The sequence below is a fragment of the Heterodontus francisci genome, chromosome 10 (assembly GCF_036365525.1).
Source record: "Heterodontus francisci isolate sHetFra1 chromosome 10, sHetFra1.hap1, whole genome shotgun sequence".
NCBI classification, from domain to species: Eukaryota; Metazoa; Chordata; class Chondrichthyes; order Heterodontiformes; family Heterodontidae; genus Heterodontus; species Heterodontus francisci.
The window spans coordinates 53,143,509-53,209,743 of NC_090380.1; the positions used below are offsets into that span (position 1 = coordinate 53,143,509).

The 66,235-nt window shown below is 44.1% G+C and overlaps 2 protein-coding genes across 2 annotated transcripts in view; both read right to left on the bottom strand.

The window, feature by feature from the left end:
- Window positions 1-5,689, bottom strand: part of LOC137374448 (pyruvate dehydrogenase (acetyl-transferring) kinase isozyme 3, mitochondrial) — a 61,465-nt gene extending 55,776 nt beyond the window's left edge. The window contains exon 1 of the mRNA XM_068040574.1: window positions 4,925-5,689. Within this exon, the coding sequence (XP_067896675.1) occupies window positions 4,925-5,030 (106 nt within the window). The 5' untranslated portion in view covers window positions 5,031-5,689. The remainder of the gene's footprint in view (window positions 1-4,924) is intronic.
- A 14,801-nt stretch (window positions 5,690-20,490) lies between these two features.
- Window positions 20,491-58,301, bottom strand: LOC137374447 (organic solute transporter subunit alpha-like). Its single transcript, XM_068040573.1, has 8 exons — window positions 57,956-58,301; window positions 35,944-36,098; window positions 34,665-34,738; window positions 32,444-32,602; window positions 29,112-29,223; window positions 28,364-28,510; window positions 24,115-24,220; window positions 20,491-23,376 (listed from the first exon to the last, which is right to left on the bottom strand). Exons 1-8 carry the CDS (start codon window positions 58,029-58,031, stop codon window positions 23,198-23,200), a joined length of 1,008 nt encoding a protein of 335 aa, XP_067896674.1. The 5' UTR covers window positions 58,032-58,301; the 3' UTR covers window positions 20,491-23,197.
- Between the last annotated feature and the right edge of the window lie 7,934 nt (window positions 58,302-66,235).

Below are 66,235 nucleotides of genomic sequence, written 5' to 3' on the forward strand. Positions count from 1 at the left end.
TTTTTGGAAATGGGCTGGACACAGTTGAAGGCCCTGTCAACCACAGTGGGGGGGGAGGGGGGGGAGGAATCCTCGGTTGAGGAAAAAGGAAGACATATCAGAAGCGTGTCGTGGAAGGTTGCCTCATCAGAGCAGATGCGTCGGAGATGGAGAATCTGGGAGAATGGAATGGAGTCCTTACAGGAGGCAGAGTGTGAAGAAGTGTCGTCGAGATAGCTGTGGGAGTCGGTGGGCTTATAATGAATATTAGTAGACAGCTTATCCCCAGAGATGGAGACAGAGAAGTTGAGGAAGGGAAGGGAAGGGAAGTGTTGGATATAGACCATGTAAAGGTGAGACAAGGGTGGAAATTAGGAGCAAAGTTGATAAAGTTTTCTAGTTCCGGGCGGAAAAAGAGTTGGGGGATGGGGCCTGAGTAGGACTGGAACAAAGAATGTTCAACATATCCCACAAAAAGACAGGCATAACTAGGACCCATGGAAGTACCCATATCAACTTTTACTTGAAGGAAGTGAGTGGAGTTGAAGAAGAAGTTGTTCAATGTGAAAACAAGTTCAGCCAGGCGGAGGAGGGTGGTGATGGATGGGTACTGGTTGGGCCTCTGTTCAAGGAAGAAGCCGAGAGCCCTCAAACCATCCTGATGGGGGATGGAGGTGTAGAGAGATTGGATGTCCATAGTGAAGAGGCAGCGGTTTGGGGAGGGAATCTGGAAATTGTCAAAATGACGTCGGGCATCAGAAGAGTCACGGACGTAGGTGGGAAGAGACTGGATCGGGGAGAAAAGATAGAATCAAGATAGGAAGAAATAAGTTCAGTGGGGCAGGAACAGGCTGAAACAATGGGTCTGCCAGGACAGCCCTGTTTGTGGATTTTGGGAAGGAGGTAGAAGCAGTCCGCCCGGGATTGAGGGACTATAAAGTTGGAAGCTGTAGAGAGAAGATCTCCAGAGGAGATGAGGTCAGTGACAGTCCTGTGGACAGTAGCTTGATGTTCAGTGGTGGGGTCATGGTCCAGGGAGAAGTAGGAACGCGCTGAGCATCTGCAAGGTAGAGGTCGGTACGCCAGACAACAACAGCACCACCCTTGTCTGCAGGTTTGATGACAATGTCAGGCCTAGACCTGAGAGAACGGAGTGCGACAAGTTCAGAAGGGGACAGGTTAGAGTGAGTGAGGGGGGCAGAGAAATTGAGACGGCCGATGTCTCGCCGACAGTTTTCAATGAAAAAATCAAGAGCGGGTAAGAGGCCAAAGGGAGGGGTCCAGGTAGAGGGAGAATGCTGGAGGCAGGTGAATGGGTCTGCTGTTCGGGGGGAGGACTCCTGGTCAAAGAAGTGAGGCCGGAGGCGAAGGAAGAAGAGCTCAACGTCATTCCGAGCGCAAAATTCATTGAGGTGGGGACGTAAGAGGATAAAACTGAGTCCTTAGCCAAGTACAGAATGTTCAGCATCAGAGAGGGGAAGGTCAGAGGGTATAACGACTACATGGCAAGGGGTCAGATCATAAGGGGTGGGGTCAGAGGGAAGTGAAGGGGAAGAAGGATCCGTAGGGGCATTGGTCCCCATCAGCTGCTGGAGCTTGCATTCCTTAACACCTGAATTTCTCTAATCTTATTTGCCCTATGCCAATTTGCATGTGGCTCAGTTAATAATCCAGAGAGTATTATGTTTGAGGTTCTCATAGTCATAGTCATAGAGATACAGCACTGAAACAGGCCCTTCGGCCCACCGAGTCTGTGCCGACCAACAACCACCCATTTATACTAATCCTACATTAATCCCATATTCCCTACCACATCCCCACCATTCTCCTACCACCTACCTACACTAGGGGCAATTTACAATGGCCAATTGGCCAATCAACCTGCATCTTTGGCTGTGGGAGGAAACCCACGCAGTCACAGGGAGAACTTGCAAACTCCGCGCAGGCAGTACCCAGAATCGAACCCGGGTCGCTGGAGCTGTGAAGCTGTGGTGCTAACCACTGTGCCGCTCCAAATGCAGCAAGATTCTCTTCTTAAATCACTAATGTGCGCTTCTCTGTATTGCCCCCCCCCTGCACTGTCAACTGAGGTGGACGCAGCCCGCCGACCCCCCGGCTCCCTGGCTTTCAATGACCTTGGCGGTCGTCCTCTGGCTCCGAGGCCTGGAGGGCCCCAGCATATTGAGGGCCACCTGCACAGGTGCAGGAGCCACCTCCGTCATTGCAGCTACATGATGCACTGGTGTCACTGACAGGGGGACGAGGATCCATCTCCTATACCAGGAACGCCCTAAAAGGAGCCCCATGATGCTACAGATAACCTTTCAGGGCACACTTGTTCCTCCCTGCTCACCTGAGCAGTTCGAAGAACTGGTGGTAACTTCAGGCACCTCGCCCCTCTCTCGCCCAGCCCTTGCTCCATAGAGCTGATGGAAGTGGCATGCAGGTCAGCACATATCTCTGGCATCCACTGGATGCTATGCTGGAGGTGGCTCTCCATCAGGATTGTCAATCTCTCAATGGAGGAGGTCATGCATGCACACACCAGCGACATGGATGCACCCATGGCCTGGATGGAGCTCTGCCAGATGTTCACCCACCTCACACTGCAAATCCGGCATCTGCCACCTTGTTGACAACTCAAGAGGCATGTCATCAGCCTGAAGCTCAGCATCGCCCTGGCAACCTACAGTCCTCTAAGTATGAGTGGCCTCGGCTGTCACATCCTGTGTCAGCTGCTTGGGCAAGGCTGTGCTGTGCTCACCAGATTGTGATCCCAAAGTTATGCGCGCATGAAAAATGAGTATCTGCACTGGTGGAGGATGCGGGGGAAGAATGTGATGGTGCACCCTTTGAGGTCCCCTCCTCCTTTTTATAGGAGAATGGCTGCCCCTAATGGCGTCAGCTGGCTGCTCTTGTCTTTGACCTGTGTTAGAGAGTAGAATAATTAAACGTAATGCCAATTCCAACACATCCTTCACAGCGCTTCTCATGTATAACTCCATGTGACTAGAAGTGGACACATGACCACTATACCTCATGCTCACCAGAGGCTCTCTTGTGCCCATGCATTAGGTCACACACTCTGTCAGGGCTTCACTCCCATCTCACCATCAGCAAGGGACTGGCCTGCCTCCAGGCTTCATTGGTATCAGTGTTACTAGGAAAGGGACACCACTGTGAATTTTGGCCCTCTCCCTCGCATTCTGCACTCTCTTCTGCAAGCACATAAATGTCCATTGTTAGTCACCTGCCAAAGACACGCACAACACTTATGCTGGTGGCAGCCTGACTTTCCATGATGGTGACACAGGAATGCCTCCTGCATTCATCCACTCAGTACTAGTTGTGCAGGAACCAACTCTGACTGTCCGAGGTCATTTCAGAGAGGCTGGCATGTCTATGGTAGCCAAATGTTTCTTAATTTAGTGCCTAATTCCTCATACTGACTATGCAGAACCTCATTCCTTGTCCTGCCTATGTCGTTGGTACCTACATGAGCCACAACAACTGGATCGTTCCCCTAACACTGTAAGTTCCACTCTAGCCCTTAGCAGATGTCCTGAACCCTGGCACTGGGCAAGCAACACAACCGTCTTGCTCTTTGCTGCAGAGAACAATGTCAATCAAAGTTTGGGGTTCAGAGAACATTGGTAAATTACTGAAGCAGCTTTATTATTCACAAACTGTCACCCCAGGTGCTGCTGCCTTAGGATCCAGTAGCAACTTATCCCGAGGGTCTTACAGTTTGGCGTACACATTTGCAGAGAGAGCGTAAAGTTTGTTTTGAAACACATACTGACCTCAATTAAAAGTTTCTATTCCCCATTACAAAAATTCCATAAATGTCATGCAGTTTCCTTGAAACAGGCTCATGACATTCATATAAATAAGAACAAAATACTGCGGATGCTGAAACTCCGAAATGAGAACAGAAAGTGCCGGAAATAGGTCTGTCAGCATCTATGGGCGGCACAGTGGTTAGCACCGCAGCCTCACAGCTCCAGGGACCCGGGTTCGATTCTGGGTACTGCCTGTGTGGAGTTTGCAAGTTCTCCCTGTGTCTGCGTGGGTTTCCTCCCACAAGCCAAAAGACTTGCAGGTTGGTAGGTAAATTGGCCATTATAAATTGCCCCTAGTATAGGTAGGCGGTAGGGATATATAGGGACAGGTGGGGATGTGGTAGGAATATGGGATTAGTGTAGGATTAGTATAAATGGGTGGTTAATGGTCGGCACAGACTCGGTGGGCTGAAGGGCCTGTTTCAGTGCTGTATCTCTAAACATAAACATATGTCGAGGGAGGCAGAGTTAACGTTTCAGGTCTGTGACCCTTCATCAGAACGTTAACTCCGTTTCTCTCTATACAGATGCTGCCGGACCTGCTAAGTATTTCTGGCACTTTCTGTTCTCATTTTATGACATTCATATCCTTGAGGGTGGAGGAGGCGAGTCCATATTGTGATCCCAGTCTTGTGATGAAGCATTTTATGAAGGCAATTATCTTTTAATGTTATGCTGTATTGGATATTAATTCCTTTAAAAAAAAACTTTACCCTTGTGGACGTGCAGGGAAACTTTGCCGCTTTCAGCAAGCAGGCCGGGGACGGGAAGACACACTTATTTCACCTGTTTCATCAACAACTAACTCCTCTGAACACATCACTCGCCAGCTCCAGACTTTTAATCCAGATGCCCACAGTGGTCGGCAAGTGGCAAGGGAACGAACTGCAGCCATTGTAAGGTTAAAAGCAGAAGGGCAGCACATCCGGCAGGCTCCGGAGGGGGGAGGGAGCGAGAGAGACGATACACAATAAACATCCCGCTCAGAGCCGCCCATCCATCACATCACTGTTTGCAAAAACAATCTCTCAACATGCTCAACAACCGGGACAACAACCCCTTCGGCCATCTCTCCCAACACACACACACACTTTTCAACTTACCGAAATCCAGGAATTGTTTTATTGATAGAGGAGAAGGGGAGAACCGAGAGTAATATTCCACCTGCTTGGGAATGGAGTTTTTCATCAGAAAGCTGAATAGTCGCATAATGCTCCTCTATCCTCAAGTTTGCTGCTTTTTGACGAATGCGATGATCTTACAAAGCGAAACTCTCACAGCGAATCATTTAAGCGAGTGCTGCAGCCGGCCGGGCTCACTCCGCAGCCCAACAGTGTGCCGGGCTATCACTTTCTCTCTCTCCACCGAACAGTGTACCGGACTATTGCTATCACTCTCTCTCTCTCTCCACCGAACAGTGTACGGGACTATTGCTATCACTCTCTCTCTCTCTCTCTCTCCACCGAACAGTGTACGGGACTATTGCTATCACTCTCTCTCTCTCTCTCTCTCTCTCCACCGAACAGTGTACGGGACTATTGCTATCACTCTCTCTCTCTCTCCACCGAACAGTGTACGGGACTATTGCTATCACTCTCTCTCTCTCTCTCTCTCTCCACCGAACAGTGTACGGGACTATTGCTATCACTCTCTCTCTCTCTCTCTCTCCACCGAACAGTGTACGGGACTATTGCTATCACTCTCTCTCTCTCTCTCTCTCCACCGAACAGTGTACGGGACTATTGCTTGCTCGCTCGCTCTCTGCCACTGAACTGTGCCCTCTGTGCCAGCTTCTTCCTCCCTCACAATCCCTCAACGCCTTCTCATTCCGTCACACACTCCTCTCCTCCGCGTCCGCATTGCCGGTAGCCCCGCCCCCTCCGGCTGCGCGAGAGCCGCCCGTTGTTTTTTTTAAAAATTCCCTGGCAAGGTTCCAACTGATGGTCGCGTGCAGTTCCCGAGTGAATTTTATTTTAAAGTGGCACCTCAAACCAGGCGTTAAAGTCAACGTCTAATGAATGTCTTCCCATCTTTTTTTTGCCTGTTTCAGAATACTGGATAGATACATGTTTTTATCTTTTATTTTGTTTATGAAAGGGAGACGCGCGCCGCTCCATTTGCAGCGGGACAAGGCGGGCGCGATAGAGAGAACCCTGTGTCTGGTTGGTTGGCGACGTTCAGAAATGCACGTTGCTGGCAGGAGGGGAAAGCTGACACTACGAAATGTGAGGAGAGACTCTCAACAGCAAACTCTCGCCTTTCATTATGAGCACGGATACAAGTCAAAATAATGTCATCATGAGGCTCCTCCTGCTCGTCAATGAGCTGCTCACCAACATTCACTCAGCTTCCTGGTTTTGTCACACACCCTCTTGCACTCGAACTCGTCCTATCCTTCATCCAGACATGTACACAAGAGATGAATGTAAAAGGACCAGGTGAGAGCAACTGCCTTTGCATTCAAGGTCGCATTTGAAATTTACAGCATTGAGGAGCCTGAAGGGAAAAAAAGAACTGAGGTCAGTGGAGCGGGAGGCAAAGGGAAGTTCCTCAAGTGGCTGGAGCCATATCTCAATCAGGAACATGGTTAGAGTTCAATCACAGCAGCCCAAGGTCATCACTATAGGGGTTCTTCAGGGCATGATCCTCAGCCCATTGCTTCCTCAATGACTTTTCCTCTGTTCCGAGGCTGTTCACGTTTTGAGAACAAATAAAATAAGCCATGCTATAGAGGGCGCCTTTATGCCAAATAGAGTAGTAATTGTGACTCTTAATAGTAAACAGAACTTATCCTGTTTGCCAGACAGATCTCTGAATAGCATCCCTGTAAACTTTCATTGTCACACTCAGTGACATGATTTTCTGAGGATGAGGTGAGAATTAAGCACCCTGTAGATAAATTCAAAAAACAATAAATGATTGCGAACTGGAGCTGAGAACTTACACAAAGCATCACTTTTGTCATTTAATCACTGATGCCCTCCACCCGAAGACACACAACTCTTTAACAAAAACAGAAAAGGCTGAAAATACTCAGTAGGTCAGGCAGCATCTATGGAGAGAGAAAACAGAATTAACCTTTCAGGTTGATGACCTTTCATCAGAACTGTGAAAATGTAGAATTGTAATATGTTTTAAGCAAGTGCGGGGAGGGTGGGAAAAAGAACAAAAGGGAAGGTCTGTGATAGGATGAAAGGCCAGAGAGATTAAGTGGCAAGAGGGAGTGGTAATGGGGCCAGTAAAGAAGCAAAAGTGTCTAGAGGTGGTATGAATGAAAAAAAAAGTCTGCACTGAGTGCTGCTGAAGTGTACAGAGTGTGAAGAAGGGAGTTTGGTAAGTGATGGAATTTTAAGGGTTAATCTCTCTAATGTCTAGTTTTGTTTTGTTTACATTTAGCAATTAATTAAAATTACTGTTTAAGTTAAGAGGCAAGTTAAGTTTCTTACAGTTTTAAATGGGTATACAAGCTCTGAGAGTAGCTGTAATTAGGAACAGGAAGATGTAACTGCGAGTCGGGCAACTAAGGGGATCGAGAAAGTGGGAGTGAAGGGGCCTCAGGCCTTGTAATTGAGCAACAAGTTTGAGGTTCTTGCAGCTTGTATGGACAAGAGTGAGGGGTGTAGTGTGGATGAGGAGACTGAGCATAGCACCATGCTACAGTAAGCTGTTCAAGCGGGGGGAACAAAAAGGGAAGTAGTGGTAGTAAGGGACGATATAGTGAGGGTGATTGACACTGTTCTCTGCAGCAAAGAGCGAGAATCCATAAGGCTATGTTGCCTGCTCAGTGCCAGGGTTCAGGACATCTGCTCAGGGCTGGAGAGAAACTTACAGTGGATGGGGGGGGGGGCGGGGGAAGGGGGAAGGATCCAGTTGCTGTGGCCCATGTAGGTACCAATGACACAGGCAGGACAAGGAAAGAGGTTCTGCATAGTCCATATAAGGAGCTAGGCACCAAATTAAGAAGCAGAATCTCAAAGGTAATAATCTCTGCATTATTACCTGAGCCACGTGCAAATTGGAGTGGGGCAAATAAAATTAGAGAAATGAATGCGTGGCTCAAAGACTGGTGTGGTCAAAGTGAGTTCCGGTTCCTGGGCCACTGGCACCAGTACTGGGGAAAGTGGTGGCTGTACCATAGGGGCAGTCTACACCTGAGCCGTGCTGGGACCAGTGTTCTAGCGAGCCGCATTGCTAAGTATGTAGAGAGGGTTTTAAACTAAATAGTGGGGGCAAGCGATCAAATTTGGGAAGATATGGTAAATCAAAGAGTAGAGACAAGGCAAGAGAGGAAGGTATTAGTATGAGAAATGATAAACAGACTATGATAGGAAGGGACAGTGAGTACAAATCTAAGAGTAAATAGCAGACAAGGAAAGAGGTTACAAAAAAAATAACAGGATAAAACTAAAGGCTCTGTAACTGAATGCACGTAGCATTTGAAACAAAACGAATGAACTGAGAGCGCAAATAGAAATAAGTAAGTACGATCTGATAACCGTTACAGAAACATGGCTGCAGGATGATATAGATTGGGACCTAAATATTGAAGGGTACATGACATTTAGGAAGGACAGGAAGCTATGAAAAGGAGGAGGGGTGGCTTTGTTAATTAATAATGGTATTACCACAATAGAGAGAGATGATTTAAGTTCAGGAAACAAGGATATAGAAACTGTTTGGGTTGAGATGAGAAAGGATAAAGGCAAGAAGTCACTTGAGGGAGTGGTATATAGACCCCCTAACAGTAATCACACAGCAGGACAGGGTATTAAGGAAGAAATAATGGGTGCCTGTCAGAAAGGTATGCCGATAATCATGGGGGAATTTTAATCTACATATCGATTGGAAAAATCAGATGAGCAAAAGTAGCCTAGATGAGGAGTTCATAGAATATTTTCAGGATAGTTTCTTAGAACAGCACGTTTTGGAGCCAACCAGAGAGCAGGCTATACTAGACCTGGTACTGTACAATGAGATTAGGATTAATTAATTACCCATAGTGAAGGCGTCCCTCGGCAGCAGCGATCATATTATGATTGAATTTTACATTCAGTTTGAGGGAGAGAAGAGTGGGTCTAAGACTAGTATTTGAAACTTAAATGAGGGCAATTATGAGGGCATGAAAGCAGAGTGAACTGGCAAATTAGATTAAGGGATAGGCCAATAGAGATGCAGTGGAAGATATTTAAGGGATATTTCAGAATACACAGAATAGATACATTCCAGCGAGAAAGTAAAATTCCAAGGGGGGGGACCCACCATCTGTGGTTAACTAAAAAAGTTAAAGATAGTATAAAACATAAAGAAAAAGCATATAATTGCACAAAGATGGGTGGCAGGTCAGAAGATTGGATAGAATATAAAAAGCAGCAAAGAATAACAAAGATTAATAAGGAGGGAAATATTAGAGTACAAGAGAACGCTAGCTAGAAATATAAAAATAGATAGTAAGAGTTTCTCTAGATATTTTAAAAAGATTTAACAAAGTGAGCATTGCTCCTATAGAAAGTGAGTCTGGGGAATTGATAATGGAAAATAAGGAGATGGCAGATGAATTGAACAGGTATTTTTCATATGTCTTCACCATAGAGGATACAAGTAACATCCCAGAAATAGCTGTAAATCAGGAAATGGAAGGGAGGGAGGAACTGAAGAAAATTACAATCACCAGGGAAGTGGTACTGAACAAATTGTTGGAGCTGCAGGCTGACAAGTCCCCGAGCCCTGATAGACTTCATCCTAGACATCCCCCCACCCCTCACACCTGCCAATAATGAGGCACATTAATTTCGCCACTGAACATTGATTTTCTAAACTGTTACTGGAGTAAAGAAAGAACTTGCTTTTTTAAAAAACACCAGACCTTTGACTAGAAAGACGTTTGCATAGTAACAGACAGTTCTTGGAAAGGACAAAGGGGCCACTCTCTGCTTCAATTTAATCCACAATGGACTTTTGATTCCCAGACGTTGAAGGTGGAGAAGCTTGCATTCCAGGTTGACTGCTAAGATGCTCCCAATACACGGAAGAGATCTGGTCAAACCAGTCAGTCATGTGACCACCTGCTAGCCAACTAGGGGAGTTTTTAAAATTGGAGAAACAGTGTTTGAAGGCAGGAAAGCTGTTTGCTCCTGGACTGAAAAGACCTCTCATGGCTAGCTCGGTACAGCCTCTCCTGTCTGCTTCCATCTCTTTCTCATGGAACTGAAGACCCAGTGAAGACACATGAACCCAAGAGAGAAAAGCCTCCTACAGTGAACAAGGTTTAAGAAGAATACTGGATCCCAACAAAAAGCAAGACTACCTACAATCAAGGACTCTACAGTGAGCTCGAAGCACAGTAACAACCCCCCTTCAGAGATTGCCTCAAATGTTTTCATTTTATTTTTCTTCTGCTCTTTTCTGTCTATCTGCATGTGTGTGTCGCATGTGCATGCTAGCATGGGCACGTCGTGTAGCCGTAGGCATTAACCAAATTAGGTTTAAGTTTTAATAAGTTTCACTTCTTTAAACCTAAGAAACACTGTTTATGCTCATTTCTTTGACTTATAATTGGAAAATGTGAACAAGGATTCACCAAAGGGGGAGCTCAAAACACAGTGTGTTTAAAAATTAAATCCTTTTACAGTAAGGCCAGGTGAAGGCTGAAAGAGACACCTAGACACTTTTCTTACCTGGTCATAACAGCATGGTTACTAAATTTGCTGATGACACAAAGATTGGTAGGAAGGTAAGTTGTGAAGAGGACATAAGGAGGCTACAAAGGGATATAGATAGGTTAAGTGAGTGGGCAAAGATCTGGCAAATGGAGTATAATGTGGGAAAATGTGAAATAGTCCATTTTGGCAGGAAAAATAAAAAAAGCGTATTATCTAAAAGAGAGATATTATCGAAGTGAGAGATTGTAGAATGCTGAAATGCAGGGGGATCAGGGTGTCCTCGTGCATGAATCGCAAAAAGGTTAGCATGCAGTTTCAGCAAGTAATTAGGAAAGCTAATAGAATGTTATCATTTATTGTGAGGGGAATTGAATACAAAAGTAGGGAGGTTATGCTGAAGTTATACAGAAGGTTTACTAGACTAATACCTGGAATGGGCGGGTTGCCTTATGAGGAAAAGTTGGACAGGCTAAGCTTGTATCTGCTGAAGTTTAGAAGAGTAGGAGGCAACATGATTGAAACATATAAGATTCTGAGAGCTCTTGACAGGGTGAATGTGGAAAGGATGATTTTTCTTGTGGGAGAATCTCGAACTAGGGGGTCAATGTTTAAAAATAAGGGTCCCTCATTTAAGACAGAGTTGAGGAGAGTTTTTTTCACTGTGGCTTTGGAACTCTCTTCCTCAAATTAAACGAAAGAACCAATACGTAGCTGCAGAGATAGGCGTACAAGAAGAGCTATGCGACAATGAGAAACACCATTGAGCTGTCTCTGCTGCCATGTCAGCACAATCAGCAAAGCTCCATCATGGTGGGTGCCACTGTGTTGATAATGGAACTGACCACTCGGTCCAGTTTGGACAGAATGATCTCCACACTCTGTGCAAAGCATTGAGACAAGTTGGAGCTAGATTCCACCATGCTCCGCAACATTGTGTACAAGCTCTCTGACAGGCCGCCTAGTGAAGCGAGCCTTTTGTGATAGATGCTCATCAGTCTCCTTCGGTAGTCCCTGTACATTTAAGTAATATTTTGCTTTTCTATTCTTCCTACCAAAGTGGATAACCTCACATTTTCCCACAGTCCATCTGCCAAATATTTGCCCACTCACTTAAACTTTTGTTACGACCGAGGAGGGAGGATTGCACTGTTAATTCAGTCTCACTTCTCCACAAGTCACAACATATATTTAAATTTTCCCACTTACCGAAACAGTCAATCAGATACTTTATTTTTCCCCAGAATCAAGCACACTAACCAGGATTCTTTAATGAACAACAAAGCTGTCTGTTTATTATAAACCAAGTCTTAACCAATAATAAAGCAAGCATACCCACAGATTGAAATAGTAAAGCCCCTTATTTATCCTAGCCCTCATACACACACTCACACACACATATACAATTGGTTAACCGGGCAAAAAAGGGATTTTTGTTTCCAGCTGTTGCAAAGAAATAGAAGGAATAAACAATACTTAGGCTGAAAAGAAGGTATGGCAGTCCTTTGTTTTGGCGAGGTGTCAATGGGATCTTCCTAGAACAGTTCTTTCCAGGCGATGTTGATGATTAGTTTGGGTAGGCTTCCAAAATACGCAGCACAGAAAGCAGTAACAAGGATCTTCTTAGGTCTTCTATGAGCAATGTAACAGTAAAGGTTTCTTCAAATACAGGAGGAAATGGTAAAACTTGATGCAGGAATTCTTTAAAGACGCAGGTATTCTTCAAAGAGAGAAAGATATCAGCTGTCTTCTCCTGGCAGGCACACACCAACTCCTTCTTTCTGTTTTTAGGTCAAACAGCAACTGGCTTTTTTTTTACAGTTCAAGATGAAACTAAACTGTTCAGCAGCAAGTCGTTTGACAGTCATAAATCTTGGCTTGTCATTCCTCTGCAAACACCCTTTCAAAGTTATAAGCACAACCCCTGCTGTTTTTACTTGAAATCAGATGCTTCCCAGTAGGACTTGTTTACTAGCCAACCTTCAGTTGACCTTCCTTTTTTAAAAAAAAAACACAAAGTTCAGCCATCTCCAGATGAATCAATGTCCAGAATTGAACTATAGGTTCTTTAAAACGTATTTTACAAAAGAAACGAAACACTATCTATATCCCTTTGCTGACTCTTTAGCCGGAGTTTTACGGCACCCCAAGGAGCTGGATGGTGGCGGGGGGGGGGGGGGGGGGATGTGTAATATGGAGCGGGAGGCTTTCCCAACCTGCTCCTGCCTCCGTCCCCCTTTACGTAGAACAGGGGCCGAAAAAAGGGGTGCCCGCCCCAGGCCAATCAAGGCCCTTCAGTTGCCACTTAACGGCCATTTAAGGGCCTTCGCCCATCTCCATGCAGATTTTACGCATGCCAAACGGGCATCCTGGAGCAGGCGGCTTCTCCGCGCCCTGGAGGTGGGCCCTGATAATCGGGCACAGAGTGTCAGATGGAGGGCCACTGCAGCTTTCCCAACCATCCCCAGGACCCAACAAGCCCCCGCTTCCCCCCAAAATGACCACCCTTGCCTCACCTGGGCCCGACCGATTACCCCGGGCGAGGCAACCAAAACTCACCTTAAATCCCGGCTCCATGTCTTCTTCTGCGGTCGGCTGGGCTGCAGTCCCAGCAGTGGCCACCACCACTGGTGGCGCTTCTGGGACTAAGAGCTGCTGGCCTGAGGTGGGACTTCCTCCCTGAAGTGGGTGGAAGTCCTGCCTCAGAACAATTAAAGCCTTTTTTTTTATTTCCAAAATATGCTTTATTCATAAAAATCTGTAAAAAATGCATCACAAAACAGTTCCAAACAGCACCAAGTCAAACAATACAAAGAGTACAAAGGAGATCAGTTTCCTTCAATACAGGAGTGAGTTGCCTCACAACCCTTCCATTCCATTTTACATGCCATGTACATTTTACAGCAAACAAATATTTTCCGGATACAGTTCAAGGGGTTTTCCATGGATCCAGCCCCTCAGTTCAGCTTGGTGGGGGGACCTTACACAGTGGTCTTTCCCCATTGAGCCTTTTCTGCGGCTGCCCCAAGCTTTAGTGCGTCCCTCAGCACGTAGTCCTGGACCTTGGAATGTGCCAGTCTGCAACACTCAGTCGTGGACAACTCTTTGCACTGGAAGACCAGCAAGTTTCGGGCAGACCAAAGGGCGTCTTTTACTGAATTGATAGTCCTCCAGCAGTAGTTGATGTTTATCTTGGTGTGCGTCCCTGGGAACAGCCCATAGAGCACAGACTCCTGTGTTACAGAGCTGCTTGGGATGAACCTCGACAAAAACCACTGCATCTCTTTCCACACCTGCTTTGCAAAGACACATTCCAGAAGGAGGTGGGCAACTGTTTCTTCCCCACCACAGAACAATTAAAGCCTGGGGACCCGTAAAATGCGGGACAGATCCCCAGGCGAGGTGGAAACGGGTTTGCCACAAATTTTTATGTTGGTGGCCAGCTCCCGTCTGACCAACGTAAAATCCAGCCCTTTGTGTCCTGCTCACAACTTGCTTTCCCACCTATATTTGTATCACCAGCAAGTTTGGTTACAATGCACTAGGTCCTTTCATCCAAGTCTTTAATACAGATTGTAAATAGTTGAGGTTCCAGCACTGATCCCTGAGGCACCTCACTAGTTATAGTTTTCCAACCTGAAAATGACCCATTTATTGTGACTGTTTTCAGTTTGTTAGGCAATAATCTATCCATGCTGATATATTACCCCCAACACTGTGAGCTCTTATCTTGAGCAGTAACCTTTAATATGGCACCTTATTGAATGCTTTTTGCAAATCCAAGTGCACTACATCTACTGGTTCCCCTTCATCCAGTGCTTGTTAGATCCTCATTAGATTCATCCAGTAGATTTTAAAACTTCTAAATACTGAAAAAAATTGAAATTCCAAAGAAAAATCATTTGGCTGAGACTGGGATTTACTGTGTTTAGAATTACTGATGTTTCACTTCTCTGTGGCATATTTTGTTACTTCATTAATGTCCGAGTGACTGAGATGACTACCTCCCAAGTTTTTAGTGTATGAACTTCATTTATTCAGGGATAATTAGGCATGCTCTTAAATATGCCCAAATAAAGACATATCTTGTCAGGCTAAAGGTCATTTACAATTAAACCTTAAGTTTAAATGTGCATTTTTATTGTCAAGAACTGTAATTACTAAATATAATTACCAGACAATAATTGATAATAAAGTTTGTTGGAATTTCTAACCCACTGGTTATGACTCTTCCAAATTCATTACCAGGATTAGATTTCCCAGAAAATATATCTTTGTCTTTGAGATAATGGCATCAAAGTGCCTTTTGATGGTAGTGCTTTTTGTTAAAGTTTGATAATGTTAATCCTGACATACTCAGGAGTCCGATATAATTTAGCTTTTAAACATTAATCACATCACCAGACAAGTTAAACCATGATACAGCACAGTTAATTGCACTTTAGACTGAAGCTCTTTCCAAGGCAGTTCAGAGGGTGTAACACTATCTATATTTATCTTGTGTGATTTAATTTCTATACAGATCTGCAATTGTCTTTTAGATGTCAAGCAAATGTGTACTTTATTAATGAAAAACTTAAATTTAATAAGACAGTATCCTTTTGTGTTAAATAAAACAACCTGCAATTTGAAGCAATGAGGGAAAAAGTAATCCATTATGCATTTAACACATTTAGTTCAATTTCTTACAAATATAATTAGAGCGTGACACAGTAATTACATAGGATTGGTCACAGATTCATAAAAGTACATGTTCTTTAGATTAGTGCCAGGACTACTGAGTAAATGATTGAACTAAATAAAAGGGGACAATTTGTTTTTATATAAAATAAATATCTGGCAGCAGTTCCATCAGAGAAGTTGTCCTGATGTCACAGATCTCAACTTTGAAGGGTGAACACTTTGTTAATACCATTAGCTCCTGAAATTACTGCCTTAATCTGTCAGGCCTGCTATTCATTATAATATATTATCTATTATTCAATATTTTTCAAAACTGTTTCCTTTCTTTCTTGCTATTATACTTTGTGATTACTGAACATGGAAAAAATGCTGTGATGCATCTCAAAGATTAATAAAAATGTAACTGATGCAGAAGTTACAGGAATGTATGTCAATTACTAAAGTAATGCCAACAGTGGTCTTGGAAAATATACATTGCTATGTTCGGGATAATTTTGCAAAGTGAAGTGCGCAGCATGAGGCCTGGCCTCACCAGATGGGAAATTGGGTTGTAGCAGCACAAATTAATTTTGCAGTCCACCTGAAAGTCTTTCTTAACTCACAGCCTTATATGCAATCAATGTACTAAATGGGCTGGAAGCTCCCAAGGAATCTCCCTTACTGTTCAACGATATCCATGGCCATCTGCTCCCATTCCTAATGTTTTCTCCCCCAATCTACCCTCTTAAACTGTTTAAACTCCCCTGGCTCTTTAAATCAGTTCATTTTAGCCCTAACTAAAAGCTAACAGTTAGTTTAGTGTATGTTACCTGGGCCCACTGCCCTCCCCCAGCCACACCTGCTCTTTGTTTTGTCAATGAAATTGATCCGGATGAAACTGATGAGCACAGCTGTCGATACTTTAATCTCCGATCCTGCTGTCTTCACCACCCAGAGTGTCTGCAGCCACGGCATGCGGTCAGTCCATTGAGGTGAAGAAGGAGTAGCGGGACCCGAGAGAAGTCTTGAGAAAAGGTGCCCCGATCACCCAAAAAATCCACGAACGGCCCCCCGGCCGCAACTTCAAAGCGCCCGCGGGAGATGGCTCGGAGAGCATCTGCAGCGCACTGTCGGCAATGCTGCATGCCTTTATTTAAACCACTGGAAAAAAAACCCTTAGTGAATGTAATCACCTCTGTAAGTCTGCCAAAAGATGCTTCACCTCCTGAAGGACGTGGATGAGCTTTCCGGACGTCGATGGTGGGCACTAGGGACCTTATTACCTGCACCCGCTTTCCCCCCCACCCCCTTTTCCCCCCTTCCCCTTCCCTGCTCCACCCTCTCAGCTCACCCCCCAACAACCCCATCCCAGCCCGCCCCCCCCTCGCACCATCTTCCCCCCACACCCCCTTCCCCTGCACCCCCCCACCCCCTTACAGTCCCCTTCCCAGCTCCCCCTCGCACCCCACCCCTCCCTCCACCCCTCCCCCTCGCATCCCCTCCTCCCACAGGCACCATCCTACACCTGTGTAGGGGCCCTAACAACCCCACTGCCTTGTGGGCGTCTCGGGAGAGACCAAGGCTAAGGGAGTAAACCCTAACAGATAATCCGGAGCGGAACCCCGTAGGCGGTCATGTGTCACCTTTGGCATGTTTCCGGCAGTTCCTGCAGCCATACCGGTGCCAAACGTCGTGCTCTGCACTCCTTTGGACCCCACCAGAAAGGCCGAGAGGGGGGTTTTGATGACTGGGCAACTCTCAACCTCCATAAACTTGCCCAGGCATGCGCCATGGAGAGGTCACTCCATAGTTGCCTCACAGCGACTGACACAACACGGAAGGCAGCAGTTATGGGTTATAAGTCCAGATAAATTGGCGTAGAAACTGGGCGCCACGGGTTGCCTTTGTCGGTGGGAGAGGTCATTGCACCTCACTGGACAGCTACCGCCCGCCTCAAACCGGGCAGCCCCCGGTCAATAAGGTTCTGTCCCGCCACAGTCTACCTGCTTCAATGGGTGCTTGGAGCTCAGGGTCATTGCCCGAAAGGTGGACTGAAACGCCGCACCAAACAACACGAAAAAAGGAAAGAAGGTACCAGCCCTTCGCTTTGCAAGCTGGAACGTCAGAACTATGTGTCCTGGCCTGTCGGAAGACCTTACACAAATCAACGATTCTCGGAAGACCGCCATCATTAACAACGAGCTCAGTAGACTCAATGTAGACATTGCAGCACTTCAGGAGACACGCCTCCCCGCGAGTGGATCTCTAGCAGTGCAAGACTACACCTTCTTCTGGCAGGGCAGGGATCCTGAAGAACCAAGACAGCATGGAGCGGGCTTTGCCATCAGAAACTCCTTGCTCAGCATGATAGAGCCTCCCTCAAATGGCTCGGAACGCATACTGTCCATCCGACTGCTCACCACCTCTGGTCCAGCACACCTACTCAGCATCTATGCTCCAACACTCTGCTCCCCACCTGAAGCTAAAGATCAGTTCTACGAGGAACTCCATAACATCATTAGCAGCATCCCCAACACCAAACACCTATTCCTGCTGGGGGACTTTAATGCCAGGGTTGGGGCCGACCATGACTCATGGCCCTCCTGCCTTGGGCGCTATGGCGTTGGAAGGATGAATGAGAACGGGCAGAGACTGCTTGAGTTGTGTACCTATCATAACCTCTGCATCACCAACTCGTTCTTTCACACTATGATGTAGTAATCCTCATCACTGGCCAGCTGCATAGGGATGGAGTGGAAGCCCAAGTGCCAAGCAGACTACAATATTGAGTCCAGTGATCCATCTAGACACATGGCTGCCATTTTCTGACCCTCTCGAATTTGGGGAAACCAGCAATGCAATGATACTGAGCAGCTGTGTCAAGGTGCTATTGCTATAAAGTGAGAAATAAGCTGTCCCTGGTGAACAATGCATTATTCACTTCCACAGACAGAAAATTTGTTGGTCCTTCGAAGAGAGCACCGTTGTAATGCATGAACTCCTGTTATTCTTTCTTGCTCCAAAGGTGGTGCTGTAACTGTTTGATCCAGCATAATTCATCCATCCAAAACGACCCTAAAGTTTTACCAGATTAGGTCCAATTGACTGACGACAGTTTTAGGACTCTGATCAAAATTAATCAACGGGGCGGAGCTTGCACCCCGCACACCACACTTCAGGTCTTCAGCAGCTTAATCAGCAGGCCGAAGGCAGCCGGCAAAAAGTGAACATTTCAGTAGTTTCGATTTTGTGCAGCCATGGTGAACAGCGCAGCTCTTCCTAGCTCCTATATTCTATAGTATAGAATACTATAGACCGCTGCTGGCCCAGGCTTTCAAGAAGCTTTTATCAAGGTTCCACACAGAAGAATATTGAAGATGATCAGGGATACGGAATTAGGAAAAGGGTCTCAAATTGGAATAAAAAGTGGTTAGAGAGAGGAAGCGGTGTACATAGATGAATTGCATATTAGGCTAAAAAGAATGCACTGAAATAGGAGGCACAATTAATAATTTTGAGGACGAAAGGAAACTTTTTTTAAAAATTCATTCATGGGAGGTGGGCGTCACTGGCTAGGCCAGCATTTATTGCCCATTCCTAATTGCCCTTGAGAAGGTGGTGGTGAGCTGCCTTCTTGAACTTATGCAGTCCATGTGGGGTAGATACACCCACAGTGCTGTTAGGAGGGAAGTTCCAGGATTTTGACCCAGTGACAGTGAAGAAACAGTGATCTAGTTCCAAGTCAGGATGGTGTGTGACTTGGAGGGGAACTTGCAGGTTGTGGTGTTCCCATGCATTTGCTGCCCTTGTCCTTCTAGTTGGTAGAGGTAGCGGGTTTGGAAAGTGCTTTCTAACGAGCCTTGGTGTGTTGCTGCAGTGCATCCTGTAGATGGTACACACTGCTACCACTGTGGGTCGGTGGTGGAGGGAGTGAATGTTTGCGGATGGCGTGCCAATCGAGTGGGCTGCTTTGTCCTAGATGGTGTTGAGCTTCTTGAGTGTTGTTAGAGCTGCACCCATCCAGACAAGTGGAGAGTATTCCATCACACTCCTGACTTGTGCCTTGTAGATGGTGGACAGGCTTTGGGGAGTCAGGAGATGAGTTACCCTCCACAGGATTCCTAGCCTCTGACCTGCTCTTGTAGCCATGGTATTTATATGGCTATTCCAGTTCAGTTTCTGGTCAATGGTAGCCCCTAGGATGTTGATAGTGGGGAATTCTGCAATGGTAATGCCATTGAATGTCAAGGGGAGATGGTTAGATTCTCTCTTGTTGGAGATGGTCATTGCCTAGGGGATTGCAAGGGGATATTGATAATATAATGGAATGGACTAAACTGTGGTAGATGGAATTATGAAGGATTGAGACAGAGTAGTTAGAAACAATCTGGTTCCAGTGGTTGAGGGGTGAAGAACAAGACTATAGTATAAGATTAAATGCAAGGGATTTAGTACCAGGTTTTTTTTGTACAAAGTGTTAGGCTTTTAATGCACTTTGAGTTAGTGATTGAACCAGAGACCATGTCAATATTTAAGAATAGTTTAGAGAGGTTGTTAAAGGAAAGACAGATGAAGGATAGAAGGGCAATCATGTGGGATTAGGACTACTCGTGTGGGGGATGAAAACATCAAGATAAACTATTCCACTTCCAATGTTGTTGGACTCTGAGAGAAGAACTTGTTTGGTCTGATATCTCTCCTCATCTCTGTGCAGGGTTTCCTCTCCACATTCAGATGCTAAAAATCCTGCAAGAAAGTTAAACCTATAATCAGATTCATCACAGAATTCAATGTGTGGTGAATGGCAAGAGATCTGACTAGGGCATGGGAGTTGTCAGCTATGGCTCTGTGGTAGCACTCTCAAATCCACAACCTTGTCACTCAGAGGCAAGCCCCACTTAAGCACTAAATCTAAGCTGGCACTCCAGTGCAGAACTGAGGGAGTGTTGCATTGTTGGACGTGCTGTCTTTCAGGATAAGTTATTAAGCTGAGGTAACGTCTGCCCTATCAGGTGGACATAAAAGATTCCATGGCACTATTTTTGAAGAGCAGGTTAGTTCTATATTTATGCCTCAACCAACATCACAGAAACAAATTATCTAGTCATCACATTACCGTTTGAGGTACCTTGCTGTGCACAATTGGGCTGGCACATTTTCTACATTACAACAGTGACTACACTTCTTTGGCTGTTAAGTGCTTTGGGATGTCCTGAGCTAGTGAAAGGTGCCGTATTTTTTTTTTCTTTTAAGCATTAGACCACCACAAGTTAAAATAAATTGATTTTATTTTATTAACAGACACAAAACTAATGTCAAATAAAGTAAATGTGTCCAAACGTGTACGGATAAGGAATGTATGCAAATTGTTATCTAAATTTCATAGAATTAAATGACATTAAATGAAATCTGGTCACTTAACACTTTGTTCACATAGTTTCCTGTTGTCTTTTATGTACAGCCATAGACATTATCTACCTTAATTTGACATTTCTTTGTTACAAAACCAAATTATGTAACTGTATTGGTTTTAATCCCTTATCTATTTGACTATGCATTATTAGTTACTGTGTATAACTCCTGTGAACACATAATTCAGATCAGTGAAAGAATATGTAATTAGTGCATCAGATTTCAACAATGTGTTTTGTTGAAAACAGATAGATCTAATAATACCAGTTCCCTGAACTAGATTCTGTAAAAAGATTATTTGCACATCAGCAATTGTTTTAGTACGTCAGATTCACTTTTTTCTTAATGGAAATTAATCTTCATTGTGATAGCCTAACTTTCAATCTTTGTTTAAAAAGATCTAATTTTCAACTGGCCTTACTATATAAATAACCAGTCTCTCTCAGAATGCTGTAATTTTCACATTGAGTTGAGAATGTGTTTTTCAAAGTGAAAGTCACTGACAATTATAGCATTTTCAGGTAGCTAAGTATAACCAGCATTTCCCAGAATTTGATTCCTGCTACATGTTATTTTGCAGGTTTTTGAAAGTTGTGTAATTAATTTATAAATGCTGTGGCATCTCTTGTGGTTTAAGAGTAAAATCCCTCAGTTGGAATTTTTCCAAGGAATTACTGATTCATAAATTTCTCAAGTAATATCTCAGAAAAATTAATTAGAAGGTGGGCCTGGAACAAAGAAAATGAATATTGTGCTGTTTCAGGAAGAAATTAGGATTGGCAAACACTTTCTTAGGATAAGGACATATCAAAGAATTAAAGTCTGGAAATTTGTCAAATTAATTTGGTCTCTTTTTAGTTAATAAGCAAAATTTGAGGCATATTACAAACTGGTAACTTTAAGATTAAAGTATTTTTTACCTTCAGTATGACACTCAGTAAAAATGAACAATAATTTCACAATCCATCTTTCAGGTATAAATCTACCAGAGTGTTTTAGATTCATGTAGCTTTTTCAGTTTTGGATATGGATTCTGCCCTTATGTGCAGAGTTGTTTAGCCCTGCATTTACCTTTTGAGTAAGGATGACTCCTTGAGTAAGTAGTCTGGTTGAGAAATGGCATTCACAAGAAATTCCATTCATTTAACATAAAATCAAGGCTGTTTTCCAGTGTTCCCATGAGCACTGCACCTTGCTAGGAGAGCACAATAGGGGTAACAGCCTTATTACACCTACAAATACTCTTGAAAGGACCTGGAGAGGAAATAACAAGCTCATTTTCATCCCAGTGATGAACATGCCCAGTCTGTTATAGCAGTCACTGGCATATTATTGCAGACAGGTGTTTTTATGCTGCCCAAATCAATCATGGTAGCAGTAGCAAAGGGGCACAATTATTAGACAAAGCCTACGATTACCTCATTAATCCAACCACAACATCCTTTCTCCAACCCCTGCTAGTCCAGGCCACTCCTGCAAATACCAATGTTGTGGTCATGGTTCAGGTTCCTGACCCATTTCCCTCCTCTCCACCTCTTTCCTCACAACTCGCTGCTATCACCAGGCAGCAGCAAGAATGGCCCCAAATGCTGCTAATGAGAACTAAGGAGAGGCCTCCTGTCCCTACTGTCCCCTCAGCCTGGTCTTCAGTTGATATCTTTGGGGCCCAGTGGCTTCCCTAAGATTTCTCCCTTCGTCGAAAGTGACCCATTCAGTGCTGCCAGGTTCTAACTGAGAACCATAAGTGGGCGCTCACTTGCTTGCTGTAATTCCACTAAGAGTTTGGCATGAATATATAATAACCGTGACCCATGAAACTGGACCAAAACAATCGGCTGATGTTCCACCAATGACTCTGTAGATGCAGGAAAAGGAAAATACAGCACTTGATGTTTCTGGAGAAAACATGGAGATCCAGTGGAATACATATATGGTGTAGCTGTGCCTTTCAGAGAATGGTAGCATCATTCTTATACTTAAAAATCTCCATAGTTGGATTAATAGTTCAAGAAAGGTCATTAAATGGTACTTTTGAGATTACATTTATCTTTTGCATGATTATTTGAATGATACCTTCATTTGAATATGTAAAAAAGATTTATATAGCCATTTTCAAGAAGAGCAAAACCATAAGCAAAGCCAAAGATTGTTTGACTTGTTGAGTTTTTCTAAAATCTTGTGAAATTGTTTAAGAAAGTAGTGTATACTTCAGCATGTGCATCTGAAATAGTCAGAATAAGCTAACAGTTGTTAGCTGGAGAAATATTGGGGCAGATTTTCCCATTCCTAGCCAGGGGTTATCTGATTACAGTGAATACAGGGAAAGCAGGCGTGAAGGAGAGGATCTTCCCAACCATTTACCCAATATTCCAACTGTTGATTTCAATTGATATAATATCATGTGGATCCCTTTCTGGCATATGCTTGTCTCCACCTGATTTTTCTGTATTTACTGAGCCCAGGGATCTAATACACACAGGAACAAGAAAATCTGCCCCATTAAAGTCAATTGTTAAAAATGGTGAGAATCTAAGCAAAGCTGTTTGAGCTATAGCAGAAGACAGGCTGATGTTTGTAGAGTGTCAAAAAGAGCAGTGAGACACTATCAGTGATATAACTATGAATCTTTGCCATTAAAAAGGTGTTTTACACTCTCGCGATTTCACCTTCTGTTATGGTACCATTTGAATGGCTTTGGGCATCTTGTGATTTTACTGAGGGTTGCATTTCATCTATTTCTTGTAAATTGTATTTCCTCCTGTAGTAAATTCGTGATAGCAAAGTGATGATAAACATTTCCATTATGAGAAGCTGCTGGTTCATATCTGGAAAGGATAGAACTGTAATTAGTTGAGTGACTTGACATTTAGAAAAAAAAATCTCTTAATTGCAATAGAGGTTACCTAGGCCATTTGTGAAAAAGTATAAATAATTCTTAGGGCAATTTTGTGAGGCTCTGCAGTCAGCGTGAAGGATTGCTAGTGATGAGCACAGGTTGGAGAATTGGCTACAGTGTTATAGCGCTATCCCTGACCTGACGATAAGACTAGAGAGGCACTGCATCAGTAACAAAACCTTCTTTTGCACAGTGAATATGTAAAAGAAAAAGGTTTCACGTATCCACTTTCAAGCAAGGCTGCACCATAAGCAAAGCAAAAATACTCTATTTGTAAGGTATGTGTTTTTCTTTTAACCACACTGAACCACTTAGGAATGTAGGAATACACAGAACCAGAAAAGATCATTGCAGTACATCTGTCTGATATCACTTAAATAATCTTGATGAATAATAAGAAATCTACATGCTCCTTCCTCAACCAGTTAGCAAGGAAAGTCTGTCCTGCAGAATTCTTACAACCAACTATCAATGTTGCTCCTTGATTAGGTGGAAAGTGATAGATTCCTGTGTAACAGGGCTCAAGGTAACCCCAATGTGGAGAGTTGGAAACCTTTCTTTTCTGGTTTTGTGGCATATTTCTCAAATTTATATCCAAATGGTATAATTTTTTGGAAATTCACAGTGTATGATAGATTTAAAATAAAACATCATCTAAACAACATACATCCTCCTCTGGCTGTGGGTGAAAGTGGAGGTGCACAGGCTATGCCACCTGCCAGTGCTGTTATGTTGATAATGGCAGCTTGGAGTTGAGTAAGAATGAATGAAATCTGTATAAAAAAAACAGAAAATTAAAATCACCAAGTATAACATAAGCCATGAGAATTGGTCCTGTATGGTAGGCTTTAACAAGTAGTAATTTCTTGAAGTTGACTACTTGACTTCTCAAGCCAATGAGTCAATTAATTAACTGATTAATAAAACTGACTCCGACAAGCACACGGTGAATGTTACAGGTTTAAGGTCTGCCTTAAATAGTCGCTTGGGTACAGCATTGTTGGTCAATCCTGTAAACAGACTGAGCAACTACATTTGAGGTGAGTGCCATGTGATCTACATTGCGTACTGTGTCCTTAACACTTGCCCTCATGCCTACTTCACCAAGCTTTTAAAAGATAGACTGAAACATCTGGTAAGACAAGACTGGATGTGAATTGTTAAGCTGCTTTAAATCACAGAAGGCAAATGAAAATACAGAATAATAGTCAAAGAAAATTCCACTTAAGAGTCAGAGTCATTACGGCATAGAAGGAGGCCATTTGGCCAATCAAGTCCATGCCGGTTCGCTGTAGAGTAATCCAGTCCGTCCCATTCCCTCACTCTATCCCTGTGGCCCTGCAAGTTTATTTCCCTCAAGTGCACATCCAATTTCCTTTTGAAATCATTGATCATCTTCACTTCTACCACATTCATAAGCAGCGACGTCCAGATCATTACTACTTGCTGCGTAAAAAGTTCCTCCTCACATCCCCCCTTCAGCTCTTGCCCAAAACCTTCAATCTGTGTCCTATAGTCCTTGTACCATCAGCTAATGGGAACAGCTTTATTTCGTCTGCCATATCTAAACCTGCCATAATCTTGTACACATCTATCAAATCTCTCCTGAATCTCCTTTGCTCCAAGAAGAACAACCCCAGCTTCTCCAACCTAACCTTGTAGCTAAAATCACACATCCCTGAAACCATTCTGGGTAAATCTCTTCTGCACCCTCTCAAGGACCCTCACATCCTTCCTAAAGTGTGGTGACCAGAACTAGACACAGTACTCTAGTTGTGGCCCAACCAGAGTTTTATAAAGGTTCAGCAAAACTTCCATGTTTTTGTACTCACTACCTCTATTTATGAAGCCCCCAAGATCCCATATGCTTTGCTAAATACTCTCTCAATATGTCTTGTCACCTTCAAAGATCTATGCACCTGAACCCCCAGGTCCATCTGTCCCTGTACACTCTTTAGAACTATGCCATTAAGTGTATATTGTCTCTCCCTATTCCTTCTGTCAAAATACATCACCTCACGCTTCTCTGTATTAAATGCCATCTGCCACTTGTTCTTTTTACTGTGGTCCCTACAGGGAGAGGGTAGGCTTGCCAATTCTGGTTGTAGATATTGCTGGAGTTTGATCATGTGACATTTGACCACGTGAACATCTGTTTATGAAAAAGAACATCCTTGGCCTTATGTATTGAATCTGCCTTCGTAAATCTAGGAGAGTTTGGGGTTTTGTTTTTCCTTGTGTCTCCAGTTTCTGGTGTAAAAGAGGCTCCATGGACTTTTGCCACAAAATTTCATAATAGACTCAGCTGAAGGAAGTTTAGGATTTTGGACTCTATTGTTTTTGAACAATTTAAATAAATGCATTAGTCAGGAATTCTACTGATGATTATGTAAATCAATTCAACCATGTGCTTTAGCACTGCTATCATGATCTGACAGTGTGCTAGTATTCACCTTTAGAAGTGCACATTTGAACATGGTGGGAAGCCTGGATAACTTCCGGTGGAAAAATAGTGAAGTTAAACAGTAATGGTTAGCCCTTTGGTATGCTATCCATTCAAACACAAGATTCTTAATTTTTGCTCATGGGAAACAGATTTCCACATATGGATAATGTAATTTTACAATGAACAAGAGTAAAAAGTAGGCAATAATTGTAGCAATTTTATGCAAGTTTTAAAAACATTAATATTGTATAACTTAGTTTATTTTCTTCATCAATATGATATACATTGGTCAGGATTTTACGTGACCCGGCAGGGGGAAGGCAGGACCGGAACCAGGTGACCCTGGCACTCCCCCTCCGATCCCCATTCTTGGAGCAATCTCACGCCGGTCGTCCAATTAAAGGCCAGCTGGTATAGTGGCTGATTATTCACCGGCCAGAGGCAGGGACTGAGGCAGCAGCCATGTCATCATCTGACATGGTCAGATGTGCTGGTGCCATTTTAAAGGGCAGCCAACACTGGAACACTGCCTGAGTCCTTCCTGCCCACCAGCCTGTGACCAACTGTGCAGCAGCCTCAGTCCTTCCTGCCCACCAGCCTGTGACTAAGTGTGCAGCAGCCTCAGTCCTTCCTGTCCACCAGTCTGTGACCAAGTGTGCAGCAGCCTCAGTCCTTCCTGCCCACCAGCCTGTGACCAAGTGTGCAGCAGCCTCAGTCCTTCCTGCCCACCAGCCTGTGACCAAGTGTGCAGCAGCCTCAGTCCTTCCTGTCCACCAGCCTGTGAGCAACTGTGCAGCAGCCCTCGACCATCCTGCCCTGCAGCCTGTGACCACCTTTGCAGCAGCCTCAGAAGACATCCAGCCATCAGTGTGAATCTGCCATTGGGAAAAGGCGAAGAGGTCACCGATGTGGCCTTCTGCTGCTTCCCCATCCCGTGGTTGCCTCTGCAGGTGGTCACGTGGTTGCTGCTGATCGGATCCTTGCACCTGCACCTCTCTTCCTCTCAGGTTCTTCTTGCTGAAGGACCCGCCTCCTGAATGGACAGGACCCATGTACCTGAGTACTGCCTGTCGGCAGGGCCGCTCTGCCAGTTGTTTCCTCAACACTGCCCACCCCACCCCTCTCATCCCCCTCTCGATTGAACCCCCCCCCCCCCAATGCCAGGAGCTTGATGGCACGATGGATGCTCGACCCCAGATCTCTGTCCCCTCCTCCACGCTAAACCCTGTGACTGCACTGCACCAGCCTTCCTATGAAGGTGAACTCCCTGACCCCATGGCTGCCAAATGTAACAGTGACCTCAGCTGCTGTCCCATTGCTGCCCTTAAATACCTGCTGGAACTGTGACGCCCCATGGCCCCCGAGCACTCCTCATTAAATACGAACAAGCATGTAAAATGCTTTTCTATTTGGTCTTCAACAAGCTTAACAAGCTCAATTACCAGTTTTGAAAATGCGCATGGCATTCTCGCTTGACTTGCTGAAGCCTATGCTAAAAATGAGGAACCGCCGTGATGTCGGAGGTCATCCCAACACCACCCCACACAATTTTACGCCCCCCCCCCCCCCCCACCTCCAATTCCATCCGATTCGGAGCTGTAAAATCCCAGCCACTGGACTGGATTTTATGCAGGAGGCAGGGCTCCTGCAGCCGTGCCAAAAAGATGAGAGGAATCCCGCCATTGCAATTTTTCTGACCCCCCGGAGCGATCCTCCAGTCTTTTGGGGTCATAGTTTAAGGAGGCTGGATCCCTGTCCCTTTAAACAATTGATCGGGATGGGGATCCTGCCCCAAGAGCGGCCGGCCAATCACAGGGCCAGCAGCTCAACAGTCTCAGCAGCACCACCAGGAGCGGTGGCCAGTGCCAGTACTGCAGAGGCCTCAGACCCGGCCCAGCGTTCGAACCCCGGACCCAAGGTACTGAGGCGGGGTAGCCGGGGCCGGTCCAGAAAGCCCAGCAAGAAGTGGTGGGTGTTCGGTTCTGTGGGGGTACAGTGGTTCCTGGGGTGGGGCGGTGGTCCTTCATGGGCCACAAATTACCCACAAAGGAGGTGCTCTCCCCAAGCCTGCAGGGAGGGTGCCTCGTTTTCCAAGGTGTCCTCCCCTTGCGGCAGAGGCCCTCCCCTCCACCCCCTGCCTCCCGCCCTGCTGCTGGTAATATCTCAGCGGCAGCTGGAAGAGGCCATTATTTGGCCTCTGGGCGGGAAGGCCGACGTTGGCCTATCCTGCCCCCGGTAAGATCGGGTCCAGCAATTCCGGCGTCGGGTTCCGTGGTGGCTGCTGCTGCTCTGATCGCCCCGCCCCCCCCACCCCCGCCGACAGATCCCAACGTCGGGCTGGGAACAAAATCCAGCCCACTATGTCCAGTGAGATTCAGACCAGCCTAGTAGCTAACATTTGCTATTTTTTTAAGAAACAAGAAATATACAATGTTTATAACTAGGTGCAAGGTGCAAAGTCCAATCCTACCTGATAAAGGGTGAATTTGGGGATTATCTTCTGATTTTTAAGTTCACCTTTGACTTTGTTAAAAACAATCCCAATTGGCCACAGTGCAACTATTGTGGAGACACCAAGGGAAGTGTTAATCCATATTGCAGGCCCACTAGCAGAAAGCTGTAGAATAAGAAATCATATACTGTTATGTTCAGTGAAAATACATCTAACTATTGTCAGCTGTATAAATTATTTGGGTTTTTTGTTGTATTTAATCAAGCGTGAAATGGGTAGGTTAGTCCAGCCTCTTTATGGACTAATGACTTGGTTCAACTTGGTGCCTACCTATGCTTCAATGGAGATCAGTAACCCATCATATGTGGATAATAACTTTGAACACTTACTACTAATTATGGGACAACTTTCCATGATGTGGCATTGAAGTTGAGAGTTATTCCAAGCTCTAAGCCAAATATTCAGTTAACAAAATCTTCTATTCATATCTCCATCTACACTCTCCTTAAATTTAATCATCTTCACTGAACATTACACTACAGAGGCACTGAGAAATTATGGTGTATATTTTTAAGAGAGAATTACAGCATTAACTCAGGAATGCCAACTTTTAAAAATGTACTGCTCGGTCAGCAGCTTAGAAAAAAAAGGGCAAAATGTGTCAATTTCCATCCTGCTACTTAAACTTTGTCAACTTATCACCAATGTTTTTATTTATCCCATTCAACTTCTAGCATCTAACTCAACAGGGAAAAAAAGAACATACATCATCAAGGCTGAATGTCCCATTCACCCAAAGGACTAACGTGAAGATCATTAGGACTGGCCGCAAGAAAGCTAGCTGAAATGTTCCCAATTTCAGCATGAACATCAGGCGCCTAAAAAGAAAGAAGCAGACATTAACATACTTAGGCAACAGTTTAAAATGGCAAATATAAGACATTAGTTTAGGTCTTCCATTTACTTTTAATATATTTCACCTAACAAGTTAACAATTAAACTTTTGGCCACTCTGTGATGCGTGTTGGGATGTTTTTGCTGTTGTAGTAAATTTAGATACTCAAGTTCCAAGTACCAATCTAATTACTAGAGTTCCGCCAACCTACTACCAAAGATAAAGGGTAACAATATATGCATTTTATACGTGATATATATTTTATGTACTGCATATTGTTACAACCACGTGCTAATTTACCAATTAAGTATTAATACCAACAGCTGTTTACATACTTACTCCCTTCTATTTTTATTGCTTATTCTATTTCCCTAAGTCCCCTACACTGTATTCTTTGAAATGACAACCATGTCTGACAAAGCCAATCTAAAGTAGCTACTGTGAAGTCTACAAGATTGGAATCAGTTGATGTTGTCTTGGGAAACAAGAGTACAAAGTGAGAGGGGAAAAGTTTAGGGGGGATATGCGTGGAAAGTTCTTTACGCAGAGGGTGGTGGGTGCCTGGAACGCGTTGCCAGCGGAGGTGGTAGATGCGGGCACAATAGCGTCTTTTAAGATGTATCTAGACAGATACATGAATGGGCAGGAAGCAAAGAGATACAGACCCTTAGAAAATAGGCGACAGGTTTAGATAGAGGATCTGGATCGGCGCAGGCTTGGAGGGCCGAAGGGCCTGTTCCTGTGCTGTAATTTTCTTTGTTCTTTGTACATATAGCTTGGCTACAAACAGGAGCTCACCATGTGGAGTACTGTGTCAGAAGAACCTACATCTACAACTTCATAGCATTGCATATTAGTACATCAAGAAGCTCCATTACATGGCTTACAGATATCATAAAATAGTATGTCTGGGAGCCAAAATGTTCAAAGCAGGCATTGAATTTTCTCACTAACAAGCTGTTGGTATGTTTTTACAATAGCTTTAATGTCTGAACTAGAAAAATGCAGGTAAGATTTTGACTCTTGATTGCTATTCAGTGATTCCTTCTGGAAAGTCCATTGTATGTGAATAGTAGGTGAGGACAGAATCAAGCTTTGCTGTGATGTCTGCCATGCATGCATACACTACTAATAATATCTACACTCACATGAAAAATTACTACTTTGGTAAGATGTCAAATATACAATGGTATTGTAAGATGTGTCATAAGAGTGTTGTTTTTATTTTTAAAAAACTAAGAGGTCTGTGTGCCTTTAAGACCTGTTGCTATTTTCTGTGAACAGTGACTGAATGTTGACATTTGGTATTTGGAGTGCAGTTTGCAAGGCAATTCGTATGCAAGGAACAGGAAGATTTTATGGCAGTCTTATGACTTCTGTGGAAAAACTTTAGTTTCAGTTCTGCAGAGGGAAACAGAACAGCTAGCAGTGGCTGGAGCTGTGTTTTGCTGATAGGCCAGAGAAAAAGACCTATTCCCTCTTGAAAAAAGGTTCTGCATTTCAAGAGAAAAAGTGCTACATTTAAGGTGAGGTTTTGAGGAGAGGAAAAGACCCAGAAAAAAGAGGAGTTGCTACAAACGGTGAAGAAACACTCCTTTGCTGAGAGTAAGTCCTGTTGACTTTTGTGTTTTGGAAGTTGCTGAAATCTTAAGAAGGTTTCAATTGCTAGACTGCTACTTTAAATTTTAAATAGACCTACTGCTACAACCTATTGCTGAAAGATCTGTGTGATGCCTGCTGCAGACGAACTACCTTGAATGCATACCCACCATAGACTGTTCATTAATTTCACCTGGAGACTTCAAGTGGCATCTTAGTATTCGACTCTGGGACACCTCACCGATCCAGAAACAACCCACCAGGAGTTACAATCCAGTTATTTTATTATCCCTAAGAAGCTGTTATAAAATCAATATAGCCATTTTCCCCGGTTAACCATTTATTTTTGAATGTATGTATGTACATGAGAGTTAGGAAGATTAAGAAGTTATAAAATCTTTTCAAACATATAGATTCATCTCATTATCGTTTAAAACTTGGTTTGTTAGTAAACAGTTAATTTTGTTGTTGTTTAAAGGAAACTGGTTTGGCATGCTTTATTCTGGGGATAAATAAAGGAATTAATTAGGCTATTTGTCTGGTAAGTAGGAAATTTTACTAGCATGCTGTGACCTGTGGAGTAGTGGGACTGAATTAATAGTGTATTACTCCTGCCTCGGTTGTAATAGATGTCAGAGAGCTGATAACACTTAGAGCTGCACTTCAACATAAGCATGTGCTTTCAAAAAAAGCAAAGGGGAATAGAAGTAAAATTGAGGATTTAAAAAAAAAAGTATTATCTCAAAATATTTATAAAATTACTGAAGAACTTCACAATGGTCTGCCTCCATCTACACTTATTATCAATTTCCAATGAACAGATGTTCAGAATATTTGACCATTTGAATTTTTAGGGTGAATTTTCTGACAATATCAGTGCTAGTGAATTAAACACTTCTCCACTTTCTGCACTTCAGTATAAAGTATTCCATGGTCAAGTATACTATAATCTAGAAGAAAAGTAGATTCCATTCACAAATCCCTAATATGTCTTCCCCATGGACTTGATGGGCCGAATGGCCTCCTTCTGTGCAGAAAATGACACTATGACGCCATGACTCATACAAGAACATCACTGTTCACTGTGACATTTCCATTTACAAAGAATAGTGGAAATCTGGAACTCTGTCCCAAAATGGGGGTGAGACTAAGTCAATTGAAAATAGATAGTTTTTTTTTTATAGGTAAGGCTAATAAGGGATATAAAACCAAGACGGTTAATGGAGTTCTGATACAGAGTAACCATGATCTAACTGAATAGCAGAACAGGCTTGAGGGGCTGAATGGCCTGCTTCTGTTCCTATGTTCTATTCCTGAAATGAAAGTTTAGTTCTGAATTATCAGAAGTTTTTTGTGGACCCTTAAGGGACTGAGTTGGTATCAAGCAGCCTCACTTCAAGCAGAACTAGCAGAGCTAACAAAGAGACCATAGTCTCATCCCATCATTGTGGGTAGGATTATGGCCCAGACCCCTAACTAAACTGATCAACTTTAGTTGCTCAGCCACCTAAACCCTCACCAACTTACATAATAGCTCAGAATATACAGTATTTGCCAGGATATAGTTCCAAGAACATTTTTTTTCAACCATATCTGTAGCTCACCTTGAAATCTTCGCAAAAGGCAAGCATAGACAGCAACAGCAACAGGGCCCTGTACTAATCTTGACAGGAGTATTATGAAAACGTTTCAAGAAAGCCTCATCACCTCCAAATTCTTCTATCATCATTCGCTGGAATTTATGGATAACAATTGCAAAGTACCTATAGAAATAATAACAAAATAATTCAAGAAATTTATCTTACAAAAGACAGTTCATTTAAATAACTTAGTATTCATCTTGATTGTTGCATAATCCTAAATGTTTTAAAATGTCTTTCAGTTATAACGACCACGAATTTCCTTGGGCGTTTACACCTTTCCTATGGGGTTTCCTGCTGTCTCCCACTGAAATTAATGCTGAAGGCGGTGTCTGTCTCATGCTACAACATTTTTAGTTGAAGGGAACTTGTTAACCGATAGTTTGAAAAAAAAACTTCTGCTGTGAAGTTCTGTTTTACTCATGAATTGGTACATGGGATTGTGAGCATTTTGGGAGGTTTGTCCCCTACCATTGCCATGGGTGTTACTAGCTCTAATATTAATTAAGAGTAGAAATTAATCATGCCCCACCAAGAGTGCAAAGCTCCCTTGTCAAGAGAGGTCAGAGCTAATTTGCTGAAAAAAACAAGTTAAGGAAGTATAATGGCGGGTGTTCACAAAGTGATGGGATGTAGATTTGCACTCATGATTTCTGCACACCATTGAGTTGTCAATCTCATCAATTTTATTATCAGGCCATGCCAAGTAGAAACCAAATGTTGTCCTCTGGTTAAAGGGTAAATCTGAATGACATTCATCACTAACTTACTATGATTCACTTATTAGCAGCTGGTCCAGAGTAGCAGTAACATATATCTGGGAATAGAATGACTGTTTGATTGACAGGGATCCAGGAGAAGATGATGAATTGAAATAAGTATTTTGCTAAGAATACTGGAGAATTATGCCAATGTTGTCACTTGAGGGATAATTCTGTGATCCTGCACTCAGAATAGGGATCTGTATTTGTAAGGAGCAGGCTCAGAGAATCAGGTCGACAAACTTGTGACCCCATCTCCAGTCCACAGTCCCTATGAGAATGGCCCTCATTCATAGTGTAAGGTTGTGGAATTACCCCTATTAGATTAAAAATTATTTCAAAGCTTTATGTCACCAATCTTGTTCTTGAATCTATCAACTATTATGGTATAGCTCATAATGAAGAAATTACATAAAAGGAATTTTTTTCATCTGCATTCTCATATCATCTTTGAAATTGCAAAGAGAAACAGTTGCACATATAGTGGTAGCTCTTGGCTGTGAATTTACCCTTGGCCGATGGGAGCCGTCCACCGACTAAAAAGTCGGTGGTGAACCCACTTCTGCCTGGCCTGGGGATCCGACCCGCACTTTGCAGGTCCCTGGCCTTTAATTGTTCTGATGCGGGACTTCCACCCACTTGAGGCAGGAAGTCCCACCTAATAGAGCTACCGGCCAATCAGCCCAGCTTCAGGACGAAGATGTCGGGGAGCCCGGAACCAAGGTATGTTTCTGTTGCCTCACCGGGGGTGATCAGTCGTGCCCCACTGAGGCAAGGGTGGTCGACTGGGGGGATGGGGGGGGCGTGGATGGGGCAGCAGGGACGAAACTCCATTGGGCACAGGGTGCCCGATCATGAGGGCCCCCCACCAGGCCATCAGAGAGCTGCTTGCTTTTAACAGACGGCTTTTCTCAGGCCTGGGCCACCTGCTTGACACGAGTAAAATGCCTGTGGTGGCAGGCGGAGGCCCTTAAGTGGCCACTTAATGGCCTTGATTGGCCTGGGGCAGGCGGGCCGTTTTTCACCGCCGCCGCCCTGGGTAAAGTGGTGACGGAGGTGGGAATGGGTTGGGAAGGGCCCCCGAGCCTCCCGCTCCATTTTATGCCCTCCCCAACCCGACACTTCCTGTTCTTTTGGTTGGGGTGGTGGGGGGGGTTGTAAAATTCTGACCCTTGTCTTTTTTGTTTTGTACTTTAAATCTCTCATCAAAAGCAGCATGGAAACAGACATTATCCAATTCCTCCTCCAGTAGCTATGAACATAATTTATTTTTGTACAAAAATAGGAGGTTTCATTGAAGGGCTTTTGATTTCTTGCTGTAGATAGTATGTAATTTTAAGGCATTTCTACTTCCCAGAATTTAATGTAGACCATTAAAATGTAATGTATACTAGGAGCAATAAAAACCCAAAAGAAATACATACACTGCTGTTGTCAAATCTGTGATCATTGATGCTAGAGGAATCCACATCCCAACACAAGATGTAGACGCTATCACCTGGAACAAAAATATAAAGCAACTGTTCCTTTTAAATATTTTAAAAGTTAACATTCCTAAATGTTGTAAAACAGAGTTTCCAAATGGTCAGTATAAAAATAGTGATTTCCTGAATTGGTATTCGTGGGTAGGAAGATCTCTAATGGTGTGTAAGGCACATTGGCTTTGGCTGTTTAGTCACATTTTAGATAGGTAGTTCATATATTTACTTTAAAATATAGGAATTTTGCTGTTATTCAGAATATGTTCTTCTTCTTTGCATGTTGCTTCCACTTGCATTATTATTTTCAGATACATTTGAGTGCTCTTGAGAAAGACATGCCAAAAGAAAGGTCCTGAAATTACACCAAGGAATACTAATGTATTCATTTCATTTGAAATTTCTCTATCCTTTACTTGAGCTTAGATGTTACCTGTTTAAAGTAAATGTGTTAATAGCTTGCTAAAATGGGGGGACGGGGGGGTGGGGGGGGGTGTTGGAGGGCAGTGGAATTTTAGACAAATACATTAAATGCTAGTAACGCTCAAGAAGCTCGACATCATCCAGGACAAAGCAGCCCGTTTGATTGGCACCCCATTCACAAACTTTCACTCCCTCCACCACCAACACACAGTGGCAGCAGTGTGTACCATCTACAAGATGCACTGCAGCAACGCACCAAGCATCCTTCGACACCCACGACCTCTACCACCTAGAAGGACAAGGGCAACAGATGCATGGGAACACCACCACCTGCAAGTTCCCCTCCAAGCAACATACCATCCTGACTTGGAACTATATCGCCGTTTCTTCACTGTCGCTGGGTGAAAGTCCTGGAACTCCCTTCCTAGCAGCACTGTTGGTGTACCTACCTCACATGGACGGCAGTGGTTCAAGAAGGCAGCTCATGACCACCTTCTCAAGGGCAATTAGGGACGGGCAATAAATGCTGACCTAGCCAGCAATGCCCACATCCCCGGAACGAATAAAATAAAGTATGTCTCAGTAATTTCAGGGCCACAGTTTTTAAAACAGCATTCCAAGCTATGCCAGCACAATTTACGTGAGCAGATGGCTTTTCAATTTTAAACCCCTTGGGTGAAATCCAGAAATATAGCAAGATAGAAAAGAGGAAAGTTTTGAAATTGTATGGAAAATTGAAGATAGTTCCTGAAAAACAGAAAGACTATTCATTTCCCAGCTAGATATTGCAAAGTATACTTACAGGTGCAGCCCCACTGACCCATATAATAGTCGTTCTCCTGTTTGTGGAAGGGACTTTTCTCATCAGGTAGATAACTTCCTCAAAATACACAAGATTTGAAATAACAGCCATTAGAGTGAGAACACCATACAAGATGATAGCGGGCACATTTAAATCTGTGAAAAGAAACAAAGTTAGTTATTTAAATGAGCTGACTCCATTGTCATTTTGATAAACAATTTCCTAAATGTATTTATAATGTTCATTTGTATTTGAATAAATGCTAGGTATTGGTTAGGAAATGAGGCAATCAAGAGGTCTGTTAAGAAAGCCATGGGAACACAATTTCTCACATTAACTTTTCCTTCATACAATTAACAAGAGAAATTTCATCCCCATAGTTTTCTTGTTCAGATCTCTTGAATAGAATGCATGACTATTTTGTAACCAGGGCCAGGAGAAAACTACAGGTACAGATTTTCGACAAAGATTCTTGAACTCCCTAAGAATTTGAGAATTTTTTAAGAGTAGGATGCATTGGTATTCCTACTTTTTGCTGAGATTTCATGCATCTCTAATTTGCACTAATTGTATAGCCAATTGGAAACAACCAAATGATGAAATGGGCTCAGTTGTGTTGAACAGGGCAGCATGCACTGAGAGTTTGGGATGCCCTAAAGGAAATACACAGTTACACCTTTAACTCCAAGCTAATTCACGCTGACTCCAATCCCTTACCCCCAATTTCTTCCAATTCTGATAAAGTCACCAACTGCCCTTGGAAAACCATTTTGTTGCAGAATGCTGGCCAGTATTTATTTGGAACCCTACACAAGTTGTATTTTAGCTTAATTCCCCTGAAACTCACTTATAGCAGTGCTATTATCATATATTTTAACATTCTTGACTATTATAGGCTTTCTGCTGCAGTCTAACTCTTGCAAGGGCATGCGACTGAACACTTTATATTACAGTTCCAAAGTTAAAAGTCATGATGGGCTGCGGTGGGAGATCACATTTTACAAGTTACACATTACACTTCTGTTAAGTGCGCATTTTAAAGTGGGGTATGTGTCTAATACATAAATGTAACATAATGCATAGTGACTAGGGGCTGAATTTTACAGACCCCCCGACGTCAGGGGGCGTGATGGGAGAGGCCGGAATATGCCTCCGGGAGAGGGCCGCCACGCACCCCGATGCTGTGAGAGCCAGGCCTGATATTGCCGGTGGTGGCGAGGTCTCGTGGAGGCCCCCTCCCTCCCGCTCGGTGACAGAACCGCCATTAACATAAGAGATGAGATGAGGGTGACTGCCCTTGACTGGAGTCAATGGGAATCAGGTGGAAAACTCTTCACTGGTTGGAGTAATACCTAGCACAAAGGAAGATGGTCATGGTGGTCAATCATCTCAGCTCCAGGACATCGTTGTAGGAGTTCCTCAGGGTAGTGTCCTCGTCCCAGCCATCTTCAGCTGCTTCATCAATGACTTTCCTTCAATCATAAGGCCAGAAGTGGGGATGTTCGCTGATGATTGCATAATGTTGAGTTCCATGCAGGACTCCTCAGATACTGAAGCAGTCCGTGCAGAAATGCAGCAAGACCTGGACAGTATCCAGACTTGGGCTGATGTGTGGTATGAATGTTACTTGCCACTTAAGTGCCAGGCAATAACTATCTCAAAGAAGAAAGAATCTAACCATCTCCCCCTGACATTCAATGGCATTACGATCACTGAATCCCCCACTATCAGCATCCTGGGGCTTACCATTGACCAGAAACTGAACTGGAGCAGTCATTATAAGTACCATGGCTACAAGAGCAGGTCAGAGGCTAGGAATCCTGCGGCGAGTAACTCACCTCCTTACTCCCCAAAGCCTGTCCACCATCTACAAGGCACAAGTCAGGAGTGTGATGGAATACTCTCCACTAGCCTGGATGGGTGCAGCTCCAACAACACTCAAGAAGCTTGACACCATCTAGGACAAAGGAGCCCACTTGATTGGCAGCCCATCCCCAAATATTCACTCACTCCACCACCGATGCACTGTAGCAGCAGTGTGTACCATCTACAAGATGTACTACAGCAACGCACCAAGCCTTCTTAGTCAGCACCTTCTAAACCTGCGACCTCTACCACCTAGAAGGACAAGGGCAGCTGATGCATGGGCACACCACCACCTGCAAGTTCCCCTCTAAGGCACACACCATCCTGACTTGGAACTATATCGCCATTCCTTCACTGTCACTGGGTCAAAATCCTGGATCTCCCTTCCTAACAGCACTGTGGGTGTACCTACCCCACATGGACTGCAGCGATTCAAGGAGGTGGCTCACGACCACCTTCTCAAGGGCAATTAAGGATGGGCAATAAATGCTGTCCTAGCCAGTGACGCCCACATCCCATGAGCGAATGAAAAAAATGTAAATAAATTGAAATAATTGAATTAATTACCCTTACGCTTCCACTGTCTGTCCCAATGCAATCTTCATGGCTCTGGCCAGCACTTCTGTGCCTTCGGATCTCCGTCTGGGGAACCGAGCATAACACTGGTGGGAAGGGGGGAGGAGGTAAGTTTCTCAGTGCGAAGAAGGGGTGGGGGAAGCAGGGTCAAACTACTTGCATTGGTGAAGGGGAGAGTGGGAAGTTTAAAGTTTATGTACTTTGAGGGGGGAAGGTCAGGTGGACAAGGTAAGTGTTTTGGGAGGGCAGAGGGCAAGTAATTAATTCTATGATTATTGGGAGGTGGGAGAGGGGAAAATTAAATGCATGCAATTTTTTAATTAAATGTTCCTTTAAATTTTTTAATTGACTGCCAGGGCTCGAAGCCCTTTAAAAAGGGCATCAGCGCCTGCGCACAGGCAGCTGACGTCATTGCTGGGGACGGACAGCCCAACCCCTCCATGTCATCGGCGGAGGGAATGGGGGGGGGGGCGGTCCGCCCCGGCTATTTAAATGAGCCACCATGCTAAATATCAATTTTGGTGGTGGGAGTATAAATTTCAACCCCAGGAGTGGGAACGAGTGTTGGTTCATTTCTTCCTTAGCCCAGAGGTACTTAAAGCTAATTACAGAAATCCTGTTGGCAATTTCCCAAATTTCCCAATGGTGGTTTGCGAAGGTTCGTTTAGTGATTATCTCGCATTGCTTTCTAGGTAATAGAGTGAAACATGCAGCGTAATGTTTCCTGAGTCATTTCTACTTAGATTTATTTCCTAGAATCCTATAGAAAACCGAGGAACATTTGGCATCCATTTCTAGGTTCTGGGAGACTGGACAGGTGGGTTCAAAATTTTACAACTGAATGTGGAAATGTTTCTTCAATCTTGCCACTAACCAGATCGCAAAAGCTTGGATTTCCTTCTCCAATCTACCCTCACATCCTTAGTAGTTAGAACACAACAACAATTTGTATTTATGCAGCATGTTTAACGTATTAAAATGCCTCAAAGCACTTCACAGAGGCACTATAAAACAAAATTTGACAGTGAACCACATAAGAAGATATTAGGGCAGATGACCAACATCTTGGTCAATGCGATAGGTTTTAAGGAGTGTCTTAAAGGAGGGTGCCAAATCTTTTTCTCTGCCCTATAATTCATGTTACATCTTCAATTTACTTAATATTTGTTAAGCTGTGAGAAATTCAAAGTATGCCAGTCTGAGGTGAAACTTATTGGATATAAAGTCCAGGTGAGTGCTGATAGAGAACATTATCTAACACAATACACAAATCACTTACAGGCAACCAAAACACAATTTTACATAAAATCCATTTGGGTACAGTTGGATTTCCTTCACCCTGGCCAATTCCTGTGGAGCAGGCTTAGACCCTGCAGGCTTCCTTACTGTATTTTATATCAGCCTTGTTATGACCAAGGCAGGAGGAGTGCACTGTTTTACTAGTCCCCCTTCTCCACAGGTCACAACATATGTTTTAAAATTTTCCCACTTACTAATACAGTCAATCATATATGCTATTTTTCCCAGAATAGAACACACTAACCAGGTTTCTTTAATGAACAACAAAATTATTATCGAACAAGTCTTAACTGGTAATGAAGTAAATAATAAACAAACAAATTTAAATTTTAAAGTCCCCTTTTTACTTTAGCCCCTCACACTCACACACATATACATACGTACACCGGATGACTGGAAAAATAAAACAGATTTTTTTCAATTCAGAGCACTGGAACAGCCAAAAAGCCCACTTAGGCTGATTACTTGCTCATTTTTGAAGAAAACAGCAGGTGAGATACGTTGTTCCAAAACTGGCATACAGTCTAGCCTCCGAGTACACCTAGACAGGTCACTGAGATCTTTTAGAACAGTTCTTTTCATGTGGCATTGAGAACTGATTTAGTAGGCTTTCTTCAAAGACAGGAGACAAGATGAATTGACACAGTGGACTTCTCAAGGTCTTTTCAAGATACTGGAAAATTAGCTGGGTTGTGGTCTTTTCTCCTTCCTCATTTCTTCAGCCGCAGGCTAACTTTATGAGCCACTCACTCAAGACAGTAAAACACCAAAAGCTTGTGAGCTTTCTGCCCTCTCAGGTGCGCACTGCTGCTGCCGGGCTTGTCCAATCAATGGGTGTGCAACAGACTTCTCTGCCCGCATCTCCCCCTGTTACTTGGGTTTTTGTTCTATTTTTAACTTGAGTCATGTGACAACCAGTATACGTTATTGCCAAACTAGTTCTTTCAGTGTCCCTTTGATGATTCTCTTGAAAAAAAAACTGGTCCAACATTTACTCAGTTTGACTATGAATTTCTCAAAAAATATTTTCCAAAAAAACCAGAATCACTTCCATAACACCCAATTCAGATGTAGGTTTGCTTATACACGATAAAAATGAAAAGTCATACCTTTCTTTTAACAATTAAATGACCGATTTAAAAAACATCCTTTAAGAACAATATATAGATAGGGTTAGATGAAGTAGTTTAGGAAAAGGCTCGTGTGAAGCATAAATACTGGCACAGGTCAGTTGGGCCAAATGGCCTGTTTCTATCCTGTAAATTTATGTAATATTCATTTGCCCACGACACAAAGAGTGTTACATTACTGGGCTGAATTGTGGATAGGGCAGAAATGCTGCCACCGGAGCTGAAAGCAGGAGGTGACCCCGCTTCAATTGGCAGTGGGACAGAGGGAACTATATTACTGGCAGCAAACAATTAAGTGGCCGCCATCCAATTAAGGACAACAGCCCACCCCCTGGAGCTGCTAGCCCAATCATTGCTGAGACTGCAACACGGGGAGAGGGCGACTCAATGGCTGGGCACCCTCTAAGAAAGCTAAGTGGAGTTGGGGGATGCCGGGGCCAGGCAGGCAGGCCCCGGCAATTGGTGGGGGGGGGGGAGGGGGAGGGGGTTGGGGCGTTGCTGAGCGCTGGTGGCACCATTGCCACCAAGGGGCCCATATAGGAGGGTCCCCACTCCCATTCCCATCCCTGGAACCTGGGAGGCCATCTGAGGCAGGAAGTAGCCCTTAATTGGCCACTTAAGTGGTTCAATCGGCAGATGGCCAATCTGCCAACTTCCCTGGCAAATTGGCATGGCGGCGGTAAGACGTCGGGCACTCCCCTGACACCTTCCCATGCTATTTTGTCAGCCTTCCCACATCCCAGCCCTTTGCAGAAGGGCCTGAAAAATTCCGGCCATTATCTCTGCAGGAAATTATAAATTTCTTTTCACTTCCTTGAAGTTTTAGGTCACAAAAAGAGCCCAGTTGGCCATTGTGTCTGCACTGGCTATCTGAAAGAGCTATCCATTTAGTCCTATTCCCCTGTCAGTTCCATATACCACTTTAAATCATTATTCAGATATTTATCCATTTCCTTTCCAAAAGTTCTTAGGATTGTGCTTCCACTACTGTTTTTTGAAGAGTATTCAATGCCCTAACAATCTTCTGTGTGAAGAGACTTTTCCTAACCTTTCAGTTCTTTTGGAATTAGTGACAATAGGGATTAAAACATAAAAATAGTGCAACAAAAATACAAGATTTTTGGAATAGCCACAGTGCTCATTATTAAAGATCTGAACTTTAATTTCACTCGGTATCTGAATTATTCTGAACAATAACTTGATGCCACATTTCTTTGCTACCTTTCCCTAATCTGTGAAGGCAATTTGAAAGTGTTTGAAGGAGTACTGCACAATAATGCACTGTACTATTGCAGTCTTGAGAATATCATAATGGTTAGCTATGCCCATATTAATTTGGGAAATCAGATCTTAATGAGCACTTTTGGGGGAAAATCTTGAAACATATACCAAATATAATGCAAGTTTGGACATCTGTGGTTATCTTCGTGAGAATAGTTAATTTCAAAAAATTGTCCCACAGAGGTGAATGGAATAGTATCATCTTATACGTAGCAGAAAATGTAAAGGGTTTCTAAAGATTATTAAGCAAAATGATAGGAAACTGGTAACACAAATAAATATTTTGTAGATGATGTGGTGAAAGGCAGGAATGTAACTGCTGATGGAGATGTCAAGCCAATGATTTTTTTTTCAACTGAATATGAATGTCAGTCAGAATATAATGCATTTTGAAGAAATAGAAGTTAACAAGCTAAGTATAAATATATTGATTAGTATCTTCTACAGCAGAACAATTAGTGTCAAAGGGAAGGCTTGGGGTAAGATAAGGGCAGACTGGCTATGCAGGAAATCAAGAGATTTCCTAGGTGTCTCAGGAATGGTTCTGTAATGCTGTATTATTGGCGCCCCCTTTTTCCCACTGTTATGACCAAAGTGCGAGGAGTGTATGTTTATTCTAGTTCCACTTCTCCAGGGGTCACAACATATGTTTAATGTTTTCCCCCACTTAACAATACAGTCAATCATAAACTCAACTTTTATCCCAGAATAAAACAAACCAACCAGGTTTCTTTAATAAACAAAATTATCAGTTTATTAGAAAACAAGGCTTAACCAGTCATGAAGTAAAGCATAAACACACTGATTGAAATATTAAAGTTCCCTTTTTACCTTAGCCCCTCGCACTCACATATACACATAGACCGGTTAACTGGAAAAATAAAGGGATTTTTATTTTTAGAACTCTATTACAGACAAAAAAGCACTTGGGCTGAATACTTGCTCATTCTTGAAGAAACAGCAGATGAGACATGTTGTGCTTCTAAAACTGGCATACAGTCTGGCCTCCGCGTACTCGTAGATGGGTCACTGAGATCTTTTAGAACAGTTCTTTTCAGGCAGCGTTGTGAATTAATTTAGCAGGCTTTTCTTCAAAGACAGGAGATGAGATGAGTTGACACAGTGGACTTCTCAGGGTCTTTTAGACAGGTGCTGGAAAGCTGAACTGGGATGTGATCTTCTGTCCTTCCTTGGAAATTCTCTTCTCTCCTTGAAAGTTCTCTCCATTTTTATACTGTTCAACCCCAACTCAAAACAATTCAAAAGCGAAACAGATAACAGAAAGCCAACCTTTTGACTTCCATCAATCTTGGCCTGTCACTTCCTTGTAAGCCAACTTCTCCTGGTGTTCAAAGTTCTCCGTTGTTTATTCAGCTGAAAGTCAGATGGTTTTCCAGAAAGGCTTCTTGTTGTTGTTGCTGGAAGTCGAGTTTTCCAGAAAGGCTTGTTTTCCTCACAAGACCTCTCAGTGTCCCTTTTAAAAAACATTTCCAGGGACTGTTTTTCAAAGTCAAGTGGTCTAGACATGACCCCTTTGAAAACCCCAAAGTTTAACATTTTTTCAATCTTTCGAAAATGAATCCTCAAAAAATCTATTTAACAAAACACAGAGGCACTTTTGTAACACCATGGGAATCCTGCAGCCTTTCAGGAGAGTCAGTTTGTCCTTGGGAGCTATATGGGTTATGTGATTCATTGAAGAAGAATGCAAAATGCATTACCTCCCTTGGTAAATGATCAATATATTCTGTTCATGTTTATTTTGCTGAGTATGTTTCGCTACTTTTGGTGCTCTGTCTCAGCTCATCTGATGCTGAAACCCTCAATCATGCCTTTGTTACATCGAGTCTTGACTATTCCAATGTACTGGTCTCCCACATTCTATCCTCTGTAAACTTGAGGTCATCCAAAACTCTGCTGCCCCTGTCTTAACTCGCACCAAGTCCCATTCACATATCACCCATGTTCTCCCTGACTTACACTGGCTCCCGGTCAAGCAATGTCTTGATTTTAAAATTCTCAAACTTGCTTTCAAATCCCTGTAAGGCATGTTATAAATCAGGAAATTAGAGGTGCATGTAACAATGGCAACATAGTAATCATGGGGGATTTAAATCTACATATAGACTGGGTAAACCTAATTAGCATTAATGCTGTAGAGGACAAATTCCTGGAACGTATACAAGATGCTTTTCTAGAACAGTATGTTGAGGAACATACTAGAGAACAGGCTATTTTAGATCTGATATTGTGCAATGAGAAAGGGCTAATTAATAATCTTGTTGTCAAGGAGCCTCTAGGGAAAAGTGACCATAATATGATAGAATTTTACATTAAGTTTGAAAGTGATCTAGTTCAACCTGAAACTAGTGTCTTAAATCTAAACACAGGAAACTACAAAGATATGAGGGGCAAGTTGGCTATGGTAGATTGGGAAACTATATTAAAAGGTATGGCAGTAGACAGGCAATGGCTAGCATTTAAAGAATTAATACGTCATGTACAACAAATTTGCATTTTTTGAGGCACAAAAACCCAATAGGAAAGGTGATCCAACCATGGCGAACAAGAGAAGTTGAAGATTGTATTAGATCAAAGGAAGAGGCTTATGTCACGCAGAGCCCCCACCTGCCAAGAATGAGGCATATTATTTTGTCATATGAACATTGATTTTAAACTGTTGCTGGAGTGGAGAAATGACTTGTTTGAAGATCACGAGACACTAGGCTAGAAGGACATTTGCATACTAAGAGATGCTGCTTGTGGAGACAAAAGGCTATTCCCTGCTCCAATTAACCCAAATAGATTTTGATCACCAGACATTGAAGGTGTAAGGAAGCACAGTCCAGGCCCTCCTAAGATGATACAATCCACAGAGTCAGGACTGGTTACACCAGCTGGTCACATGACTAACTGGCTGGTCCAGGTTTTTTGAACTAGCCACAGGACAGTTAGAATTCAGAAGGCAGTGTGCAACTGAGGCTGGAACAAGGAATCCACTCTCTCTCTCTTTCTCTCTCGCTTTCTCCCAAGCCACAGAAGACACGAAAACCTCAAGAGAAAAAAGACTCCTACATCGGAACAAGTTGAAGCACGAACTGGGCCCCAATGAATTGCAAGACTTACTGGCAACCAAAGAGTCTACATTGAACGTAAATGACTGTAACTACCAGATATTGCCTCAGACTTTTCCCCTTTATTCTTTCTACTTTTTCTGTCTCTATCTGCATGTGTGTTTATCGCTTATATATGCTAGCGTGGTCGCATCGCATATTCGTAGTCGTTAATCGGATTAGAGTTTAAGATTAATAAACTTCTACCTTTCTTCTTTAAACCTAAGGAAACCTGTTTGATTTCTTTGCCTTACAATTGGAGAGTGAACAAGGATTCACTAAGGGGGAGCTAAAAACACAGTGTTTTCAAATTAAACCCTGTTACGGTTAAACCAGGCAAATGCTAAACCCCTTCTCACCTGGTCGTAACACTTATAAAGTACCAAAAAAATGTAGTAAGCCTGAGGATTGGAGCATTTTAGAATTCAGCAAAGGAGGACCAAGAAAGTGATAAAGAAAGAGAAAATAGAATATGAAAGTAAACTAGCAAGAAACATAAAAACAGACTGTAAAAGCTTCTATAGATATGTAAAAAGGAAAAGATTAGCAAAGACAAATGTGGGCCCATTCCAGGCAGAGATGGGGGAATTTACAATGGAAAGTAAAGAAATGGCAGAGAAACAAAGCGGAATTTAATGTGATCTGGCGGGCCATGGTCCAGGAACCGGAAGCAGGTGCTGAAGGTGCACCCACTCTGCATGCAACTGCCGCTGCAACGAGCACTCGGTATCCAATTAGCGTCTCACTGGCGGACATCTGAATAGAAAAGGCATGTGTGGGTAGGAAGGTCAGCATTGGCAGGGGTGGGCAAGAGCCGGAAGAAGGTGCTGACAGTCATTTAAGAGGGCTGTCAGCACTTTCAGTGTGATTATGATCCATGCTAGTTTTTGTACAACCTTCCGCAAACTTTATTAAAGTTCTCCTTTTGCTTATTTATGTCTCAAGTAACTGATGATGTATGAGATGAACTTTTTCTTCTGCATCAGATGGAGATTTGGGGGAGGTGCACCAGTGGGCCATGGTGTGTTAGAGGGAAAGGTGGATCATAGCAGCTGAGATTAGCCATTGCAGGTGAATGCTTTTGGGGTTCCAGCAGATGTGAATGCCGAAAGTTAGATTGACATGTTGGTCACTGGCAGACTACATGGCTCATGAACCTCAGGTCAGGGGAAACAGCTGAGTATTAGAGACTCCCAAGCCTCCTTTGCACCCAACTCCTGCAAACCTCTAACTGCTTCCCCTGGTGGCTTCCAGGTGGCTGCACATTCTCCTCCTCCTCAAACCATTCACCCTCCTCATCTGACAATGCCTCGCACTGAACAATTTCCTCAGCATCCAGGGCCTCCCCCCTCTGCATCGCCAGGTTATGTAAGGTACAGCAGACAATGACAATGACAATACCCTTGCTCGCGAATAATGAAGGGCACCACCTGAGCGATCCAGGCACCTAAATCTCATCTTCAGAAGACCTATTGTCTGTTCATTTGTGACTCTGGTTGCAACATGGCTCACATTGCACCATTCCTCTGCTTCATTCCATGGGTTCCTCACAGGTGGCATCAGCCATCTCTTCAGCAGGTAACCCGTCACCAAGTATCCATCCTTGCAGGGACTTGGGGGGGGGGGGGTGTTGAAAAGCATTGGTACATGGGAGTTCCGGAGAATGAATGCATCGTGACTGCTTCCTGGATAATGAGCACACACCTGCATTATACTTTTACGGTGGTAACAGACAAGTTGCACATTCATCGAGTGAAATCCCTTTCGATTAATGAAGGCCCCTGGCTGGCCTGCAGGAGCTCTGATGGCCACATATGTACAGTCAATTACTCCTTGGACCATGGGGAACCCAGCAATGGCGCTGAAGCCTCTGGCTTTCTCAGCCTGACTGGCCGAATCAGTCTTGAATTTGATGAACTGGTTGACCTGCCTGAATATGGCAGCAGTTACCACCCTTATGCAGTGCTGTGCAGATGATTGTGAGATTCCGCACAGGTTTCCTGTAGAATCCTGGAATGAGCCTGATGCATAGAAATTCAGAGCGACTGTGACCTTTACCGCCACCGGCATTGGATGGTCACTCACGCAGTTGGAGCTGACCTCCGCTGCCATTATCTCACACAGAGATATCACAGTCTCTCGGTACAGGCGCAGTCTTCTAAGGCACTGACGTTCTGACATCTAGAGGAAGCTCAACCGCTGCGGGTATACCCTGTCTACTGGGTAGACTCGGTTCCTCACAGGTCTTTGCTCCTGGTGCACTTTGTGACCTTTCTGCCCCTCCCCCTTTACCAGGCTGCAGCTGACCAGCAGGTCGCTGATTTCCTTGGCCACCTGTCCCTCCTTGTGCCGTTCTCTTCCTCATTGGAGGACCCTCCTCCAGAGTGGGTAATGCCCATGGCAGCAACATCCCAAAGATGTGCTGGGGACAGCTTTTTACTGCCTCCTGCAAGGACAGGCAATCGCAACCAACCCCCCCCCCCCCCCCCCTCTCCCCTACCCAGGATAAATCACAGAAGCTGTGGCCCTACCAGGAGTATTACTCACTCAAGTGAGCCCTAGTGAGCCAGCAATATAGAGTCATAGAGTTATACAGCACAGAAACAGGCCCTTCGGCCCACCGTGTCTGCGCCGGCCATCTAGCCTATCTACTCTAATCCCATTTTCCAACAACTGGCCCGTGGCCTTGTATGCCATGGCTTTTCAAGTACTCATCTAATACTTCTTAAATGTTGTGAGAGTTCCTGCCTCTACCACCCGTTCAGGTAGTATGTTCCAGCTTCCAACCACCCTCTGGGTGAAAAAGTTTTTCCTCAAATCTCCTCTAAACTTCCTGCCCCTTATCTTAAATCTATGCCCCCTAGTTATTGACTCCTCTGCTAAGGGAAAAAGCTTCTTCCTATCTACTCTATGCCCCTCATAATATCAGGTCCCCCTCAGTCTTCTCTGCCCTAAGGAAAACATCACTAGCCTATCCAGTCTCTCTTCATGTCTGAAATGCTGCAGCACATCCTGGTGAATCTTCTCTGTACCCTCTCGAGTGCAATCACATCCTTCCTATAGTGTGGCAACCAGAACTGTACACAGTACTCCAGCTGTGGCCTAACTAGTATTTTATACAGCTCCATCATATCCTCCCTGCTCTTATATTCTATGTCTCAGCCAAAAAAGGCAAGTATCCCATCTGCCTTCCTATCCACCTTCTCTACCTGTGCTGCTGCCTTCAGTGATCTATGGACACGTACACCAAGGTCCCTCTGACCCTCTGTACTTCCAAGGGTCCTACCATCCATTGTATATTCCCTTGCCTTGTTAGTCCTCCCAAAATGCATCACCTCACACTTCTCAAGATTAAATTCCATTTACATAAGAACTAGGAGCAAGAGTAGGCAATTCAGACCCTCGAGCCTGCTCCACCATTCAATATGATCATGGCTGATCTCATCTCAGCTTCAACACTACTTTCCTGCCCGTTCTCCATAACCCTTCAACCCTTTACTAATTAAAAATCTCTCTATCTCCTCCTTAAATTTACTCAATGTCCCCGGTATCCACCGCTCTCTGGGGTAGTGAATTCCACAGACTCACGACCCTTTGAGAGAAGTAATTTCTCCTCATCTCTGTTTTAAATCTGCTACCCCTTATCCTAAAACTATGACCTTTTGTTCTAGATTGCCCCACCAGAGGAAACATCCTTCTACGTCTACTTTGTCAATCTCCTTAATCATCTTATATACCTCAATTAGATCTCCTCTCATTCTTCTAAGCTCTAGAGAGTAAAGGTATAAACTGCTCAATCTCTCTTCATAAGACAAACCCTTCACGTCCGGAATCAATCCAGTGAACCTCCTCTGAACTGCCTCCAATGCAACTACATCCCTCCTCAAGTTAAGGGGGCCAAAACTGTACGCAATACTCCAGGTGCGGTCTCACTAATGCCTTGTACAGTTGCAGCAACGCTTCCCTACTTTTATACTCTATTCCTTTAGTAATAAATGCCAAAATTCCATTTGCCTTCCTTATTACCTGCTGCACCTGCATTCTAGTTTTCTGTGATTCATGCACGAGGACACCCAGCTCCCTCTGCACCGAAGTACTCTGAAGTTTCTCTCCATTTAGATAATAATTTGCCTTTCTATTCTTCCCACTAAAATGGATAACCTCACACGTTAAACTCCATCTGCCAAATTTTGGCCCATTCACCAAACCTACCCATATCATTTGCAAATTTCTTATCCCACCTATTTTAGTGTCACCTGCAAATTTGCCACTGCTCTGCCCATCTTACCAGCCCATCTATATCGTCCTGTAATCTAAGGCTTTCCTCCTCACTACGACACCACCAGTTTTCGTGTCATCTGCGAACTTACAGATCACAAAGCTCCTGTATTCACGTCGAAATCATTAATGTACACTACAAACAGCAAGGGTCCCAGCACCGATCCCTGTGGTACACCACAGGTCTCAGGCTTCCAATAGCAAAAACAACCCTCGACCATCACCCTCTGCCTCCTGCCACGAAGCCAATTTTGGATCCAATTTGCCAAATTGCCCTGGATTCCATGGACTCTTACTTTCTTAACCAATCTCCCATGCGGGACCTTACCAAAAGCTTTAACGAAGTCCATGTAGACGACATCAACTGCTTTACCCTCATCTACACATCTAGTCACCTCCTCGAAAAATTCAATCAAGTTTGTTAGACATGATCTCCCCCTGACAAAGCCATGCTGACTATTCCTGATAAATCCCTGCCTCTCCAAGTGGAGATTAATCCTGTCCCTCAAAATTTTTTCCAAGAGTTTTCCTACCACCGATGTTAGACTCACTGGCCTGTAATTATATTGTTGATCCCTGCTACCCTTCTTGAATAATGGTACCACATTCGCTGTCCTCCAATCCTCTGGCACCTCTCCTGTGGCCAGAGAGGATTTGAAAATTTGTGTCAGAGCCCCTGCTATCTCCTCCCTTGCCTCACATAACAGCCTGGAATACAACCCATCTGGGCCTGGGGATTTATCCAATTTTAAGCCCACTAAAACTGCTAATACCGCCTCCCTTTTCAATGCTAATATGTTCAGGTATATCACAACCCCCTCCCCGATCTCTACACCTACATCGTCCTTCTCCATAGTGAACACAGATGAAAAGTAATCTCTTAAAACCTCACCTACATCCTCCGGCTCCACATACAGATTGCCACTTTGGTCCCTAATGGGCCCTACTCTTTCCTTGGTTATTCTCTTGCCCTTAATATACTTATAAAATGCCTTGGGATTTTGCTTTATCTTGCCCGCCAGTGTTTTTTCATGCCCCCTCTGCACTCTCCTAATTACTTTTTTTGTACCCCCCTACACTGTCTATACTCCTCTAGCGCCTCCGCTGTTTTCAGCCTCCTGAGTCTGCCATAAGCATCCTTTTTTTCCTTATCCAATCCTCTATATCCCTTGACATCCAGGGTTCCCTGGACTTGTTGGTCCTACCCTTCACCTTTATGGGAACATGTTGGTCCTGACAGCTCACTATTTCCTTTTTGATTGACTCTCACTGGTCTGATGTAGACTTTCCTACAAGTAGCGGTTCCTAGTCCACTTTGGCCAGATCCTGTTTTATCTTATTGAAATCGGCCTTCCCCCAGTTCAGTACCTTTATTTCCAGTCCATCTTTGTCCTTTTCCATAACTACCTTAAATCTTACAGAGTTATGGTCACTATCCCCGAAATGCTCCCCCACTGACACTTCTACCACTTGTCCAGCTTCATTCCCAAGGATTAGCTCCAGTTCCGCCCCTTCTCTTGTAAGACTTTCTACGTGCTGGCTCAAAAAGCTCTCTTGTATGCACTTTAATAATTCCGCCCCCTTTAAGCCTTTTGCACTAAGACTATCTCAGTTAATATTGGGGAAGTTGAAATCCCCGACTATTATTCCCCTATTATTTTTACACCTCTCTGAGATTTGCCTACATATCTGCTCCTCTATCTCTCCTTGACTATTTGGAGGCCTGTAGTACCCTCCCAGCCAAGTGATTGCCCCCTTTTTGTTTTTAGGTTCTACTCATATAGCCTCATTTGAGGAACCTTCTAAGGAATCATCCCTATATTTGATCTGCCTTCCAGACTGACTCAGTTTCTCTTCTATATTTGACTGCATCACCCCTACTGTACCTCCACTCTGTATCCCATCCCCCTGTCAAATTAGTTTAACCCCCCCCTCCACCCCCCACAACAGCTCTAGCCAACCTTCCAGCAAGGATGTTGGACCCATTCCAGTTCAGGTGTAACCCGTCCAACTTGCACAGGTCCCACCTTCGCCAGAAACAGACCTAGTGATCCGGGAAACTAAAGCCCTCCCTTCTGCACCATGTTTTCAACCATGCATTCATCTGCTCTATCCTCCTTTCCTATACTCACTAGCACCTGGCACCAGGAGTAATCCAGAGATTACAACCTTTGAGGTCCTGCTTTTTAATCTGCTACCTAGCTCCCTAATTTCTTGTTGCAGGACCTCATTCTTCTTTCTACCTATGTCATTGGTACCATTGTGAACCACGACCTCTGACTGTTCACCCTCGCCCTTCAGAATGTCCTGTGGCCACTCCGTGACATCCTTGACCCGAGCACCAGGGAAGCAACATTTGCGGCCACAGAAACACCTATCTGTACCCCTTACGATAGAATCTTCTATCACTATAGCTCTCCCACTCTTTTTTCTCCCCTCCTGTGCAGCTGAGCCACCCATGGTGCCACAGACTTGTCTCTTGCTGCATTCCCTGAGAAGCTATCCCCCCAACCGTACTCAAAGTGGAATATCTGTTAGAAAGGGAGATGGACCCAGGGGACACGTGTACTACTTGCCTAGTTCTTCTACTCTGCCTGGCGGTCACCCATTCCCCTTCTGCCTGAGCAGTCTTTACCTGCGGTGTGACCACCTTCCTGTATGTGCTATCCACGATGATCTCAGCCTTGCGGATGCTCCACAGTGTCCCCAGCCGCCGCTCCAGATCCGAAACGCGGATTTCGAGTAGCTGCAGCTGGAGACAGTTCCTACACACGAGTTCGCCCTGGACACTGGAAGTGTCTCTGACTTCCCACATTGCACAGGAGGAGCACTCCAGGTTTCCGAGCTGCGCTGCAATGACTTATCCTTAATTTACTCCAAAAAAATTGAGGTTATTTACACTAGGGACCTTGATTCCCTAAACACCACTCCTTACTATATTAAAAAAATTAGTAATAGACCCAACCTTGGAATTTGTAGCTAAATAAAACATGCAAAACAGAAAATTCCAGTACCTCTAACTCCTTCAGTGAGAGAGTGGTTGCCACTCATTTAAAGCTGCCGGGTCTGCAACACCCTCCTCCCTCCCCCGCCATGTGACCTGTACACAGACGTAAAATGGAACAGGTGACGTAAAATGGCTATCAATTGGCTTTTTAAATCACTTCAATTGGCCATCAGTTGTCTTAAGTCAGACGGCGAGCGGTGTCCCCATCTCGCCCACTGTCTGACGAATGTAAAATGGCGATCTGGCGTTATTAAGTCGGGGACCCATTCCGACATCATCGCCCACCATTTTTCGCTGCAGCCGCCTCCGAGGTCACCCTATTTGAGAAGGTAAAATTCCAGCCATTGTGTCTGTCTTCATGGAGGAAGATACAAAAACACTCCCAGAAATACTAAAGAACCAAGGGACTAATAAGAATAAAGAACTGAAAGAAATTAATATTAGTCAAAAAGTTGAACTGAAGAAATTAGTGGGATTGAAAGTTGATAAAGCCCCTGGACCTGATGATCTACATCCCAGAGTGTTGAAAGAGGTGACTGCAGAGATAGTGAATGCGTTGATGATCCTCTTCCAGAATTCTAATGATTCTGGAACGGTTCCTGTAGATTGGAAGGTAGCAAATGTAACTCCACCCACTATTTAAGAAGGGAGGGAGAGAGAAAATGGGGCACTACAGACCTGTTAGCCTGACATCAGTAGTAGGAAAAATGCTACAATCTATTCTAAAGTATGTGATGACTGGACACTTAGAAAATAATGGTAGGACTGGGCAGAGTCAACATGGATTGATGAAAGGGAAATCATGTTTGACAAGCTTGTTGGAGTTTTTTGAGGATGTAACTTGCAGAATAGATGAGGGGGAACCAATGGATGTGGTGTATTTGGATTTTCAGAAGGCTTTCAATAAGGTCCCACACAGGAGGTTAAGTAAGCAAAATTAAAACACATGGGATTGGGGGCAAGGATTGAGAATTGGTCGACGGACAGAAATCAAAGAGTATGAATAAACAGGTCATTCTCAGGTTCGCAGGCTGTGACTAGTGGGGTACCGCAGGGATCAGTGCTTGGGTCCAGCTATTCACAATCCATATCAATGATTTGGATGTGGGGACCAAATGTGATATTTCCAAGTTAGTTGATGACACAAAACTGGGTGGAAATGTGAGTTGCGAGGATGATGCAAAGAGGCTTCAGGGAGATTTAGACAGCCTAAGTGAGTGGGCAAGAACATGCCAGATGGAAAATAGTATGGAAAAATGTGAAGTTATCCACTTTGGTAGGAGAAACAGAAACGCAGAGTATTTCTTAAATGGTGAGAGATTGGGAAGTGTTGATGTTCAAAGGGACCTGGGTGTCCTTGTTCATAAGTCTCTTTAAAGCTAACATGTAGGTACAGCAAGCAATTAGGAAGGCAAATGGTATGTTGGTATTTAGTGCAAGAGGATTTGAGTATGGTTGTAAAGAAGTCTTGCTGCAATTGTTTAGAGTCTTGGTGAGGCCTCACCTGGAGTATTGTGTACAGATTTGGTCTCCTTACCTAAGGCAGAATATACTTGCCATAGAGGGAAGTGCAACAAAGGTTCACCAGACTGATTCCTGGGATGGCAGGGTTATCCTATGAGGAGAGATTGAGGAGACTGGGCATTTATTCTCTATAGTTTAGAAGAATGAGAGGTGATCTCCTTGAAGCATATAAATTTCTTACAGGGCTTGACAAAGTTGATACAAGAAGGATGTTTTCCCTGGCTTGGTGGGAGGTGGGGGTCTAGAACCAGAGGACACAGTCTCAGAATAAGAGGTAGGTCATTAAGGACTGAAATGAGGAGGAATTTCTTCAATAAGAGGGAGGTGAATCTGTGAAATGTTCCACCCCAGAGGGCTGTGGAGGCTCAGTCATTATGTTCAAGACAGAGATCGATAGATATCCAGATATTACAGATATCAAGGGTTTTGGGGATAGTGTGGGAAAATGTTGTTGAGGTAGAAGATCAGCCATGATCTAGTTGAATGGCGGAGCAGGCTCAAGGGGCCAAATGGCCTACTCCTTCTCCTATTTCCTACGTTCCTATGTTCCATGGCCTCATTCCTCCCTATCTGTAATTTCCTCCAGCCCCACAACCCTCCAAGATATCTGTACTCATCTAATTCTGGATTCTTGAGCATCCCCAATTTTAATCGCTCCATCATTGGTGAACATTGTTACGAAAGTACTTCCATTTTCTGTTACATTTTGAGGACTTGTGTTTTAAAACTGAAAAAAAGATTCCATAGATGCTGGACTTTGTGTTTTTTTTTAAAGAGGTCATCGCAAGGTCTTTTGGTTTGTAAACAGTCCTTACTAGAAGTCACCTGTCTTCAGATAAATACCCAGCAAGGGTTTTTTGACTTGGAGAAGATGTTTACAGAGAAGTGACAGGTCAGGATTTATAGGCGTCGGCAGGCTTGACTCTTGAGATTATTTTTGGTTTCACTTTGGACAGTCAGTTGGAGTTTTAAAAATCAACTTGAAGGACAAAACCCCAGCTCAGCCTGTTCCATCTCTTTGAAAAGCCTGTCAGTTTTTCCATCTCTTTGAGAAGCTCTTTGAAGCGAATGTAAGAAAATGAGAAACTGATGCTACATTCCTGAAAGGCCTGCTTGAAACCCCAGTTGCCACATTTCTCCTGAGATGCCGGAAAAACCTGCCGGATAAATCCTCAACGCCACCTGAACGAATTGCTCCAGAGAAAGAGCCCAATGACATCCGTCTACGCATATTTGGGAAACCAAACCAAAAAGTACATCTGACATCTTTCCGGATCTTCTCTTTTTTTCTTCAAGAATTAGCAAGTATTTGGCCAAAGTATTCTTTTTTGTCTTTTTTGTAACAGAGCTCTGAAAAGAAAATCTCAATTATTGCCGGTTAACCAGTGTGTGTGTGTGAGGAGCTATGGTAAAAGGACACTTTCATATTTCAATCTGTGTGTTAATGCTTTGCTTCATTACTAGTTATGTCTTGTTTTCTAATAAACTGATAGTTTTGTTGTTTATTAAAGAATCCTGGTTGGTGTATTTTATTCTGGGATAAAGGGTCTTTGATTGACCATATTGGTAACTGGGTAAACATTTAAATATATGTTGTAACCTGTGGAGAAGTGGAACTAGAAAAGACAGTGCACTCCTTCCGCCCCGGTCGTAACAACTTCATTTCAGCTGCCCGGACCCTAAGCTCTGAAATACCCTCCCTACACCTCTCACCCTCACTTCCTCGCTTTCCTCCTTTTAGACACTCCTTAAAACATGGCACCAGGCTTTTGGTCATCTGACCTAATCTCTCCTTATGTGGCTCCCTGTCATAGTTTGTTTTATAATGCTCCTTTGAAGTGCCTAGGGACGTTTTATTTCTTTAAAGGTGCTATAAAATATAAGTTGCTTTGTTGTATGTACTTCATTATTTTTGTGATTCTCTAAGATTTTATTCTCAAATATTTAAGAAAACAAAATGTTTAGGAAAAACTAACAGTATCAAAATAAACAATATACTGCAACCACGTAACAATTGTCACTGTACTTCAAAAAAAAGTAATTCATTGTATGAAGTCCTTTCAGATCAGATAAATGTTACATAAGTGCAATTCTGATTTTCTTCCCTTATGAAAAAGAGTCCTCTTTATTTAAAGTTAATAGAAGCCACACGTTTTGATGATGTTTCGCAATCACTGGCAACAATTGTATTGACATTGCAATGCTGTAGTCGGGATGTGGTTGAAATATTTTTTATAACTATGGGGCCTGCCAAGAAGCCCACTTGACTTATTTTGCAGAGCAACTGATTGTATGTAGAGCTCAGAATTGTGCGAAGATTCAACCTGTGCTGAAACACTTATTACCTGCTAACTCTCTAAATAAAGGCTTCACTATCAGTGAAATTTGCTTTATTTTGAAATCAATATTTACCTCTAAGGTTTTTCTTCGACATTTGTTAGTCAAGACAGCCGCACGTGAGCTGCCCCAGAGGCTTTGGCAGTACCGTTTTTCAACCAGATGTTAGAAATTTGGGGGAATCATTGCTGGAAGCAGTTATTCTTTTTACAAAGAGTTACAAAGAAGCACGACTAATAATATCTTTTTCTTATCCATTTCTGATGTAGTCCATTCACAATCCACAAGTTCGGCATCAATATAGAATGAAAACATTTTCACCAATTGTAAACTTGAAGCAAAAATTAGGTGCAAAAGCCGGAACGAGACCCGAAGTGAAGCAATGCAAGACTGCATCCTCTGGAGTCTCACTCCACCAGGTTGCAGTATTTGATCAGGTCTAGACAGCAGATTCAGGCTGCAGTCACACTGGAACTGCAGCTAGGTGCCAAACAAAACTATTTCATACTGACAGTTGAATTGTAAATGTATCCTTACTACTTGCTGATTGCACCTTTAGAACGATCTTGAACTAAGTTACAGTACTGACAAGGTAGAGAAGTTCAGTTAACCCTTGACCTGCTCTATAAACTGGAACAGCATATCCTGTGATAGATTATCACAAAAAAATCTGAAAAGGACAGAAAAGAAATCGTTGCTCCTGAACGGTTCAAAGCTAAAATTGTATGTTGCTGTTATTGCTGTATGACTGGGTTGATTTAATTAATTTATTTAGAGATACAGCACTGAAACAGGCCCTTCAGCCCACCGAGTCTGTGCCGACCAACAACCACCCATTTATACTAATCCTACATTAATCCCATATTCTCCACCACATCCCCACCATTCTCCTACCACCTACCTACACTAGGGGCAATTTACAATGGTCAATTTACCTATCAACCTGCAAGTCTTTGGCTGTGGGAAGAAACCGGAGCACCCGGCAGAAACCCACGCGGTCACAGTGAGAACTTGCAAACTCCGCACAGGTAGTACCCAGAATTGAACCCGGTCGCTGGAGCTGTGAGGTTGCGGTGCTACTGCGCTGTGCTGGTCTAGCAAAGTTCCTGCCTTTCACTACATCATCTACAAGAAGGGTTGAGCTAATTTAGAATGGGTCGGGGGCTACTTCTCGGAAGAGGCCGGAAAATAAGCAATGCCCCTGAGCTCAGAAAGCCCGTGAGTTTTCTTCTAACTGCAGCCTCAGAACTGCCCGCGCCCGTCCCATCCCCTCCCCGCATCAGCTCCGCTCCTCAGCCAGTGCCGCCTGCGGCATCGAGTCTTTCCCGGGGCCGGGGAAGCAGCGGCTGAGCCGCCGGCCTCTTTCACCCTCCATCACATTGGACGGACTTCAATTCGGGGCCCGGCTCTCGGCTGCTCTGGTCATCTTGAGGTCAGTGCGAACTTCCAGTCTACTTTACATGGTCAGTTTGAGTGCAGCCTCTTTGAGAACTGGAGGAGTTAGCAGCATCTTCATTTTCTTGCCAGTGGCTGATTCACAAATCCCAATAATCATGGATTATGCCGGCAAAAACGGAATTAAAATCAATTTGTTTACTCACGTTTTAAAACATCCAAGGCTTTGGGTGGGCTGGAGTCGCAGTAAAGGTCCAGGCTCTGGTTTGCCCCGTCAGTCATTTCTCCAACACACACTAACTTTCTGTTATGATTCAGAAGACAGACTGAGACTCTGGGCTCCGCGCCGCTTTCCCAACCAGTCTGCCTGTAATTGCACACTGTCGATCTGCTCCAGCGTTCCCCACACCTTGATTCATTCTTCGTTCTCAGGAGCTCTTCAGGAGATAAACATCAAGTATCAAAGCTGTAAAGCAATCTGGAGATTACAAACTCTTAAAACTGAAATGCCAACCCCGCCTCTCCCGGCAGCGAAAGAAGAAAATGGGTCACTGACTATATGGCAGGAAAAGTACAGGTGATCCAAGTGAAAGCAATAGTGCAGTATCTCCTAAGACCTCCAACAAACCACGTTAGTGGCAACAGATTGCCTATTGATACATAGCTCTGCCCAGTAATGTTACAGCTAACTCAAAAACAACTTTGACAAAGACCCATCAATCTGTTAACTTTTCACGAGTTGTTTGCAGATTAATAAAATTTAGCAAAATTAAATTACATTTTTCTCAGTCAGGAGGTTCCCAGTCGTGCTGTTTATTGGACAGAGACTGGGTAGTGATACAGTCAAGAAATGGAGAACGGAAAGGGTAACTGAGTGACTGAGTAGGGCCTGGATTTTCTTTGCTGGACCAATAAGGGTGACAGTGGGTTGCCCCGTGTTGCCAAACAAAGATCATCACAGGTGCCCCTTTTAGAGCATTACTAATATAAGATGGATCATTCATATTAAAAATAGCAAAATAAGCATCAATTGTCACCAATAACAAAAGGACAGTTTTCCAATTAAAACATGATGTTATTATTGATATCTACAAGACACTCTATACCTTTCTGTGCCCACCGGTCGCATAAGATATAAAATGTCACAGTGGGCATGCTCCCTCTCCAAGGGCACCTAGGCATGGACAAGATTGCAGAAGAGAGACAGGCAGCCAGTGACACCACCCCTTCTCTCACCATGGGCCCCACCTATCCTGGACCCATAAATTGCTGTTTTAGCCAGGCCCACAAGACAATCCTCCACCCACCCTCTCCCTCCAGACCTGGCAGCCAAAGATTAGCAGTGTGCAAAGGATGGAAAAAGTTGAGAAACAGCCCCTTCAGGTAACTGTGCAGAGACTGCAACCTCTCACACTCCACCAAGACGTGGGCTGTGGATTCCACTCGGTCGCAAAAATTGGATGGATGAGCAGAGCAGTCAGGTGAGCGCTAGAGCGAGATCAAGCCTGAGTTAAAGTAGGAAAGGAATAAAAAAACAAAGTACATGAATGCTGGAAATCTGAAATAAAAATGAAAAATGCTAGAAATACTCAGCTGGTGTAGCAGCATCTGTGGAGAGAGGAGAAACAGAGTTAATGTTTCAGGTTGGTGGTCCTTTGTCAGAACTGGGAGTGCTTAGAGATGTAACAATTTTTAAGCCAGGCAGAGAAAGGCAGGAGGGGAGGAACGAACAAATGGGAGGGTATGAGATAGTGATAGGCAGGAGAGATTAAATGGCAAAAGGGATGATAGTAAAAGGCAAAAAGAGATATGTGAAGAAACAAAAAATATGTCTAGAGGAGTTGTTAATGGGAAGACTGAATAATCACCATTGTCCAAAAAAAAGAGGCACAGGTTATGATCTGAAATTATTGAACTCAGTGTTGATTCTGGAAGTCTGTAATATGTCTAGTCGAAAGATGAGGTGCTGTCCCTCGAGCATACGCTGAGCTTCATTGGAACAGTATAGGAGGCCAAGGACGGGAAGGTCCGAGCAGGAGTGGAGTGCAGAATTAAAATGACAGGAGAGCAGAAGCTCAGGGTCATGCATGTGGACTGAATGAAGGTGTACTGCAAAGCAAGTGGGACATAGAGCCACCATGGACACGATGGGCCAAATGGCCTGCTTTGTGCTATAACCATTCTATGATTCCATCTACTTTTGATCTCACCAGTGTAGAGGACACTGTATCGTGACCCGCAAATGCAGCATGCTAAATAGGAAGAAGTTCAAGTAGATCACTGTTTAACCTGGAAGGAGTGTGTTGGGCATTGGAGGGTGGGAAGGACAGACTATTTCCAGTATTTTCTTTCTTTATTTCAGGAAAGGAATAGTTTTTTTTGTTGTCTTACAATTTAGAGCAGCAAATTCCAGAACTTGAGGTGATTGGAGGATTTCCAGGAACTGAGACTGGAACTGAAGGTGTTTTTATGGCTGGGATTGAGGGCAGTGAAATTTTTGGTGCTGAGACCATGATTAGAGGCGTTCATGTGGTAAAGGATGAAAGTGGGGCATTTTTGGAGGTGAAGCAAGAAGCAGAGGTATTTCTGGGCTGAGGTTGAGGACAGAGCTATTCCTGTGATGAAGGGAAGGTGCAGAGATGTTCATTCCTCGGGCCAGAGGTTATCCTGAAATTGAGGCAGGGAATGGAGGTGTTCTTGTGGTTGTGACTGGGACAGACAGGGGCATCTGTGTAGCATTTACTTTGTATGATATATACATTTTTTAATGCAATCCTCAGATTTAGTTCCAAAGGTCATGTTTTGAACTTTGTTTTTAGTACTGTCCATTAAGGCTGCATATTGATAGGCAGTTCTTACTGACAACAAGCCTTCCATGTAATGTGAGTCTTGTTATGCGCATTAAAAAAAACTCCTAGTACATTATGCATGTCCTGTTCTGCTCCAAGATGGTGTGATGCTCATTAGACTCAAGAAGAAGGCAGCTATAATACATTCTTGGTGTCTGTATGAAGAGTACTTGCTTGGAGGCAAACTGGTACATTTGAGGAGCTGTAGTCTGCTTAATTGAGCCTACTCATGAACTCAAGTCTGAGTTGCTCTTTTTGCCCTGCATGCCCATCTTTCCTCACCGTAGTATACTGTAAGCTGCAGTCCCACCCTCTTGCTATTTAAAACCCAGCATCACCACAGCTCCATGAATCCCAGCACATCCCATCCCTGAAATGCCTATAACAAGAGCCAGCCCACCACCCCCACCCACCATCTCAAACTACTGCAAAACTCCATAATGCCTCGCTGCCTGCTTCCGACTCCCAATTACTACTATACACCTCTTACCTACCTAAAACTACAAACGTCTACCTCTGTATCACGGGCTTTTAAAAAAGTAAGACGTAAACAGTCATTAAATATAAGGAAAAAGAAAATCAACTTGTTTACAGTTTTCACAGAAAAATGGTCAGAGCATGGAAATTTAATTTGCAACACACAGTTATAAATCCAAAGATACCGCACAACAAAAATGGGATTTCACATATTTCATCACCATGAGCACATTAAGTGGCCTTAAAAATACATAGTCCATTCCATGGCATAACATCACTATTATTGAAAAACAACATATTATTTGATCTATCACGAGTGAAGTCACAGGAGATCTGGTAGCATGTAAAATAAAGGCCACACTTTTATCGACTAATTGTTAAATTCATGGATTTCAATCCTCATGGCACCTAGAATACTGAATAAAAATTACAGTTGTTTTATTCACTCACTGCAAATCAGTGGCCCTAATATTATTCCAAACATGGATCAAACACCCTTTTATAAAACAGTGTATACCTCGACTCACCATAAGTAATGTTCACCACCACCTTGGCAAAGGCACTTAGGGATGGGCAATAAATGCTGGCCTAGCCAGCGACACCCACATCCCATGAGCGAATAAAAAAATGCTACACAGGATATGTTAATAATATTCTAAAAACGTTATGCATGTGCACACTTCTTGTTCATCACACTGTCACAGTTGAGACTTAACTGAATCAGCGTGAGTCAGTGGCCTTGGTAACATATTGGCCTGAATTTTATTTGGGCACCGTGCTCTGCAGCGGCACCCTTTGAAGTCGGCGGCGTGCCCACATTAAACGGCTGCCGCCGAGCTCCCGCAATGTTACGCGCGGGGGGGGTGGGGGGGGTGTGCTCATTCGTATCACTGCAACGAGCCGCACCCCCTGCACATATTACGCGGGAAGAGACGGGACATCTGGTGCAATGAGGAACCATTTGACAGCTGTGTAGCAGGCTGGGGCCCTATTTTAAGCACCCCACCACCTGCTTCCTGATAACTGTCAAAGAAATACTTAACTCCCTGTTGAAGAGTGAGGCTGCTGTCAATTTGGCAGAAAAGCAGAAAGGGCTGGAGAAACTCAGCAGGTCAGGCAACATCTGTGGAGAGAGAAGCTGAGTTAACTTTCAGGTCTATGACCCAAGTTCACAGACCAGAAAGTTAACTCTACTTCTCTCTCCACAGATGCTGCCTGACCTGCTGAGTTACCCCAGCACTTTCTGCTTTGCTGCCACATACTTACCCTGCTGAGTCCCAGTGTCCTGTGAAGTTGCGATCCTCTTCTTCCACTCAAGTGTTAAATTGCTTCTTGTAGGCATGCTGCACCTGGGTGAATAATCTTAATTTTGCACATTCCAGGACGTGAGACTTAAATGTACCATAAAAGGCATATATACAACAGAAATAAAAACATAATTGAAGAACATTTACTTACTACAGGTTTCTAATCATCTGACTGTGAAAAGCCACAGACTAATATGCATTTGGAATCTGTAATCATTTTTCTGCTAATTGTTATGTGAAAATACATGTAACTGCAATTAAACAATCTTTGTTAAAAAAACAGGAAACTATGTTCATATTCTAGCTGCATTGCCAGCTAGAAATATTACACCAATAACTATGATCAGCTGATGCAGAAGAAAGTGTTCGTGAACATGCATCGATGTGTAATAGTTGAAAAACCGTGTCAACAGCACAGATTTCCTCACTAGTCCTGCACTGGTTTTCAAACATGTGCAAGACAAACCTTGCAGCCAGAAGTTAGAGCAGTTACACGGTGGAGTTACCGTTGGATTTAAAGGACCACACAAAAAGCCGAGGATGGCAGAGGGGTGCTCGAGGGTGGCCCCACAGTGCAGCGAAGACTCACTGCTCACTCCCCTCCAGGCTGTGTGGGAAAGGTGGGAGGTCCTTTTCACCAGTGACGGTAAGAAGATGCCCTCCTGCCTGACCAAGGCAGCCTGGCTGGAGGTGGCAGAGGAGGTGAGTAGCTGTGGGGCCATCCGGCATCAAAGGGTCCAATGCCGGAAGGGGATGAACGAGCACTCCCCCAGCCAGGCGGGGCCCTCTAGGCCTTATGCACACAGGGTGCGAGCGCCAAAGTCATCCACAGCCAAAGGGCAATCAGATCAGCAGCCTTCCTCCAGTCAGGCTTCGAGCACAGAGGTTGCACTGAGAAGGGGCACTCGCAAGTGTTTACAGAGAACACACTGACACAAATGGGAATGAATGGGTGTCACAGCAATGTTTAAACGTCTTTCACTAAATGTTCCTCACCAACATGTGTGTCCTTTTTTCTGTGTGAATGATGTGTGCCAGCATGTAGCACCAATGTCACAACCCTTTGCACCGTTGGCCCTTCAGGTGAGTCAATGTATGCAATACCATCATTGCCATGCCACCATTACTCATGAGTGTCTGCACAGATGCAGTGACATGTACATTGGCTCAGTCAGTTGCTGCCTCTAATGGTTTACACAGGGATGCTGCAGATGTGGACTGGTACACAGCAGGTGAGCGAGGGTGATGTGTGGCTTGCAGAGCTCATGTCAGTTCCTATGGAGCAGACAGCCTTTGTCTGATAAGCCACTGCTGCACATCCCTAGCTCTCTGCTAGCCCTGCATGCAGAGCCTGGGTGCCATCTGCCCTCCCATGCGCCTTTCCTATTGTAGGTCCTCATAGTCCGAGGAGGAATCTTGTTGACATCTCTCCTCATCATGCCAGGCCTGACCCCTATTGGGTACGTAGTCATGCAGAGCAACAAAGAAAGGAGCTGGCCTTTTCAGCCCTTCGTACAGGGCATCACCCTATCCATCCAGGCATTGGAAGCAGTCTTTCAGCATGCCAATAGCCTGCTCAATGGTGGCTCTTCTAGCTCAGTGGCTGGCATTTTATCTCTCCTCTTCAGCAGTGGTGGGGTCTCTCACTGGTGTCGGGAGCCATGTCTGCAAGGGATGGCCCTTGTCTCCAAGAAGCCACCCCTCCATCTGAGCCAGTTCAGTGAACAGTGGTGGCAGCTGGGACTCGCGCAGGACACAGGTGTCATGGCAGCTGCTTGAGAAGTGGGCACGGATTTGCATGAAGCATCTCTGGTGATCACATACCAGCTTCACCTAGATTGAGAGGATTTCTTTTACGGTGACATCTGCAGGTGGTAGCCTGGTGGGAGGCCTGATGGCCACATAGGTGCAGTCTATGAACATTAAAACCTATGAATCTCTGGCAATGGTGCTGAAACTGATGGCCCTCTGGGCTGCCTGTGATTGTCTGTCCTGAAGCAGACATACTCACTGGCCCTCCAGTGCAGGGCATCGGTGACCTCCCTGATGCAGCAGTGCACTGCTGACTGTGTGACCCCACAAAGATCTCCAGTGGGCCCCTGAAAAGCTGCATCGAAGTCAAGCCCGAGAACCACTGCCACTATGTGGACCGCAAGCATGGGGTGTCCACCGAAGCCCATGGACTGCAGGTCATCTTTGAACAGGGCACAGCAGCATGTCACCACCTTCTCTATATGCGCAATCGCCTCTGAAACTGATGCCCTGACATCCGATGGCATGTCATGTGGGGCCTGTAGATGCACGACGACTGTAATGGTGAGCTCCCCTTGAGGGCTGCTGCTCACGACCGGGGGGCCTCTACATGGACCACACCTGCCTGCTGATTTTGGCTCCAGCGCATATGGATCCTCAGGAGCAGAGGATCACACAATGTAGGTTAAGCCATACCTATTTCCATGTGATAAATAAAGTTGGACCCTTCATTTATTTGAAGGTTCCTAACAGGGCAAGGATTGGTGTTAACGGATACATCAGGTGCTTTTATGGATCAACTATGTGGCATGGCATGGCATTGCCCAAGTTGGCCAACACTCAGAATGGCACAGCATGACCACATCAAGATCCTACCAGCTGCATCGATTGCCCCACCATCCATATAACCTTAACGCTCCTGCCCTTTCTGGCACCTTCCCCACATACGGGGTGACTAGAGTGCCATTGCTCCTTCAGAAACACAAACAAACGCAGACAACACTGTTTACAGAGGGAGTGTACACAGTACCTCTCCTCATACCTGCAGATATTTCCCTCCAGTAATCCCAAACCCCCTCCTTCCTCCCTTTAAGAATGCAGAGCTGAAACCTCTGTGATCCCCCCTCCCTTCCAGTATGCAGAGTAAGACCCCTATGTTTCCCCCCCTCCTCCCTTTAACAATGCAGTGCTGAGACTCCTGTAAGCCCCCCTTCCTTCTCCCTCCAGTATGCAGAGTGAGACCCCTGTGATTTCACCCCCCCCCCCCCTTTAAGAATGCAGAGCTGAGAACCCGGTGATCCTCCCTTCCTCCTCCCTTCCAGAATGCAGAGTGAGACCCCTGAATATCTGAACTTACCTTTGGTAGAGAAAACTTCTCCTTCTGATGACCTGCCGGCATTTTTGTTTGTGAATAGGACGGCAAGACAGCTGCCTGTTCAACATAAAATCCAGAAGTGTGCATCGAGAGGCAGCAGGCTGCATAATCTGCAGAGGTAAATACCGTTTTGAATATGGTAATTGGGGTGCCGCCGCCGAGCTGCGGGAGGCCGCACCGAGGTTCCCCCGCAGCCGGTAATATGTAGCGGGCCCTTCTTGACACCAGGGGTCAACGCGGGCCCCTCCCCGCAGAATTTTACTGGCCCCCGCACTGCGACCCACGGCGTTGGGGGGCCACTAAAATTCAGCCCATTGTGTGTTACATGACATAACATCCCTGTTGCTATTAAAAAGTATAGTCACCAACTCACCATGAAGAACGCCACTGGGGATTCACTAGTCTATAGGAAAAGAAATAGGCTCTTTGAGCCATTCTGCCAACAAGTTCATAGCTGAACTGCATACTAACTCCATCCACCTACCTTAGCTCCATTTCCTTCATACCCCTGGCCAGCAAAAATCTATTGATCTAAGACTTCAAATTATTAATTTAGTTAGTACTGCTGCTTTTTGTGGGAGAGTTCCACACTTCTGCCAGCCTTTGCACAAAGAAATGTTTCCTAATTTCTCTCCTGAATGACCTGGCTCTGATTGTAAGGTTATGTCCCATTGTCCTAGATTCCCCCGCTATTAGAAAACATTTCTATCAATTCTTTTCAAAATC

Coding starts and splice junctions, on each gene's coding strand:
- LOC137374447 (XM_068040573.1), bottom strand. CDS start 58,031: ATGACTGACGGGGCAAACCAGAGCCTGGACCTTTACTGCGACTCCAGC. Junction 36,099..57,955: donor AGCCTTGGATGTTTTAAAAC/GTGAGTAAACAA, acceptor TTCTTTTCACAG/ATTTAAATGTGCCCGCTATC. Junction 34,739..35,943: donor GGGTCAGTGGGGCTGCACCT/GTAAGTATACTT, acceptor TTTTTGTTCCAG/GTGATAGCGTCTACATCTTG.